The sequence below is a fragment of the Lottia gigantea genome (genome assembly GCF_000327385.1).
Source record: "Lottia gigantea unplaced genomic scaffold LOTGIsca_4, whole genome shotgun sequence".
In the NCBI taxonomy this organism is placed as follows: Eukaryota; Metazoa; Mollusca; class Gastropoda; family Lottiidae; genus Lottia; species Lottia gigantea.
The window spans coordinates 1,552,674-1,613,621 of NW_008709379.1; the positions used below are offsets into that span (position 1 = coordinate 1,552,674).

General features: G+C 33.0%; 6 protein-coding genes across 6 annotated transcripts in view; 2 read left to right on the forward strand and 4 right to left on the reverse strand.

The window, feature by feature from the left end:
* Nucleotides 1-10,668, reverse strand: part of LOTGIDRAFT_228742 (hypothetical protein) — a 21,166-nt gene extending 10,498 nt beyond the window's left edge. The window contains exons 1-19 of the mRNA XM_009059678.1: nucleotides 10,543-10,668; nucleotides 10,110-10,263; nucleotides 9,686-9,795; nucleotides 9,220-9,295; nucleotides 8,872-8,936; nucleotides 8,424-8,544; nucleotides 8,170-8,241; nucleotides 7,812-7,984; nucleotides 7,049-7,148; nucleotides 6,633-6,820; nucleotides 6,115-6,245; nucleotides 5,573-5,665; nucleotides 5,201-5,338; nucleotides 3,846-4,019; nucleotides 3,352-3,514; nucleotides 2,939-3,031; nucleotides 2,294-2,421; nucleotides 1,825-1,891; nucleotides 884-1,009 (exon numbers count right to left, since the gene is read on the reverse strand). Coding sequence (XP_009057926.1) covers nucleotides 884-1,009; nucleotides 1,825-1,891; nucleotides 2,294-2,421; nucleotides 2,939-3,031; nucleotides 3,352-3,514; nucleotides 3,846-4,019; nucleotides 5,201-5,338; nucleotides 5,573-5,665; nucleotides 6,115-6,245; nucleotides 6,633-6,820; nucleotides 7,049-7,148; nucleotides 7,812-7,984; nucleotides 8,170-8,241; nucleotides 8,424-8,544; nucleotides 8,872-8,936; nucleotides 9,220-9,295; nucleotides 9,686-9,795; nucleotides 10,110-10,263; nucleotides 10,543-10,656 — 2,286 coding nt within the window. The 5' untranslated portion in view covers nucleotides 10,657-10,668. The remainder of the gene's footprint in view (nucleotides 1-883; nucleotides 1,010-1,824; nucleotides 1,892-2,293; nucleotides 2,422-2,938; nucleotides 3,032-3,351; nucleotides 3,515-3,845; nucleotides 4,020-5,200; nucleotides 5,339-5,572; nucleotides 5,666-6,114; nucleotides 6,246-6,632; nucleotides 6,821-7,048; nucleotides 7,149-7,811; nucleotides 7,985-8,169; nucleotides 8,242-8,423; nucleotides 8,545-8,871; nucleotides 8,937-9,219; nucleotides 9,296-9,685; nucleotides 9,796-10,109; nucleotides 10,264-10,542) is intronic.
* Nucleotides 10,669-15,835: 5,167 nt separating this feature from the next.
* Nucleotides 15,836-21,430, reverse strand: LOTGIDRAFT_153656 (hypothetical protein; the record flags this gene model as incomplete). The annotated part of the gene is made up of 10 exons (XM_009059679.1): nucleotides 15,836-16,020; nucleotides 16,284-16,365; nucleotides 16,638-16,727; nucleotides 16,975-17,130; nucleotides 18,155-18,327; nucleotides 18,571-18,662; nucleotides 18,908-18,960; nucleotides 19,414-19,539; nucleotides 19,893-20,051; nucleotides 21,383-21,430. The coding sequence occupies 10 exons, from the start codon at nucleotides 21,428-21,430 to the stop codon at nucleotides 15,836-15,838; spliced, it is 1,164 nt and encodes a 387-aa protein (XP_009057927.1).
* Nucleotides 21,431-25,217: 3,787 nt separating this feature from the next.
* On the reverse strand, nucleotides 25,218-49,857 carry LOTGIDRAFT_105620 (hypothetical protein; the record flags this gene model as incomplete). The annotated part of the gene is made up of 3 exons (XM_009059680.1): nucleotides 25,218-25,682; nucleotides 40,736-41,022; nucleotides 49,680-49,857. Coding segments are annotated over 3 exons (930 nt in total), but the record flags the coding sequence as incomplete, so codon positions are not given.
* A 3,002-nt stretch (nucleotides 49,858-52,859) lies between these two features.
* On the forward strand, nucleotides 52,860-55,036 carry LOTGIDRAFT_228743 (hypothetical protein). Its single transcript, XM_009059681.1, has 2 exons — nucleotides 52,860-54,023; nucleotides 54,556-55,036. Exons 1-2 carry the CDS (start codon nucleotides 52,957-52,959, stop codon nucleotides 54,974-54,976), a joined length of 1,488 nt encoding a protein of 495 aa, XP_009057929.1. The 5' UTR covers nucleotides 52,860-52,956; the 3' UTR covers nucleotides 54,977-55,036.
* A 2,152-nt stretch (nucleotides 55,037-57,188) lies between these two features.
* On the forward strand, nucleotides 57,189-58,562 carry LOTGIDRAFT_153660 (hypothetical protein; the record flags this gene model as incomplete). Its single annotated transcript, XM_009059682.1, has 2 exons — nucleotides 57,189-57,272; nucleotides 57,699-58,562. 2 exons carry the CDS (start codon nucleotides 57,189-57,191, stop codon nucleotides 58,560-58,562), a joined length of 948 nt encoding a protein of 315 aa, XP_009057930.1.
* Nucleotides 58,563-60,323: 1,761 nt separating this feature from the next.
* Nucleotides 60,324-60,719, reverse strand: LOTGIDRAFT_97534 (hypothetical protein; the record flags this gene model as incomplete). Its single annotated transcript, XM_009059683.1, has 1 exon — nucleotides 60,324-60,719. A coding segment is annotated over one exon (396 nt), but the record flags the coding sequence as incomplete, so codon positions are not given.
* Nucleotides 60,720-60,948: the final 229 nt, after the last annotated feature.

The window sequence follows — 60,948 nt, forward strand, 5'->3', positions numbered from 1 at the left end:
GATTGTTTCGAGAATACTCAGTCTGATTTCTAACCCAACAGCTTACTATAAATTTTACTTGATAAAAAAAAATGATATAAATTGTCTTTGTCATCTATTATAGTCAAGTTAGAAGACATTAATTATCGTAAGAAATTATTCACCATGTAAAATGTGTGTTAATGTGAAAAACATGTGTTAGTTTAACATATGAAAGATTTATTAACATCAACTATGTATCTTGTCATAGAAAACAAGAATGTTTGTAATTCTTTGAGAGAGACAGTGTGAAAATATAAGTGTAACAACTGTTTTTATACGCCCAATTTTAATCTGATAATATTCTATTAACCAGAGACTTTTATAGTATTTTGTCACTTTTGTATTTTGCTCATTTATATTTTTCATGTAGTTTTTTGTAACTTCTGTATTTTGTCATCATTGACATTATTGTGTTTGGTTTGTTTTTGCATTTGCTTTGACCACTTGTGATGTAATTTACGCAATAAAAAATAATTATCATTATTATATAATGTAGAATGTTGTAAACTGTCGGGTTTTATGGTTTCTGATTGGTTAAAATGTAAAGTTCTGTTATTGGTCAACATCATCACATGTATCTACAAGGGCTTCGGCAGCAAAATTCGATGAAGATACAGCAAGTATTTGAAGTGCATAAAATGTTTCAATTTGTGACCCAGAGTAGCTCCTAATCAATTATATAAGGAATGTCGTACAAGACAATGGTAGAGAGCTCTAGGAAATTAAATGAAAATTTAACCTTTTTGCACCTGATTAGGTTAATCTGGACAAGATTGGCAACACCATGCAACTCTAAGTCAAGTCTGCATGAAAAGTGGTCTAGTGCAGTGAGGTAAAAAATTAAGATCAACAATGTACTTACCCTTTTAGCAGAAGAATCAGGGTCAACACTGAAGAAACCACACCTCTCAAACTGGAATTTATCAAACGTTTTAGCCTGTTTTGTAGAAACATCAATCAAGGCATTGGGAATAACTGTCAAAGAATTCTGAAAGACAAGAATAGCAAAATTTTAGGAACCATGAGGGACAAATTAGCAATTTTCAGTGAGTGATTTGGGTCTTATTATAGGAATGCAATGAGGTTGGAGATCTCACTATTTCCTCATTATACCTAATATTAAAAGACAGAAAAGTTTTTATTTGTATTGAACTCTACAAATTTAGATGTAATGAAACATTTTGCCATTTTTCTTGTAAATACTCTTGATATAAAATTTCCATTCTATGAATACTAATTTCATTTATAATTGATTGCTAAAGTTAATGATGTCAAACTTATTTATGTGGCTTTGTATATTTTTGAAACATGTAACATATCGATTTCTATTTTTTGTATGAAAATTGCTTTATTCCTTAAAAAATATCTCAAACTAGGAATTTCACTTTTAATATCTATATATGTCTTTTCTATATATGGCAAAAAGATGAGTCATCATTTTAGCTTTCAAACGCAAATAATTCTGGAGACACATGCATTTAAAGGATCACATTTTGGAAGTGAGCTGATTACTGATTAGCTCGGCTAACAAATCACATTTCTGAGACTAAGGCACAATTGGTCAAACTGATGGTGAATCTGTCCCTTTAAGGACATAATAAAATTATAATAATAGTATTCTGCAGTACTGAAACAGCCTTGGTACCGGTACTTAAACTTACATTTGTTACAGAGAAGTTCACTTGTTTTTCACATTAAACTAAAGGGGAACAACTATATAAAAATCAGACAACAACTAATTGTATTGTCACACATCACTAATTTCCTAGCCCGACAGAACGTGAATGAAGATCTAATACTTACTGTATTGACGTCTGTTAAGAAGCCACCAGGTACTTCACTTGGGTCTTCAGGATTTTTATGGTGGAATCTGGAAAGGAAAATGGCCATAATGACATCCATGAAGCCAACAACAGCTACTTGCCCAATAGTTGACAGTCATAGTCTAAGCATGCAGTACTAATGATTGTTTCCCAGTAGACATTTTCACTTTTACATAAATCTTAATATATAAGATCCTGACATTACTCTGTGTGCATATTCCATTTTCATTCTTCGTAGTTTGACGGTAACCTTCAAAGAAAAACCTCACCTTTGACCTTAGCCTCAATCATGTGTGTTTCTCATAATATATTTTGATAGAAATTTGTTGTTAGTGTAGCATTTGATATTAAATATTGACACTAGGCTTATGTATGGTTCATTTTGATGGAAATTTTGTGTAAGACAAAGGCGAAAGTTTAAAATGTAAAATATCATTAAAAAAACTTACAATCGCTCATATAATCTAATCTCACATTCTAACCCATCAGATACCCAGTGTATAAAGGCTTTAGGTTTCTCTGTTTCTGTTGATTTCTTACAGGAGACTAATAATTCTGAAGGTCGACCATTTTTATCCTGAAATAAAACCACAAAGAGTTTAACAATTTATTATAAATATTTACGATTGTATTGTTTAAAATTTAATTTGGATATACAAAGTATTTTTGTTCTCAAAATATGATCAGACTTTTCCATCATGATATTGTTTTTTAATTTTGATTTGGAATCAAAATATAAAGCTAAATAAATGCCACGCCTAAATCTATCAGAAATCTCCTATATCTCTTTACATCTTAATCCAGATTAAATAATAAACACTTTTACAAATTGATCGAAATTTAGCAATTTGACATGCATTTATATATTATCTTTGGGACTGCAATAAAGAGGTATCAAGCTAATTATCTGAGCTCTACTCATTACCAAGGAGAAGATATCAAGTGCTAGTTTGAACACCAGTCTGACTGATGGGCTAAAGAATTATATCAAATGATGATCATTAAAAACACATTTCAAATTTCTTAAAATCCATTATCAAGTTAAGTATTATAAATGGGAAGTGTCTGGATAATGATTCTATAAAGAGTAGTACCTTGATAATCTTATCTACAGAGATAACCAGCCCAGCATGTCGTAAGCCTACTGTTTGATTGGTCGATAGCCTCTTGTATGATTTATCAGCTACCTGTAATACAAGATTTATCATGATGATCAAATACACATCTACATAGCACATTCTGGGTTGCTTCTGTGCCAAAGAAAAAAGGTAAAGTTATGCTGAAGTGTACAATACAGGTAATTTGGCTAGGAATGTAAAACAAACATGGATTTGTTTTGACTGATGTTCATAGCATACAAAGACTTAGTTTATTGTGACGTTTTTTATGATGTTTTCCCTTAATCTTTCACCACTGACAAAAAGATATTGTGAAGCGTAAAAAACACATTTAAATCAGATGAAATTCAAAACTCCCAAATCTTAATGCTACATCATCCTTTCCTTACCTCTCTAAAGTCAGACTGGTCTATATAGATAACATTACGTAGGGGTACTTTATGGTGACCCTTCTTCTCATCAGCAGGGAAATTAGGTACGGTAACTTCAGAAGGGGTGTCAGGTGGTAAGTTTGATATAGTTACTTTTAATGGTTCAAATACACACATTACTCTAGAAATAAAAATAAAATATAAAATATAAAATATAAAATATAAAATATAATATAAAATATAATATAAAATATAAAATATAAAATATAAAATATAAAATATAAAATCAAAACCAACAAAATACGAAGTAAAAATAATACATCATTGACATAAATCCCTTACAAGACATGATTAAAACAGGTAAGATCCTAGTAACTAAATGAACAATCTTGTAGTAGTTTTCTTTAAAGTCAACAGCTATCCTAAATCATTCACATGCTATTGTTTTACCAAGCCAGGTTGCCTAGGCTATGTACCAAATGTATATCAACCAATAATATTTGAATACTGACCGTGGAGCTGTAATATTGAGAACATCTCTAATACAAGATTCTAGTAACACCGGATCAATAACAGTCTGGGCCATAGTCACACCCACTTTAGCACAGAATAAGTTGATAGCTTCTGCTGGGAATCCCCTTCTTCTTAATGCTGTTAGGGTAAACAATCTAGGATCATCCCAATCTCTAAAATAGACAACAAGATATAAATAGATTCAGCGGGGAATTCCCTTCTTCATAAAGCTGTTAATGTAAACAACCAAGGATCATCTCAATCTCTGTAACAAACAATAAGATATAAATAGATTCAGTGGGGAATTCCCTTCTTCTTAAAGCTGTTAATGTAAACAACCAAGGATCATCTCAATCTCTGTAACAAACAATAAGGTATAAATAGATTCAGTGGGGAATCCCCTACTTCATAAAACTGTTAATGTAAACAAATTAGGATCACTCCAATCTTTGTAATAAACAATAAGATATAAATAGATTCAGTGGGGAATCCCCTTCTGCTGTTAATGTAAACAACCAAGGATCATCTCAATCTCTGTAATAAACAATAAGATATAAATAGATTCAGTGGGGAATCCCCTTCTTCTGCTGTTAATGTAAACAACCTAGGATCATCTCAATCTCTGTAATAAACAATAAGATATAAATAGATTCAGTGGGGAATCCCCTTCTTCTGCTGTTAATGTAAACAACCTAGGATCATCTCAATCTCTGTAATAAACAATAAGATATAAATAGATTCAGTGGGGAATCCCCTTCTTCTGCTGTTAATGTAAACAACCTAGGATCATCCTAATTTCTGTAATAAACAATAAGATATAAATAGATTCAGTGGGGAATCCCCTTCTTCTGCTGTTAATGTAAACAACCTAGGATCATCCTAATTTCTGTAATAAACAATAAGATATAAATAGATTCAGTGGGGAATCCCCTTCTTCTGCTGTTAATGTAAACAACCTAGGATCATCCTAATTTCTGTAATAAACAATAAGATATAAATAGATTCAGTGGGGAATCCCCTTCTTCTGCTGTTAATGTAAACAATCTAGGATCATCCCAATCTCTGTAAAACACAAAGGTATATGTTATTATTATGGAAATTGTAACCTGGAAAGAATATCTGGTTACCATAGTCTAACAATAATATACTTGCACCTCCAGGTTTCAATTAAAACATATTCACAAGCAGTCCACTTTTTACGCCGTATTAGTCATAATCAACAAAAAAAGTCTTGCTTGTTTAGTCATTCTACCCATAAGTAAAGTAAACCGCTCTGATTGGTTTTAAACGGGACCCAGATGAGTATTATTGACAGACACTTGGTGGAACAAGCTGTAGTTTAAAATTGACTTACCTAACAAAACCTTCAGTAATAAGTTTTCCTATTTTTCGTTTTGAAACAACAGCATAGTTGAGATTGAGTCTACCATATTCCCACTGTACCGGACAGTAGATATCTAGGGCATTACATAACCAATAGTAAGATGAACGTCTGCAATAGAACAGGGTAAGAATAATGACTCAGCATTAAATATTCAGTTTCTGATATCAATTTGGCTGTATTTACCACTTGTATCAGACTACATTAGCTATATTGCCATGTACTTATAGCTTCAATGTTTGAAACTCACTCTTTCAAAACACACACAATAACTCGTCATTCAAAATATCAATGAAAGGGACTATTAAACAGTAAAGCGTAAACACAATCTAAGTATGCCCTTACCTGGATTGAAATTCTTTAGTACACAGAGAATGAGTGATGTCTTCAATAGAATCACATAAACAATGAGTGAAATCATAGGTCGGGTAAATACACCTGGAATAAGAAAGCAATACATATAGTTAGTCTGAAACAAAAACTTTTAAAAGTTTATAAAACAAGAGAGAATAGTACATTTATACAGTTTTATAGAGTTTTCAATAACCTTTAATGATATCAATTCTCTTATCCTTACAGTAGCATTGCTTTTGAGTTCATAGAATCATATTCTTTTTCAATGTATTCAAACAATTTATCAATATCAACAATGGGTATGGTCATATTAAGTATGTTTGCTACCAATATTGGGATTATTTTTGGTTTATAAATTTTTATTCATATCTTACTAAACAATAACACAAGGAGAACACATTGAAGAAAACTATGCAATATCGATAGGATATTGTAGGTTCAATAGTGGCTGGTTGCCATCATGTCACCAACAGCTAGGTAGTTTAGCATGATTCACTTGTCTTATCCCAAAAAGAAAACAAAAGCAGCCTTACCATGTATCTTTTGATCTATGATGTGGTGTAAATTTTATTCTATAAGCTACTGGGTCTTTTTTACCTTCTTCTAAAATAGTTTTCATTCTTAAAGTAGCTTTACCTTCATCTATTCTTCCATTTTTCATGTCCTATAATAATATAACATGATTCAAAACACAGAAAGCGTATAGAACATTTATCATCAAGTTATGTCAGTTCCCAAATCAAATAACTTTATATTTGATGATATTTTTTAAAGCCACTGATAATAAACATGTAGGGATATATCTAGAAATATTAACATTATAGTCTGAGAAAAGAGTTCATAATAAAACTATTGGTAAGAACATGTTCTGAAGTTTTGTTCTTTGTTCAACTTTAGCCTATAGTTATAGAGTGAGAAGTTTCAATAAAGGTTTTCAGTCAAGGACTTTTCCTTCACAGTGTAACGATCAGCAAGTAGCACTTGATATGATAGAACAATTTATATTATTTAGAGCAACATTAATCAGAAAAGACTAAAAAATGTAACCTACTTCAAACAGTTTAAGAGATTCTTCCATTGGTCTGTCTCTCCACGGTGAATCAGGGTTGTTGTAACCTTTGACCTCTTCGGCTGTCTGGTGACAAACGTAAGCATGACCTCTACGTATTAACTCTACTGCGTAGTTGTATAACTTATCAAAATTATCTGAAGCATGTGTCACTTTAAATGGTTTGTAGCCTACAAAACAAAGTACTAACTTAAGCTTTGTTGACTCTATGAAAAGGAAAGACCTCCCACAGAATGAATAAACAATATTAGAAATGGCCTAAGACAACAAAAATTTGATAGGTTGGATTCTGCTTTTCCAAACTACTTCATAGTTATAATAGGAGAGCAATAGGTCAAAATCTGCAATCTTTATTTGCCAAGAATCACAATATACCAATAATAACTGGTGGCACCTACCTAACCATTCAACCATGTCTTTGATACCAACGAAGAATTTTTCTTCTTCTTTTTCTGGGTTTGTATCATCATATCTTAAATAACAGTTACCACCAGTCCACTGTAAATACAGACAGAAACAATGATCAGATTAATAGATTCACTTATTACAAGGTGTTTAAATATGATAAACTAAGGTACAGTTACTTGCAGTGTTGTTTTTAGCATAATTGGTACTTAATTACTAATGTAGTGATTTTATTCTCTAAAAGGGTCCTAACTGTTAATCTACTGTAAGTCAGCTAAGGAATAAAATAGAAATAGGTGAGATACTTCACTTCACCTTTAAGGAGTGAACAAAAAAGCCTTAAAAGGATACTATGTCTTAGAATAAACATAAAATCTAAAAATTTTAAACTTGGCCAATAAGAGCATATATCCATCAGTAGATATACCTGGTGTCATAAATAACATAACAGGATCCTTATATAATCCGATAAATCAAAAAAACTTAATAAAAATGCAATTAACTATTGAAAAACACTTAATATTATGATGAAGCGTTTTTCAATAATTACTTAGTTTTATGAATTTTCCAATTTTCTAGATTTTACAGGGATTCTGTTGTAACTTTATGACACCAGGTAAGTTCACTGATGAATATATACTCATACTGACCATTCTTGAGAATTAAATTTTATGTTTATTCTAAGACGTAGTATCACTTTAATAACATATCTTCTTTTGGCGTTCTTCTCTATTTCAAATCTTGTACAATACTCACCTTGGCATAACCAAAGTTAAAGTTGATAGCTTTAGCATGACCAATATGTAGAATACCATTTGGTTCTGGTGGAAATCTGGTATAAACTTTACCCCCTGTACGTTTTAAATGTTCTTTTAATATAGTCATTGTATTTGGTGTTATCACATACCCATCAGTCTTATAATTCTCTCCTGAAAATAAAATGTAGTTTTTTTAGAAATTTTAACAAAACAGCAAAATTTAAATGAAATTAAGCTTAGTCAGCATAGCTGTACATGGGTACTGATACTCTGGGAACTATCAATGCCCAGATGCTGGGTCAGGGTTTAACTTGTCGGTTTATCTGTTTTTTTTTACAGTAAAGGAACAAACATACCTGTTTTATGAAATTTGACAGCATCACCCATTAAATCCATAAAACTCTTGACATGGCCGTCTTCACCCATGACTAGAAATAGAAAATTTTATTCTTATGTTCAATTTCAAATATGCTAAGACCATAATGTAAATACTTCAAAATATATAATGTAAAAGAGTGTGTATTCTTACTTTGACCCAAAGTAACTCTACGGCTTGGGTCACCAGCCTGACAGGGCAAAATCACTCTTTTATAATGCAGCAAGTACTTACAATCATCAATAACTGGTCCAGCCTCTGTTTTACTGTCAGCTGTTTTAGCAGGTTTTGGTGCCTTCTGTTTTGGTGCTTTTTCTAAATCAGCATCAGTTTTTGGTCCCAATAAATCTAATAACTGAAGCCATAAAACAATACTGTAAATATTCTTAGTTACATAGACAACGTCTGACAACATTTGGAATCAGATATTCGATATTTCTCACAAAGAAATGATAGAAAATGTTGAAACCTAGGCATTATAAATAAGGTTGATGTAATGGTTGATTCTACACTCTCTATCAGCAACATAAGAAGAAAAAATTCATAACAGGATAAATTCTGAAACCTTCCTTCAAAACAAGACAAAATCTTTAAAGATTTAAGAAAACAGCATGAAACCTCTAAAAGTACAACCCTATCTTCTTTCCCCTAATATAATGACAAAAAAAGAAGTGAATCTAACCTGCATGTCTACTTCATTTTTAACAGCTTTACCATCAGCCCATTTTAATTTTCCCTTTGCTTCAGCTAGAAAATATTTCAAATATTAGCACAAAAAATCTCCTTTAATAAGCTATTAGATCAAATAAATATTTAAGTTCATAATATATTTGTTGATAATGAAATTAAATTTTTCCATTAGTCAATGGCACTGTGCATTTCCAGATATTTCAGAACATACAACTAAACCAATCATTTTTTATTATAGTTTTTAGTAGTGTAGAGTAACTTAGTCAATGGTTTTATATATCTAGTCAAGGGTAACAACTCAGTTTCATCATGGGCATGTTATAAAGAGATAGTAACATACCCAGTATTTTTCCAGTATTAAACCTATACCTTTGTTCTTTCAGATCATTTTTATATTTCCCTATCACTTCTTCTACCTACAATTAAACATTTACATACAGAACATCAGTCTATATCAAATGATTTAAATAACATTATTTGCCAAGTATTGTGGTGAGGTGATCAACACAAGCAAAAAATTGAATTGATGTACAAAAGTTCAATTTATTTAAAAAATTGCATTTTAAGCTAGGACTACAATTCAGAAAGCTTCTACTACAAACCAGCAGCCTTCATGACCACCTGCTAAAACCACAATAAGAGTCCCACTCAAACATGACTGGCTTGACATCCAAATCATCAGCCTTGACCTATGTCATGATCACATATGGATGGCATATAGCCAACATCCAATTCAGCAAACTTCTGGTGCTTATCAACAAGATATCAACAAATGTTTTCTATATTAACTTAATATTCTAACTTACAGCAGTTTCGATATCCTCTGGTGAAACCTTGATTCCTACACCTGATGCTTTCTCAAACTCTTCTACATTCAACTTCTCTACAGGGTGGGACAGTAAATACTCCATACCAGCTACACAAATAGAAAATATTTACATGTTATAATATTAGACTTCACTTCATTGAGCAATTTCCTATTTAAGCCTATTGGATTCATATAGTACTGCCTATCAAAAATTGTACTATTTTAAAAAGATTTTAGATTACCAGTATCCATTTTTTTTTTCATTTTTGCTCCACAGATATTAGTAAAAAACTGGTGAAAAATGACCGACAATTCTTGATCACCTGATGCCACTTTGCAAGTGATTAAGTTCACTCCAGAACACCTGTTGAGTCCACATAGCTAATTATGCTTCTTGGATAAATGTTTTTATAATATCTTACCATTGAGCTGGTTTTCTGAAGTAATTTTTTTCTTGACAACATATTCTACCAGTAATGGTTGTCTATTTTTAATTTGAGATTTTAACTTGGTGGCAATATGGTATAAAAGTTTACCAGAATCATTCAGGTCACCCTCTCCACTTACATTTCTAGCCTGAAAAAAAATAATACTTCCTGGCATTTACTAATGATTTACAATGTAGATAGGGTACAAAAAAAAAACTTAATTTACTTTATTACTGCACTTCAATATTTCCAAAGAGCAAAATTGTGACAAAGTGAGGTTTACACCCAAAATCCAAATCCAAATTGACTTGCACAAATAAATTCATAAATCGAAAGTAGAGTTACGTCATCATTTTATATCAACATACCGGCTCTCTTATCAACGATCTATGAGAGAAATCTGAATGAAAAGTAAATCTGAACCTACTGAATCGATAGCACTCTTCAAATTCTTCGAAACTTGATCATTTTTAATAGTTTCCTTGGCTTTCTGTTCGGTTAAACCGATCGAAACGAATAAATCCACGAGGTCGGTGGCCATGTTTGTGATTCTGCTGTGTACAATTTTAAACTGAAATTTCGTCGGTTCACTGTAAATTTTGACGGGTACATACTAAGTAAACGAATATATATCAGACTATGTCATTTCTTTCTATTGCATCACATTGTGTTTAAATGATAATCCTGACAAAATTTACCCTGTAAATCAAATACATCATATCATGTTTAAATCCTTTGTTTATTTATCTGAAATATTTTATCTTATCAATTTAGGTCATTTGACAGTAAATTTTCCTTAATTTCATCATTTTACTGTCATTGCATATTAAACCTTTTAATCTAAATTAGTTGAATTCTGTGAATTGGAATTATTTAATTAGGGGGCAGTATGCAAAAATTATCATGTTACTATCTAACTGTCTTAAATAGTTTCTGGATATAATTTCCATCTGTTTTAAATTGTTCAAAATAAAAAATGGAATGCATGTTATCTACCTTAGAATTATCAAATAAGAGCAGGTACTTTATATTCAGTGGCAGCTCCAGATTCCCTTGACCGGGGGTACAAATAGGAGACAGACTGACACAGTGGGAGAAAATATCGAGACTGAATTCAAATGCGGTAACTCTGTTGAGGCACGATAATAACCAGCCTCTCATGGGGCGACTCAGAGGCTTCTCCCAGGATAATTTCTGAAATTTGGTGCAATCTGACACACATATTTTGGGGCAAAAGAGTTTAAAAAACATATATTTTTAAATATGAGAAAAAATTACTTGGGGGTGCAACTAATTTCTATATTCAGTAGAGACAATACAGTCTTTCTTTAAGAGATCTTTTTTTTCCTTTTTGACATAAAGTAAGAATTATTTCCCCTTTCTGTTGTGCTATTGTTTCAGTCTTTAAGTTTAGCCCAATGCAAATCTCCATCTAAGGGCGCAAACCTCCTTGTTAAGACTTTGAAATACTTAACTCATGGAGAAATGTTGTGGCTCTCCTACGATTGTTCAATCATAATAAAAACATAGTAAAAGAAGTTAGTTTATTTCTGTAGTATAAGTATAACATGCAAATACAATAGAATCATTCTATACAAAATAATGCTTAAAATACAGTTCCTTGGTATTCTACATATTACAATATCAAATAAACAGATACAACTTTATGGTATTCTACTGATGTTTATAACACTCAACAACTTATATGACATAGGTTTTATTCAAACATTAGACGAGAAAGTCTAACTTAAACTAAGGATCTGTTGGTGTAATCTTTATCTCTTTATATGAATATTATAATATATTTCGAACTGTTTCAAGGTTAATGCTGGCACTGTTTTTTAGTGGCAGTGGAATAGCTCAGTCAGTAGCTATTTGTAGAATCCTCCTAAAGATAAGAACAATTTGGATTCAGCAGCCAGTGTTTCTGAGCCTGTTGTCAGCTTGAAACCTTTATCACCGAAATATTGCATAAGGATTAACAATTATATCAGTCTAGAGTGATATTTATACAGATACCTAGCATATTTACTTTACAACTGTTTTATATTCTCCTTTCAATAAAATATTTTAAATTCACAAAATTTGTCAAAAATGTTGTTGCTGCATTGCATATCATGAATAACAAACTTTAAAGATACTCATCAAAAACAAGTTTTAGACAAGTTCAAGCACCATTATAATTCTAGCTGCCTTATTTCTCTCTAAATAGTGAACACTTGGTTCCAGCTGTGTACAAGATTCAATGTCTTCATTTTGTCATATTGCACAATATAAATGCTTAATAGTTTAATGCTTGGTAAAAAATGGTCAAGAAAATATCAAGTATAGATATAAAAATGCTGAAATAAACCCCGAATTATACTCCAGAAGGTCAAAATAAGACAAACATTTCATAAACATACATGGCGAATGCAGCCAATTAACGGCTCTGAACTAGACCTTTCAGAGTGTAAACAAAATTAAATTTTCTGAATAAAAAAACTGATAAATCTTGGGCACAATTTTGATTTAGATAAATGCCCTAGTTAGTAATTTGTTAAACAAATATTTCACAAATCTATCCTGACCAGACTGGTATAATTAACCATGTCAACTACACAGATATACTATTTTGCCATGTAATAAATATGAGAAAATTTTGTGCACAGATATTTACTTAATCTTATCTGGGAATTTTGCTAAGTATTCTATAAATATTTCTTTCATAAAGAAAGAGTTCGCACCTGCTTCATAATAAATCTTTTTTTTTTAAAAATCAAGAAAAACACCTGTGCATCAAGGTCAAGTTTTCTGTCTTATATTTAATAAAGCTAAAACAGTTTGATTTTAAAAACAGAACTTGGTTTGGTAATAATAGTATAAAACAGAACTTGGTTTGGTAATAATAGTATAAAACAGAACTTGGCTAGAGTATTTAACTATTTCCCAACACCATCAATAAAAGCTTCAACTATAAAACATCATATACAGTGACTAATAAAATATACATACAAAATATAACAAAGTGATAAACTATAAAATAGAAAATTCATGAATTTTAAACTGCACATTCATTTTTGAACATAATCTTTTATCTATAAACTGATAGTCTTTAAAAAAAAAAAAAAAGGGGAGAATGCCCCTGCTAAAAATTACCAAGAACATTTTCAGATTTATGAAATCATACTTGTTTTTCATTACTCAATAAATGGAGCAATCCTTGTTTCATAATCGTCATTTGTTTTTCTAAAAATAATAGTCTGATGTCCAAAATATATTTACCACAATATTCTGCTAGTAAGTACTTTTAAGTTATTTTATAGGCTTTCTGAAGAAAATCAGAGAATGTTCCCATTTAAGCTTTCAGGATAGTATCATACAATTAAATATCCAGATTTACATTTTAATCAGATTGATAGGTCTAAAGATATTATATTGAGTGTCACTGAGAATATACAGTCAAAATCATGAATATAGAATAATATATACAACATAATAGAATTAAAACTAATCATAACAAAACTAAAATATAGAAAAAATAGAACTTAATAATTAATATTGACAATCAATTGAAATTAACAATGAACTAAAATAAAATGAAATAAAATTAACAAATTATAAAATGAGGTCTTATGAATTCACAAATTATACACAACATGGTATGCTTATCATACAAATCATAGGTAAAATAAGATTACTCTCCAACCACAATGGAATTTTTTCTCACATTTGACAAATAATTTTAATAAAATTTACAATGGCACGTCATTTATCTTATAATGTCTTAAGATTCATAAAAATATTACGTTTGGAGATTTTACATTTGAAATAAACACACTTCAATTCACAAAATTTGACCTAAATATAGAATTGAAAATTCATATTTCTAAATAATAATTTTGTTCAATGGTTGGCATTTTCATCAACCAAAAGACAATCTTAGATTCTCGTTACTGTTTTGGAAGTTGATGTTTCAATTAACATAAAATTAATTGGCACACATTGATTCTGTTAACATCAACATTGTGGCCAGACAATAAGTTCATGTATCAGGTCAAGATGACTAAGGGCTTACTCAGAACAAACACGGGACTGAAAAATACATTAATGCATAATAATAAGATGATTCTCACCCTCTAATAAAACTTTGGTGGAGCTCGATTGGAGAGTTCTGAACAGGTTCCATCTGTTCCAATTCTGCCCTAAATCGAGCAGATGAAAGCGGATATGTGACATTAAAAATTTTCCCATCTATATCTTTCTGCGCCATTTTGAAATCTGTCTGCATCTACTATTATTTTGGCACAAGTGTTGTAACTTTCATTGATTCTATGAATGCTGAATGTGCAGAACTCAGCAATCGAGCCACCCCATTAACACAGAATAACTATTAAACACACTGGAATATTAGGTATGGAAATCTCCTTTTGGAAAAGTTAATAAAAATCACATCTAAAAAAATGTTATCAAAGTCAGATTATAGGGTTCAAGACATCTACTATATCTAGAAATAATAGCATGCTGCCAAAAATAGCTACCAAGATATATCTCATTGAGAATGCACTAGGCCTATTGGATCATTAGTGGCTAAAACACCGGGTCTTTAGCAAGGGCTTTTGGTTAGAACACCTTCATGACTGGCAAAATCTAGGGCAACTGATATTTCAATGAATCACTCAGTCAACCTCGACTGTTGTTGGTTGCGATAGAACAGTTTTGACTATGAATTGAATTGCCAGTCAACCTGAGCTTAACTTTATGTATATGTCATCTAAATTCAGTAAAAATATCTGAAAGAGTCAACACGTTTCTATATCCCAGAAAGCCGTCAAAAGATCTATCAGAGTCTAACTAAGAGTCCAGTGGCAGGGCCAGGTTTATGTCCGAGGGGGGGTGAAATATCTGAGATTGCCCGAATTTCTAATATAGTTGTGAGATTTTTGCCCGAAAAACTTGCTTTCGGGGCTGTGAGGGGGGGCGCCTGCCCCCTCTGCCCCCCCTTTTGGCCCCGCCACTGTAAGAGTCAACAAGTTTCTATTTAGCAGCTAACAGTTAAACTTTCTGTCAAAGAGTTTAGGTTAGAGACTATTTCTTAACAGACTCAACTGCTAAACTGATGATAACAACATAAACAAATAACTATCACCATACTACACAATAGGCTACTCCTAAAATCAATTATTGAAAAACAACAGGCTACTTTATACTTGGAAGACTAGATTTCATATTAAAGCACCTAAAAACCAGGTTCTTTATTCTCAAAATCTTAACTGAAAGAAATTCAAGATTTCATAATAATACAGTAATCTGATTGGATAATTAACTAAATTTAAATTCCATTTTCGTGATTGACCAATCAGATGATTGGAACACTACAACTATCTTACATTAGGATTTTGAGAATAAGGCCCCAGGCTACTTTTTTTTATTTTGGTCGGTTTTGAATTGGGACTATCTCAACAGGCCACAAACCTCAGCAGTAGAATCTTACAGGAACTTGTCCTTGCATTTTTCGATAAAGAAATCTTAAAATAAATTGAGGTCTGGCCTGTTGTCAATAAGATTAAAACTTTTGCAGTAACATTAATTAGTATTTCACGAATATCTTAAAAAAATATAACTCATTGGCTCATACAGAAACAAAGAATTCTCAGTATCTTTTTTATGACTATATCAAAGTTATGATGTTTCTGACTACAGGCCAGGTGTCCTAGAATCTATAATTGCTCTTGTCCCTATTAGCCATCTAAAGTTGGCTTATCATTCCCCTTGTTATCAGGTTTGGAACTGGCAGTGGATGTTTTTAATACAGGTAACCATTCACATGACTCCTGTTCATCTTTGTACTGGAGAGTTATAGACTTGCCCTGACCATCTTTAATATAAACACGATATCGTGCTCCTTTACTTCTGCCTAGACCACCTGAAATAAAATAATACCTGGTAATCAAATATTCAACACATTCATATACATACATGTTTAAAGAATTAATGCAATTTTCACAGAATAACATTTTTTTTTTAATTTGAAAGGATTATAAAAGGTTTGTAAATAGAAGTATAAGAAGTCTGACTGAAAATTGTAATGGTTTCCTCAATGAAAAATTTTGAAAACTTCAGTCCCTGCATAAGTAACAAAATCCATAAATTGTGTCTTATTCTATTAGTTGGATGTTATCAAATTACCTTTATCTACAGGAGGTTTTGAAGATTCTGTTATTGTACCATTCTCTAAATACATTATCGTACCAGCTTTATTATCACTTACCTAGAATATAGCAACAAACAATGAAAAAACATATCAACTGTGTTAAAATATATGACATCTGATTCTTTAATTGATTTACAAAATATTAAAAACATACTTTTATAAAAATACAATAATAAGGTCAGCAAGAAGAGTTTGCAAATCTCAAAAATCTTCCATAAGAGTAGAGAATGAAAAAATAAACAGTCCAATCTATATATTGATTAAGGGTTGTAATATTAATGGCTATTTGCTTTGCAATAAGAACTAACTGTTTAACATGAAATACTTACAACAGAGTGGGCAGCTTTTTGATACTGAAGATGAGCAGGATTATCTCTTAATGTAGCTTTTATTACTTTCCAACCTTTACGTAGAGTTCTCTAAAAAAAACATACAATACAGCATTGACAATGCCTGAAAGGGGAGGGGGGAATGAGATGTGCCTTTCTGAAATATTCATGGAGTGCCCATGGACCTTTCCCCAGACTGTTAATTAAGAGGTGGGCCAGGAATGGCCCAATGGCCCTGGCTAGTGTTTGGTTTGGTTTGTTGACACCGTCAACCTTCAAAACCTTCCACAGCATTTTAATCTTAAAAGATTTTGTTTTTAAGTTTTATATGTTTTACCTTTTTCAATAGGAAAGCCTCTTTAATGGTTTTTCCTTTTTTCAAACGTTCTTTTTGTTCATCTTTTTCACCTTCATCTTCTTCTTCTGAAGAGCTCGACTCACTGTCTGTGCTGTCATAGTAACTGTTACGTTTAGCTCCTAGGTTAATGGAGGTCTGTAATTGAATGATTGTAAATTGAAATGAATAATATAAAGGAAAGGCATGGCAATCTGGAAAGGAGTAATATGAGGTGGGTACAGCTTATGAACTGCTCCAGCACTTTGCAAAAGAGCTCTCAACAATCAACATGCATGGATAAATAAATGGAATGAATGAAAATCATTTTTACCCATTGAAACATTGGGTAAAATTTGCAGTTCTAACATTACAAGTTTGGAATGAATGAATGAAAGAATGAAAAAGAATGCATGAGAATGAATGAATGAATGAGATAAGGAATAGGAAAGATTAATTAAAGAATTGACAACAAGTTTCATAAGGAAGTGTGGATTATAATTTACTAATCAACATATATATTACTTGTCAACTAACATTGATAAGGAAGTTCAAATTACTCATTGTATCAACCTGTTATACTTTCATTAACCAACTATAAATATTAATGAAAATGGGAAATACAAGAAATTTCACGGTCCCATTTGACACAAAAAATGAATTTTTCCACACAATAAAATTCCCATATTGTTTTAGGAAAATTTTGAGGGTGTAAATTTTGATTTATTTTTTTAAACAATGGTCATTGACAGTGAAAAAAACCATTATAATATATGAAAATAATTCTGATAATCATTCTGTACTGGCACAGCCTTTCATTTAACAAATATCTTCAATTTAAATACTTGCAGTACTCAAAAGAGGAAACAAGGATGGCCAACTGGAAGTAAATAATTGACAATATATATATATCAAATCTTCCCACGATTTCCTGATGATGCATTTATACCTAAAAGTATGTTGTAGGGTTTTTGATTTGGTCATATTTTCCAGACATGACTGACTGACATGACAAGCCCTTATGTCTATTTTTGGCAAAGATCAACATCAAGGAAGGGTTGGACAATGACTGTGGGTCAAAATCCAAAACTTGGTAGAATAAAATAACCTCAGTATTTTGATTATCAGGGTATCTATAAGGACAATGTAAAATGGCTCTTATTCATGTAAGAAATTTACTTACAAATCTATAGAGTTTATCATTATCATGAAAATTGGTGCTGACTCCTCCACTACCATCATGTAAGTCTACTTCCTGGAAATGACCTAGTTTTAACAATGTCTGGGCCATAGCGGCACCGTTACCGCGGTTACGAACAATTGACCATCTCATTAACCAATCAACTATGTCACTTCCTAAAGTAAAAAATATAAAGAAATTATAAGAGTTGAAGCTGTTGTCCACAAAAAAATATTGAAATATTCAAATAGTAAAGAGCAGTAACCATTTAAATACCACAGTATTAAAAATTCATCTGTATACGAGCATAAATGATCAATGCTTAAAACCAACTGGTACAAGGTTTCATCCTTGCAAAACTTGGTTCGTACCATATGGATGGTTGTCTTTTCTTTTATCATTTATCAAAAAATACTTACCTTTAAAACAGTTTTTATAAACATTGCTGCCACGAACATGTGTTGAAGTTTCTATACCAGCTCCTGGTTCCTGTATGGCACCGATTATTTCACTGGAAAAATAATGTCAAATTAGACAATCCCATTCTTTTTTATCTAGAAGTTTAAAATGCAACCAAAAAAACTAGTGAAAATGGAAAATTCCACAAAATATCAAAGAATATTGCCATGAAGGGGATGCCATCTCTTTTTAGCTTTACAGAAAACTCTATTAGATCATAAACACAAGCCATTCTCAAATATTACCTATGTCTCAATAGTACAGAGCATCAAAGATGTATAATGGAGTGCTTCTTACCTGACATTTGCATAGGCTCTGAAATCTCTGAATGGCATCTTATGAGGTGATCTCTAAAACACAACATAAAGATTAAGATAGAACAGGGTCAATATTACCAAGGTTTTGACAGAGTTTACTGTTTCAAGTGATCGGTCAATAAATTGATATTGTTTTGAATATTAAATGTTTGAAAATCAAACATCATATAAGCTTACAAAGAAATCCCAGCAGCAGCACTTAACAAGGTTACGGTAAGATGACTTCCCTTGGTAATAGTGATTTCTTGGGGATATATCATGAAGTTGTGTGGAAGGGCATTCATAACTAGTCAATAGGTCAAAATTTACTTTCATTATTCCTCAGGCTAATAACCTACTAATATTTTGATTCTTTGGTGGAGTATAAATATACACAGAGCACCTACACATCTAGTCATATACATTATAGCATTTCAAGTACTACATTGAGATATGAAAAAGCTACAAATCCTGATGAACAGATTGCTATTTTGAATTTGTGCTTACCTCTTCAGAAGAAGTGAGTGAACGAAGGACAGCACCAATAGCATGAGCCCAACCATCTCTATCTTCTACCCCGGCTGTTAACAACATAATCTCTTCACCAGTGGGTATACACAGTTTTACTAGACACTGAAACAAGGCATAAAACATAATATCATTTCAGTGTTTATGGCAACAAGAGAACTCTGACTGACTGCTTGGAAACTGCCTTCTATGGTATTTCAGTGCTCGGTACATACATATAAATGATTTCATGTCATACATTCAGTGGTTTAATAGATTAGTTTGTTATTTTTGATTCTATACCCTATAGGGATTTTATTTGTTCATGAATAGATTCGTAATCCAAATGCTAATCTTTTATCCAATAAATATGAGACTGTATGATGTATTTGGTAGTTTGAAGATTGTATATTCAATATATAGGAAATAGGGTGTTAGTTTACATTAGAGATAAAACATCTGCTCTATTTCATACTAACTTGAGGATTTAACTCAGGTTCATCTGTACAGGGACAAACTATTGCACAACCCTTCAATGGAAATATCTCTATCATCAAATTTCTTTTTCTCTTGTGAAAACAGGACAAAGTTTCTTCTTCTAGAATGAACCATCTTACTTTCCATTTCTTACTGATATTCTGAAAAAAAAAAAACCAGTAGAATGTTATAGATCTGGCAAATACAGACAAATAAATGAAATGAATGAAGTTTTCAGTCATACCTTCCTGTATCTAATTGGTTTAATGAATAGGGCAATGTCATGCAGTGTGCAATGAGTGAAATTTTGCCACAACAGCTGCATTAGCCTAATCTTTTTTTATTTCCAACTGTTGAGGGATCTTTAATGTGCACAGCCTGTAGCACAAGCGACTTCAATTAATTAACCCATCTGAATGAATAGACGCATGTCAGTTCCTTTGCATCACTAACAAGGGAAACGTGTTGAAAAATCCGAAGGTATTACCCTGACCTATTACAGACAAATCAAGAGTACTAGATGAGACAGTGTAAAGTCAATATCTGCTGTAGAGAGAAATATTTTAACTAGAACAGACAGTCTGACACAGCATTAACCATAACATAAATAAACTATGCATTGCTCAGTCTTCCAGAACAATTATTGTATGAATATGAAACTCATCTCTGTTTGCTCTAATATAATCAGCTATCATGGCCTGTTGAATTCAAATCAAGAATGAAATACTTATACAAGCTTGGTTTGTGCTCGATTGTACTGGTATACTTATTAATATGATTTGTTTCTGAATTGCTATTTTAGCACACATCAATTTTAAATAATAATGTTAGAGTATTAAGAATAGTCTCAAATATAACTGATGCGCTGAGATGTTGCTTGGCCAAATGGAGACGGATTTACATATTCATGTTCTTGTTTCTGAATTCAGTTATATTTTGTATTGTAATTGATATTTTAAATAGAAAATAAATATTGTTTAAATCAAATGTCTAGTACACAATTAGGCCCCTATATCTATTTATTTGAAATAAACCTAAAGTCCTAAAGCAGATACTGTAATGGTTAATGAGATATTGACACTGACAGACACTGTCATCAGTTTCAGAATCATATATTCATACTATAGGCTAGTATATAGACAATAATACAGTAATAGAATTAGTCAATAAATGACACTGAATAATTAAATAATTAATGGGTTAATTATTAATGCTTAATTACATTGCATTGCAACAGAGATGAGGCAACCTGAAATGACAAGCTTATAGGTCTATAGCCTACATTCATAAGGCTTATTAAGAGCAAGCCTATCTAGTCTAGATAAAGCTTCGAATCTAACCCTGAATGTAGACTATTTTTGTAACACCTAAAACAAAGAAAATCATAATTTTTTAGCCAGACACAAACATCTGTTTTTTTGGAGCAAAGAGGCGTTGTCAAGAAACCTAATGACCACAAAAATTGTATAACTGCGGTTCAAGAGCTACTAACCTGAACAAGCAAGAATCCCTCTCGTAAACTATGGTTCTCTTTATCCATTTTATATTATTAATCACTCATATCAAATATCAGTCATAATAGATCTATTATTAAAAAAAACTTTGTTTTCATTTAAGCCCACTTCCGGGTTAAAGTAGGTCATAAAAAAGAGTTACTTCCCTTTGACCATTTTGAGACCACTGAGTTATTTATAGGATATCTATGTTGAGACTTAGCAGGGTGTCTATAATACGCCGTTATATCCGATATTGTACATTAATTACTCTCTGAGGATGGCCTATGAACCATTGGCACTTTCTCTGTAAAGGGGTACAAGGGAGCTCAACTATAGTCATCTAAATTTTTCAGGGGGGAGGGGAGGGGGGCAAATTTTTCTTAAGGGTTTGTGTCAATGCTGTGAAATAGCTGTATTCTGACTGTATACATTTGATTAAAGAGTTGCTTCCCTTTACACGGATAGATGTTGCACAACTATCGAATTATCAAGTGATTCGGAATAATAAATTCACATAGGCCAATCATCTGACACATCTTTCACCGGAAAAATTTCATCGTTTCCTTTTCCTTTTCTAAATGTTATTTAATTGGGCTTGTATAAATTTAAAGTTGGAATTTTCCCTCAAGGAATATTTTAACTCTTCAAAGTTTGCATTTCTTCAAGTTTAGAGAATGGAATTTCCTTCAGACCGAAATTTCCTTCAAGATATCAATTTATTAAAATTAAATAGTCAAATTCGTTACTATTCTTAATTCTATATTGATTTGGGTTTAGTTCCAATAGGGAGCTTTTTAAGCCTCATTATTGTTTATCCAACTTGCTTTCAGATTGTTACCCGATAGCACTGGCACAAAGGCTGTTTTTGTAGTCTGTATGATCTAGAGCTATGTCTCACCCCTCCCCTAAAAAAAGATAAACCAATATTAGGAACATGACTGGAGATAGATCAAAACAAAAGCTGAAGTCCATCCCTAACAAAAATATAGAAATTTCTGCCGTACCACATGCGAAGAAAACAGGTGGATAAGGGTATTGTAAGACTAAACCCAAGGGATGAAGGCTTTAAGAACATTGACCGTCATATTTACAAAACATCTTCCTTAGTCAACAAATTACACCACGATCTTTGACCCTGTCTATCTTCTTTATTTGGGTGCTTTATTTTTCAATCGGCAGGTAAATCCGAGCTTAAACCAGAGAAAAATTTAAACAATCATGTCGCCTTTACTGATGAAAATTGTCAAAATTTTACATGCTATTTTTAATTAAGCAATGGCACGTTATATAAACATTCTTTTCAGTCTTTCGGCATCCATATGTCACAACGAAGAGTCAACTATTGTCACTGATCTCGGCTTTACTTTGATAGTTACTTCATATAACATTGTCAATAATTCCCCGGTAAATATGAAAAGCCATATAAATCAGATCTGGAATCTATAGTCAGTAGCTTGGGATAAAATAAAGACATAGATGATAAAGGGAGAGAATTGTTATTTTATTAATGAAGAATAATTAAATGATTACAACTCAGTGACAGACAACATTACAGGTTACACACTACAGATCTAACATGGAGTCCCAGACAACATTACAGGTTACACACTACAGATCTAACATGGAGTCCCAGACAACATTACAGGTTACACACTACAGATCTAACATGGAGTCCCAGACAACATTACAGGTTACACACTACAGATCTAACATGGAGTCCGAACTTTTGAACTTTATAGACACATAAATGGATTGAAAATACTAAAATATTCTAAAACTCCAACCATAAAAATTGTATAATAAAAGGATTTCCAAAATTTGCCCGGTGCTCACGTGGTTGGCACCAGCATTATTTTCAGAATACCAAACTATAAATATGATATATGAATTTGATTAACAAATGAAGAATGTGGTTACAGTAAGTAAAGATTGATCAAACAGCTGGTCGATTCTATGATCGAAGAAACTTCACATCTCTTGGAAAATCAGCACCCACTCTATGAAAATGTAGATAAAGTACATAAATCAAGTAAGATACAAGAAAGATACAATAATTTCATGAATATTAAATAAATGCATTAAAATGTCTTATTCATAAATAATGAATTAAATTGGTTTCTGTAATTATGATGCAAAAATCTTCGTTTAACAGCAAATTATGTTATATCAAGCCGCACTGGATTAGACGAAAAGCGGAGGTGTTGGATAAAACCACACTGAATTATGGAAATGAAGAAGAAGAAGAGTCGAATCTACTAATCTAGTAATATATACAAAACATGACAATAAAATATTTAAGATTTACAGGTACAATATTTTTACAAGAAAACGACATAATATGGATTTCAAGGACATCAAAGTGGTGGATCACATGAATAAAATTTGCACATGGCAGGGCGGTCCAGCTTAAAATGGGAAAGGAAGTGCAGGTGGGTGGTGGGGGGGGGGGGGAGCCAAATAGTTTAGAAATTTCAGCACCTCTACACTACAACAGGGAAGGATGTGAAAATTGTCTTGTCACACGTAACCGTTTCAAATAAATTAGCAACAAAGTGAACATTATATACAAATGAATAAAAACATCAATATGATAATGAAAATTTACATCCTTATGTTTTCTATTCTACATTTCATACATTTTGCTTGAAATAATTTAATGAAATTAACTAGAAAACTAGCAGCAAAGAGAAATATTTTTTATTAAGACATTTTGTGATGAATTGCAGACGTACAGGGCGTCAGAATTTCTCAGAATTATTAGTGATAGCTGTAACTATTCATACGATTGGGTTCAAATTTTTCATCAGAGTATGGAAATGCATGTAGGCCTATAAAATGTATTGTATATACATATCAAAGAGTTAATTTCATGACGAAAATTACATATTTTTATGCCACGCACGTGCATTTTACCACATGATCTATATATGATAAAAACTATATACAAATTTGAATTGTTAATATGCTTGATTTTATGCATCTTCACAATGTCAAGCTAACTTCGTACATTGTTTATTGACATTGTGAAGATTGATTCTATGTGCGTTTTGAATTCCTAACAATCAATACGGACATTCCCCTTTTTTGTAGGTCGAAAATCCTTTTGCTCAAACTGGTGAAAACTATACACCAAAATCTAGAGAAAATAAACGGCTCATTGAAGAGAAATATTCTACATGTTTCAACTAATAATATCGAGCCAAACTGAGCCATCATTAAGCCAAACACCAAAAGTTAGTCAAACTGCTTAATTAACAATTAGTACTCGTGTATAATTTACGACGTTTTTTGATAATGAAAACATTTAACAAAAAAGCGGAATACCCCTTTAATTCTAGATATGCACGTGTAAAAACGGTATGACCTACATAGCTATATGATGAGATGAAGTGATGAAAGGGCAACACCCTCTAAATTTAGATGGTGTTTAGCATTCAATTATATAAATGCTACACTAATATCAACGATTTGAGATTGTAACTCCTGTAAAGTTTTTAGGCGCGGTAAAACGATTGTGGTACATAGTTCAGACAGTCACTTCGTCCATCAAAATCATCAACGACACCATAGCTTATTTCCTTTCTTCCAACACATGTATCAATATTTTAATAATATCAAAGTTGGCGAGTAAAGTTGCCACAATCTTCATCCTTTTTTTAAGGAGAACAAAATAAACCCAAAACATTGTCTTTTAATATAAACTAGGGGAAAGTGGGGACTGTCTGAGTTCTACACTGTGTGTTCTAACGAGAAGTTCCGACTCCTCCAATGGATTGTCTTTGAGTAACCCAGAAATAAGTACATTTGTATTTGATAATATCTGCTTAAATTTCACTTGCAAGTATGGATATCCATCATCGTTTCACAAGTTTTACACTTGACGTAACAACACCAGAAAAATTTACAATGACAACGTTCGACGTATTTGACCACCTGCGTGTTATAGCCTCTACCACAGCAAAGTAAATCACAACTTTCCTCGGTGGGGGAGGATCGATTACAAACCCTGCCCCGCGTTCCAAATATACCCCTCTTAATATCCTCTTTACAGTAATTCGGCGAACGATGCACGAACACAAGTTCTTGTTTAGAAATGCCCTGTTTACGTTTTGTTTTGTCCTTACGGCGTAAACGTTTCCTCGAACGTCGAGCTAATCTCACTGACTTTTCGTACTTGTCTTTTAGTTCTAATCCAACTTTTCTAAAGTTCGGAAGACTTCTAAAACACGTCCTCACTGCGCATGATCCCGAGACACCATGGCAACGACATCGTAACTGCATATTTTTCTCAACAATCTGAAATTAGAAAAAGATAACTTTGATTAATAACACTATCCAAAATTTCTGCAGTAATTAAAAATTTGGTTTTATGTTTTGATTCAGCTACTGAGCAAGGATTCACTCCCTTGTAATTGTTTCAGCACGTGTAATCTCAAGTATAACGACGTTCATATTCATAACTGATTATCCTTAAAGTGCATTTGTTAACTGGCAGAATAAAACAATGCATAAGTAAGTAAACCATATGTTTATTCCCCGCCCCCAAAGCCGTAATACATTTATTTATTCACTTATTCTCGAATAAATAAATCAAATTACCCTTCCAAGCCCATTTGTTTAGATTCATTCATTCATTCATTCATTCATCCATTCATTCATTCATTCATTCATTCATAAAATATGTATACATTTATGACTTTGATAATTCCATAACGCCACAATACTGTTCATAAGTTTAATATCTTGGCCTAGAGTACCGGGTGCAGTATATTTTTACAATCTATTAATCTATATTCAAGCGGAAAAATCAGTTCTGGACTCCCGCACATTGTAAATATTAAAAGTGGATTTAACGATCATTCAAGTGGAAGTTACGACGTTAATCTACTATAGAAGTCACAGTGCCAAAACATATTGAAAATAATAAAAACACAATACTTGACATTCTTAACTATAAACCCGTTTTTATTTCATTCATATATCTCGGATTTACACCAGTAAATATTTTGACTTGTCGGTTTTTAGTTCAACTAATGCTTTTAATTTTTTTTTCTTTAAATTCGTTTGATTCGGAACTGATCTTAGCTATAGAAGAATGTACAGCCTAATTTCTCTGAAAAATATGTAGATAAATTCTAGTATACAACAATGGTTGGTTAATTTTCTGCGAGCACAAGAAATATATGCAGAACATACTTTTTGAAATGTAAAAGATTTCAACCCTGTCAAACAACACAAGGTTTATCCTTAAAAGGCGCGCACAATCAGAATGAATCACAAAAAAACAGTCCCTTATAAGACATTAAATCCCTACCGCAGGGCACCATTTTGTCGGCATTTTTTCACGAAGCTATAAGAATAACGATAATTATGATACTGACATTCCATACAAGGTAAACAAGATAGAGGCATAAAGCAGAGAGACGTTATATTGCCATAGTTATTCATTTATTCTGTAAATGAATTTCCGAAACCTTTATTGACGTCATCAATGCCTAAGACGAAAAAGCCAAAAGTAACTCCCACAAGTACTGTGAATAAGACAAATTGAATTTCTCTACTAAAAAAGTATGGAGGCAAGAATGACAATAATCTAATGACGAAATACAAAAATTTCCGATATTGTAACAAGCGTTTCTAATCATAGGTCACAGAGTTGAAGAAAATATTTCTTCAGCGTTGTACTAGTGTCCACTGGGACGTTTATATTCAGACTACAGGTGGCAGCAGATGTATTCAAGATGGCGGCAGTCGATACATTCGTCCAACAACAATAACATTATACCTTTATTAACGTTATACTATTTTAATTCCTTCGTGGAAAATGCTCAACAATTTTTAATCTGACTAAACTACAGATTATAATATTTCTGTGGGTAATTAGCCTCGACTTCCATGATCGGAGAAAATTCTTAATTAAATACTGTTGACGGTTTTTCTCCAGTATTTATAAAAACTTTGCTCTAATTGTAATTTCACCACAAAACGAATAAAGCTACGATTGAAGGACTGATTTCAGAAAAAATGGTTGTACAAATTCCATTACTGATTTACCGACGAAAAGACGGCGCATGACAACAGTATCAACAAAGTAAAACACCGAGATTGTATGTCATGGAGGGATTCTTAATGCATCATCAACCGAGATTGTATTTATGGAGGGATATTTTAATACATCATCAGCTGAGATTGTATGTTATTTTGGACCTGGAATTCGGAAAGAAAACTGTATAACACGAGGAAAGATGACCAGGTATACAAGTTACGAGTGGCAATTATATCAAAACGTTTGTGCTGCACTTGAGAATCGTACTGCTCTAAGAATTCTTAGCTTTTGTGAGAGCCCAAAGTCGTAATATCACAGCGGCGAAATAAGATAATAAGGTGGTGCTAGTTGTTGCTAAAGTCAATGTCAGTGGACGTTAGGGGATTCGATATCTTTGGGGCTCGAACTCGTAACATGAGGGAGGAGAAAGTGTCACTATGACAAGAGGGAATACAAGAACATCACATGTAGACTATTTGATAGAATGTTAATTATGAACAGAATACAGATAAAAAGAAGATAACACATGTTGAAGGAGGTACCCTACTCAATCTGGTTTTAATACAGGTTTTATCGATGTTTCGTGTGTTACCTTTACTCTACCTCGTGTATCAATATCTCGAACACTGATTTTCATTTAACAACAAACATTTTATATAACTCTTGTACATATCTTTACATTCCTACAAATTACTCAAATATGCAATTTAGATAACACTGTAGTCCGAAACAATCTGATTAAAATACATTTTCGTATAAATCAATCCGTTATGTCTAGTATTCAATTTGAGAACATCCTTGATTTTTGTGTCCTACACATTCTGATTGAAAAACCAAATTTATCCATATTTTGCTTAATTTTTCGCTTTAGTTTGAATATTTGTTGGCAAATGAATCTGAGAAGGTGAGGTTTTGTGTCGCCGACAAACTGATTGATATACAAATATGTCCATACCATAGTATGCTTATTTCTTAACTTCAATTTCGTACGATGACAACACAAGGGATTTGTGTTTGAGACCATCTTTATTTTTGTATTTCAAGTTGATTTTACCTTGCCTTTCGTTTTTTTTTGTAATTAAATCTTAATCTTACTCATCAATGCATTTAAATACAGAGAATCAACCCTGAAGGAATTTTTTAGGGGACTAAATTTTAAAAATGTCTGTCAAAATCATCCTGAGCAGCGACAACATATTTCGGACTAGAACTTATGTACCCTATCGCCTTTTGTCTTCATTCGTCACTGATGCAGTAAGTTACACTTCACAAGAATCAGCCAAGAAAAACTCCATCAAAGACATTCTATCGTGATATTTATTTGAAGAATGTGATTACATTGCTCATCGAGTATTCAAAGGGTCATTTGATAAGCAATTGAAAAACGAGGACTCAAGTAGTTCTCCTTGCAGTTGTCCCTATGATTTCAAGATTTTAACATATTTCTTCAATCAAAACACAAACATTTTGGGAGGAGTGATTTTGCGACTTTTGGTGGCACTCTGTGCTAAGACCAGACCATTAGCATGTCGCTTTTCTGTACCAAAAAAATTAGCCCACTGTGACTTGATTTGTTTTTATATTTATCAAGTCATGACGTAGTCTGACAGTTAAGAATTTCATCTTTATTAAAAGGTTAATATTTATTTATCGCTTTCAACCGCACCATGCAAATATCAAAACTATAACAAACACTACCAGCAAACTTTTATAAGGGATATTTTGATAATAGGCTACAATTGTTCGTAAAATGAATCTTCTATTTGGGAAATAAAACGTCTATAATTTTTACAGATGAACTGCAAATAATAATGCGACTAATTTTAATACGACAGAACCAATTTGATTTTATTACCCAACTCACATTTTTATAACATTTTTTATAGACAACCTTCCACCTGTTAGTGAGACGGAGGTATAAAAATAAGAAAAATTGGACTTTTTCTCATAAAATTCCAATAAACTTGTAGGTTTATGAGTTTGAAATCTACCGACTTTTAGAGGTTACACTCCTCAATTCTGTTTCAATAAGAATTTGTCTTGTTTAATGATAAGTGTGCAGCTGTTCATTAATGTAGCAACCTGCTGGTTTGTGTTTTCAGAAATATAATGAAATAGAGTTTTACGTTCAATTTTCCTGCACCTGACTGGACGGCAGACAAGTAACACTACGCAATAAACATTGAGGGTACTTTTACGCAGACTATCTTTTGGAAGTTTCACCGATCTGTTTCTCTGTCAAATAGAAATGGGGTCAACGAATCCCTTGCGTTATATGCCCTGAGCAAGGGTAAAATTTCAGGAAAATGACATAGCATTTATTGATCATTTCATAATCCTTTTTTTTAATTTAAGCATTTCAAACTATTGAGAATAGTTAGGTTGTGCACGGTAACAGAATATATTAAGCCAATCTAGAGTCAAACCATAAAAATCATTCATCGAACTGGAAAATTAGCGTAACCCAAAAATCATATTTCGTTCTAATATTATCGGTATGCAATTAAGAAATTCAGTTCGCTCTATTATCAGAAGTAAAGCAACGAAGATATCAATCGCCTTTTTGAGTGTATAGATGGCAAAGATTAAAAAATAATATCGATCAAAAAGATTTCATATAATAAGATCACTTTCAGATATCTGCACGATTATTAAATATGAAAATTTCAGTACAATTACATAAAAGTGAATAGAAATGGTCTGAGGTGACTTGGCAATGAAAATATTCACATAAATATATTGATATTGACAATATATGCTTTGGAGAACGTTAATAACGCTCCTGAAACTTGGACTGCCATCTTTTCCTTCTGCTATTTTCTTTTATCGTCCAAAAGAACCGGAAGTCATAAAGATCTTCAGATTAAGTGCACATGAAATCTTAAGTTTGTGTACAAAATTTTCTGATTTTTACAAATCATACAGATACAAGATCGAATACATCCCATAATCTTCAACAATTAGTGTGTATGTATGAAAAGCATACCATTTTAAACCGACTAAACGAATACTTCTTTTTATGAGAGTTGTAGATAAGGGCGACCACCCAATGTACTTAATTAAGACAATTTATCAATAGTCCATATCAATATAGTAAAATGTTATGGGATATTAAAACTTATTATAAGTAATAAGAACGAACGAAGCTGAAGAAATTTGCCCACCACCTAAGATTTGGAGAAATTTTATGAGGGCGTTAAAATCTCCCAACTGAAATGAATTTCACTGATAAAACAAGCCTTAGTTTAATCCCTCCGTCCATTAAGATATAAAGTCCAGCGATTGGTCGTAAAACTCACGTTAATCACGGTCACCGATCTGTCCAGCGTGTTGGTCACCTCTCTCAGGGTCAAACAATAACTTAAAGGCCAGACTATTGTTAAGAGCAATTTGTTCGCGAGTTATTTTCATAGTCCATTTAGTATCAACTCGAAAATCCTTATCGCTAACTCAAGTAGTCTCGATCATTTACATCTGTGTGTGCATACTAGCAAACATTAGAGACTTGCACATCAAGACTACCACTTCCGTTTCAGCATCCAAGTGCCAAATCTACCATAAACACCGCCACTGACCACCGACATGGGTCAAGTCAATTTGTTAGTTATTAGTCTATCGATGAGAAAAGCTAAGAAGAGATTAAATTCGTCTGAGACCATCTCCTAAAACATACAAATTTGAATAAAATTCAAAGAATGTATTAGAAGAATTCGCCGAGAATTTGGATTTTCAGATACCCGACTTCCAGCAACAAACATTTGGTCCAAATCATGTTAACGACAACGAACGAACTGATCAAATTAAACCATCATTTGAGTTATCTGATTAATCTGAAGATCTGGAGGTGTCTTCTTTCGTGTTTCTTCTATAGTGAACTTTCAAATTTGCATTTTACCTTTTTGATTCCATTTGGTAGTACTGAACGGACGTTAAAATAACCAACGTGCAGGCAAGACTGATATCTTTCATTTTCAGAAGATATAGGTAAACTGCAGATACTTAACTATGAAAGAACTAACAAATTAGTCTCCTTAAAAATAAAATACACCATATCAAGTCACACAGCTATCCTTTAGCAACGGATTGTTATGGATAATATCCACCGTTGCAAAAGGATCATGCAAAAAGTAGCCCTATTGTAGATGAGCATGGATTATGCTCTTCTGTTATGGAGCATGAAGTTTAAATATATTAGATTGAAGAGTGACCTAAGCGTCGATCTTGTACATCGGCAGACTCTTCGTTGTCAGATGTTGACCATTATCAGTTATATGGACTACATGCCATCGGTTTATACATGAAAGTGCACAATAACTGAGTTTATTTATTCTTTCGCTACAATAAGTGCACATTTAGTGACGTTTTAAATTCAGCCAATAACTAGATTTCAAAGTGATCCCTGGGACAACCTTATTCATCGGCAGAGTCGTTGTTGTGAAAAGGAAGGGTACCAGAACAGAGTACATTTACTCTTTCACCATCACAAGTGCACATGTTGTGACATATTCAATTCAGCCAGTCGGAATTCGCCGAAATAAACGTTACAAAGACAACAAGATTCAAAATAAATTTACTCACGGATTACTTAGAAAACCAACATTCATCGTGTTTGCCAAATGAAATTAACAGAAAATAAAAAAATCAACTGTCACTTGGCAGGGGTCGTCTTTAACTCTGATTTATTTGACTTGTTCAAGTGGAAAGAAAAAACTCAAATTGGCAAAATCTGAAGAGTAACCAGTTGTTTTCTCTGGGTCAAATCATGTAATTTGTTTACATTTAAAATATTGCGGTTACAAAAGTGTGTAGTTCTATTGAATATAATCCACAGCAAGGTAGAAAAGTAACTGAATCTAGAGCAATATTTGAATCAAGTAACAGAACAGCATTTAAAGTGCCTTTCAGTCCCTTTCTTACAGTGGTGGCACCAGCCTCCCGAGACTGTGGTACAGACAGGAAGCCAGATTGACTTAATGGGGGAACAACTGTCGAGGCCGAATTCAAAATCGCGGCAACTCTGTGAAGGCGTCTTGTCGCAAACCTCACGTGGAGCGGCTTGGAGGTTTTCCGAAGGATTGACACGTATTTGGGGCAAAAGCGTATAAAAATAGAATTTTGAGATTAGTTAAAAATAAAATGGGGGTACAATTGGGGTGCAAACCAATCGCTATCGAAAGTTATTTCCCGGCAACTCCGACTGTTCAAATTGACAAAAAAAACCAGAATAATTTACTTTCAAATCAAATCCTTACTATGCATGCTTCACATGTTGCTTAAACCGGAAGTGTTGGTTTTGGAAATGCGACTTTGTTTCACCTTAACTAGGGTCGTAATATATGAAGGCATCTGTGAGACAGGTCTGCTGTAAAATCAAACTAATCAAATTCTCTGTACAGATAAGTATACTATACATTTTAAACTTCCATTTGTGTTCTAAGATATATAATATACAAAAACTGTAATCTGATGACACATGGAGACCTTACAGTTGTGTCTCATAAACGCAGTACATTTACGCAGACATTTTGATGAAACCGGAAGTAAAATACCATCCTTGTCAAATGAGACTCGTGATAATTGAGACTACATTGAAGAAAGATTATCGTGTCTAATATGAAGCAGACCAAAACCAATATATTTACAATGTGCAATAAGAGATATGAAATGTCTTCAAATGATCTATTAGACTACAGGTGTGCCTCTAACTGATTTATTAACGCATAAGACATTTTTTCTGCGATTGGAATTTGAAGTGAATGTCCCATTCAGAAGCAACTGTTAATACTCCAACATATTACAGAAAATATAATTCGACGCTTGGCTGCTGCAAATGTTTCGTCGTTTGCGATTCAGATTGTTAGTACTTGTTTTATTTATTCAATTTCATTTGATCATTTACAGCTAAAAAAAAGAACACTGCGTTTGATTTCATTAGAGCAGAAAGACATTGAGCTTGGGGAAGTAAAAATCCACTTCGTTTTAGTTCATTTAAATTCAACATTAAATAGTGAACGGATAGTTATTCTTTACAATAAACTCAAACAAATATGCATGGGTTAGCTGTGTGAACACGGGAGAAATGGCAAGCCATCAATCCAGTTGGAAGAAAATAATACAAGGAAGTAAGGAACCGGAAGTGCATGTATACATTTGCTCAAGTATACCTATAAGGACTGTTTTGATATATCAAGTCGCAACGGGAATAACCAAGAGTGTACTTGTAGTCTAGAGTGGTAACAAATAATGATATGGTGGCGTATTGGAATGATATGCGAGGGTTGACAAGTTAATCTAGTCAGATCAGTGCAGATCTGTAATCCATGTTCATGTATAATCATATCTAAATATTTTCCCACTGAAAATAGTAGAAATGTTTTGAAATATTTAAAAGTGTCAAGGGTAATAGGGAGCTTACTAGTTAAATGAAGTAGAAAGATTATTATAGTGATATCAACAATATTATTGAATATTTACTCCCATTTATATCAGAGTAGTCCGACTGTCTTGAATTGTTCTTAATGACTTGTTTTTCTACCTTTGCAATGTTGTACTATATGTATTTATCTATATATTTGCTCATACAATCATTCATTTATTCATTCGTTCAATTTTCATTTAAAAGTTCCTTTTTTTATTATTATTATATACATTTGTATGCTATGCCATTCTTCATTGATAATATAGTATTCTATTATTGCATATTTTCCTAGTTCTATGTTTAACTGTGCTATTCTCAATGGCGTTTCTACGGGTGATTCCCCAGAAAAGATGTTGGCCCAGTTTTGGCCCCTCCACTTTCAAATTTTTATCATTTTACATAATGAAAGAAATGGCCTGTGGCCCCCCCTAAATAATTTTGTGGCCCCTGATCGGCCCCCCTCACCTGATGTTTCCTAGAAACGCCACTGGCTATTCTGTCATGTTTTGCTATGATATATGTTTTCATAATGCTATTTTAGTTATAATTGAGTACTTTGCTACATGTTGCTATGTTGTGCTATGCTGCAATTGCATTTTATAGACTAGAGGACGACGAGATGCACTCTATACGTATGCAGTAGGATACATGAGCCGTAATTAACAAGTTAGAGGTTTTGCACACAACATTACATTGTACAATGATACCTATACTGCTCCAGTAGGTGTTGCAGGCTATATGAGGTTTTTAATTTTAACATTAGCATGTAAATATACAATAATAGTTAAAATTACCGATAACAGCTGTAACTACCTATCAATAAGATGTTATATAGGGAGCATATTCAACCCCTATTATAGCTGATTTTATTAACCCCCTTAAAAGCTATAGAAAATAAAAACATAGCCTCGGGCGTTATATCGATAACATCTTGAAAGGGTTAACTGTTCTTTCACAATGGAGACGTAAGAGAGAGTCCGCTATTCACCAGTATTATTCCCGGTTTACTTATAGCATAAAGTCTGCAATTTTCGTCTCTGATTTTAAATAACACGACGCTTGAACAATTATCGCCACATTCGTTTTGGATCAAAGAAAAGGAACTCTTTTTTTATCATACTTTTTATGCAACATTTTTTTCCATAATAATTGACAATTTTAACAAACAATTTCACAATTTCAGTCTCTTTCGTAAATTTGGAATTTTTTAAAATTAACTTGGCAGGAATACATTGATAGTGAAACAAGCCCACTTTCACTTGAAGTATATGGTCAACCTGGAGATTTGGAGTTGGACTAGAAGGGTTTCTCTTTGTCAGTGGTCGGAGTGGAAGGCTATTGTTGAAATCAATCCCTGGCCTCGTGTGCTATATATCTCTCGAAAGATGAAATCACGATAAAAATCAGAATAAATCCGTTGGTTGTCAATTATTATCCCATAGCTGATACGCTAATTCTGAATCTGTAAACAGTCACTCTCATTTTCTACCTTGAATTGTATGACAGTCATAGTTCTCTTGATTTGTCATTCATCGTGAATCATCTTTACCTTCTATTGATGTTTTTATTGAGACGTTCAATTATTGGTTTTATTTTATGGATGGTGTGATAGACCGACTTGCTTCAATGGCTCCGATAGGGCTGGGCTATATCTAAAAGTTTGAACTACGTTTCTACAGATGCAGAAGGGTCTGAGGCAGATTATCCTAACCATCACCTCTCATAAAATCCTGGATATCTGAATCACAATGTGTTAAAAATGTTCTTGTCTTTGTAACTCGTCTGAGATTCTCATAATAGTGTTATTTCAATTATTATTCCAAACCTTTGATGTCGGGTGTTTATTATCTTAAAACTGCAGTTTAACTACTTAATGCACATTTCGTTTCTTCGTTAACTCGAATTTCCCCTCATACTTGATTTTTCAAATACCGCAATAATAATAAAATGACTAAATTTAGTCCTGAATCACAGCGAGAGTGCATGTGTCAAATGTTCGAAATTCTTTGATTTTCATTGAATCGTTTTCATCCCTAGACAATTCCTGGCAATTCTCTTTCAGAGTAAAAACCACCAACATATTTTTATTATCGAACCAAATACCTCTTGCTGGAATAACAGCATTGCATTTAGTACACATTTTACTTGTTTCAATAACTTGTCTGGTTTTACTTACAGCAACATTTTATGATTTGTCTGGTATAATACAGATAACACTGGTTGTTTCAATAAATCAACAGAAATATTACATGATTAGTCTGGTACAATACAGACTACACTTGTTGTATCAATAACAGAAATATTGCATGATTGGTCTGGTATAATACAGACTACACTTGTTGTTTCAATAACAGAAATATTGCATGATTCTTGGTCTGGTACAATACCGACTACACTTGTAGTTTCAACAACAGAAATATTTCATGATTGGTCTGGTATAATACAGACTACATTAGTTGTATCAACAACAGAAATATTGCATGATTGGTCTGGTATAATACAGACTACATTAGTTGTATCAACAACAGAAATATTGCATGATTGGTCTGGTATAATACAGACTACATTAGTTGTATCAACAACAGCAATATTGTATAATTTGTCTGGTATAATACAGACTACACTTGTAGTTTCAACAACAGAAATATTGCATGATTTGTCTGGTGCAATATCGACTACATTTGCTGTGTTAATAACATAAATATTTCAGGATTGGTCAGGTACTTCGTTTATTTAGTGCAAAAACAGAAATATTTCATGATTCGTACACTGGCTGTTTCAAATATAAATAATACCACAGCAACGTGCTTGTGACTTAAGTGCCCATGATATACTTTTAATTTAAATTTTTCAATTAGGGTGCCGTAATCCGACCTGATGGATTAAGGTAATGTATAAGGGGTTTGCTTTATTCAAAATTGACTCCTCTCCAAGAATACCCTTTTTTCACCAAATCAGAACTCAAATAGGAAAACAGATATTGCCCTTTTATATTTTGTTATTCTGAAATGTTATTACATTGTTTCCGGCGAGACTCGAACACGACAAAAAGACAAATGGACAAACCGATATTTACCCTCAGTATAATAGTCGATAAATTGTTTATTCATATATTAACATTACATTGTTGATTAATAATACGGGTGACATGATTTATCGACTGGTTTCTATTCAAATCAAATAAAGTGTCTATGATAAAATATTTGGGTGATTATCTTGTTTTCATTCAGATAGATTCTCATAGTTTGAATAAAAATACCACCTTGTTAACTATGTGGACTCTCTATAGGGATGATATGTTGACAAACTCGATTATCAGTTTTGTGAACACTCAAAAGCAGATGCGTCGTTGAGAATCACAAATTTTGAAATATAATCATTACCAGCTAGTTGGTTTACCCTCAGCATTCTAGGATGACAAACTATATACATGTAACTAACAATAACATACTTTGCTAGCAGTGGGATGCCTAGTTCATCATCCAGGAAGCCATTCAAAATTATGAGCCTGGGTAACTCAGAGATACCTAGTTATAAGTTAGAGTTACATAACATACTGAATATACTTGTGAAGAGAATGTCAAGTTGATAACTCCAATACTACAATAACAGTTAGCTATATTAACTCTCCTAAATACAACCCGAGTCTATTGCCTAGTATCTTACCGACCTATATCATACACCCCTAATTCTGCTTTAATATTAATATAAGTACTTAACAATTTTCAACATAAAAGTGACAAGTTTTCCGCTTAAATTGGTCGATTGGCGATAAATTGCTTCCATTTGACTGACTCCGAATTACCTAGTCGTTTTCAACTATAGACTTTACAAACGTCAGTTTTATTCCAATTTTAAATATTTCTTAAACATTATTAAAAAACATGTCCCAAAGATCAAAACGTTTCAATTGTTGTGCCTTTATCAATTCACACCAATCCATGCATCATCGATGAGAAATGCATCGTTCTCTTTCAAGGAGATTTTATGGTTTTCAACCGAGTGAACACACGGCTAGTAAAGAGACATTCCAGATCAGTATACTGTATAAATTACCTATCTCGATGTTATTCACTATTCTAATTGCCCACATTTGTTCTAATTATATAATTGGAGATTACACCTGTGCGCACCTGCACTGTGTGTAAATTATCTACAGGTTTACTCATCAATACAACTATTGAGAGAAATAGAATCCAATAAGAAAAGGAAAAGTCAATTTAAAGAAATACTTAATTGTTAACCTAAAATGACAAACAAACTGATAAACCGTTATCAACAGACTTCTAAATGGCTGCCTTTGAAGTTTGTCGACGAGTCTTTCAAGGGTCTACCAGTGTAAATCATAAACACAGCAGAATTCAATGAAAAGCTCAATACGAGTCTAATAAAGGGTGTCGCTAGTGAAGGAGTACATACTCTTCCATGACACATAATGCCACTATGCAACTGGGGACACAGACTTTAGATGTCAACCTATATGAATAACATAGGAAAAAAAGAAACAAACAACTTGATTTTTACAAGGACAACAGCTTAGGTTCATGAGGATCCTGTCTACCAGCTGGCTACACCTTTCGGCGTTGGTCTTTCCTGGATTGGGTCGACTAGAGTAATGAAGAAAGATTACTAATTCCTCATTAGATTTTTACACGCCGACCGGAATTAAAACCCACGTTCCCAACTTAACAACGAAAATGACGTCATTCCAACGTACTTAAGGCCGATTTAGCTACAGTCCATCTTATTAAGCAACAGAGATGCATGGAACATCTGTTTGTACTGTGGCTGATCTAAAAAGCTTCTACAACAACTAATGCTTGTTTGGTATTCAAATTCATCAATTTAAGATCCTTATTATTTTTCGTATATACATAAATGAATCAGAGGGGTGTATTGCTATTTATTTGATGGAAATCGAACGTCTGACCGAACTAACTAAGATGTACTTGAGATAGATAGAGTTAAAACAAACAAATTGAAACCACAGCTTCTATCAACAAAGATAAATAGCCATCATTGTTTACCTTCAAACAGTTTGAAGGATTTTTAAAAGTGGTGCTAATCTTTTAAACTAAGAAAAGATAACCTCAATTATTTTAAACACAAATATTCAAAATTTCTAGCAAGTTTTCAAAATGGCGAGTGTCACCGCTTTTTAGTTTCGGAAATAGAAATCTGAACTAAAGAAAGGGTACCCTTCAGTTGTTGATGACTTTTGTCCTTGGCTTAAACGATTTAGTGCTGCAGATTCGAATACACCTCGAACTCAAAACATGAAAATTTTGTAGGCCTTGGTCTGGGCTTTTTGTGTTTACAGCTCTACCATGCCTCCTTATCAAATCTATTGAGAATAGTGCTGTTATTGGGTGCTTACAGTGAAGTCCGCGATTATATGAAAAGGGTATAGGTTTCATTTCAAAAAAACAATTCATATGATGTTAAATGGGTTTCAGTTTTCTACGAATTCTACAAGTAATTATAGAATGAAGAATATCATTGAATTCTACAATTGAAATCTATGAGAGTAAAGAAAAAATTGTGAATTATTGTGTCGTTTATTAGGAATTTTGATTCCACATGTGGATAGCAACCATTAAAAATTATGAAGGACTTTGCCTACACCACGAATAGATACTTCGATTTGTTCAAAAGAAAATTTGAAATATCAGGTTCGAGGTATTTATTATCTTATAAAGGTATAGCAAATTCCTGACAGTCCATGGTAACCATTGAGTAAACAGTCTAAATAATTACAAAAATGTCGTATAAAAAAGGTACTGGCCACTGCGCTAAGACGAACATTCTCTAATTAATTACCTGGTCGAAAGGGTTTGAGATCCGACACCGGCCCGAATCTTATCCGCACTAATCCTGGTATCGAATTTGTCTTGCCACAAGCAGAAAGGGCCTTTGAAACCCTACTACAGAAAAGAAGTATGTTTGGATGACAAGAATTCTCACAAGGAATATTTGATCAGCATGGAAAATCTAAAACACCTCGGCAGGCAAATTGGTTTAAATCTGAACACTCAATGTGACTCTTTTCACTGCAAGTGACATAAAACGCCTAAAGAATTATTGAATTTGGAATTTTGACTAAAGGTTGTGTGTAGTGAACCTGACTAAAGCCTTGTACAAATCACTTGACTGCATCTGAAAACGGTTTCGTATGTAGAGGCCTTTAACACCTTCACTGTCGACTACCGGCGTGTTTGAAGTTTGAAACAATCTGAAGAGTACAGATAACTGACTCAAGTGTAGATTACCCATAATCCTCCTTAATAATACCTTCACGTAAACAAATTATCTTCTCTTTTACTCTTCTCTTATCGCGACTAATAAAACAATTCTAGCTTTGTATAATATGAAGACTTTATACGTGCGGCTCCTAAATTGTGGCTAGCTTTGTATACTAATGACCCCATTGCATTTGAATAGCGGAAGTACTTAAAGAGTAACAGTCCTGCAGTTGATGTAATGACGGATTATGATTAGTCTAATCGTTTGTTTATATTTGATTATTGTGATTCTTTTGATAAACATCTTGAGTGCTAATTGTATTGGGTTGTAAAATTAGCCGAAGACGAACAATAAATACGATTGCTCATTTGGTCATTACTCATTCATATGTAAATGGTTAGCCGCCTCCTTTCACAAAGATAGATTATGTGTATAGGTAGAAACATGGTATGGTGCCATGCTATTCTCTAGTTTCCTATATGTACAGAGCTATGAGACATTCAAACTAATGAATAGAATTTTGGGCTGAACGAATTTGTCTTTAATCCTATCTTTGAGTGCCGAAAACAATCACTATTAGGACCTCAATTAACTTTTGAAAATAAAAAAAAAAAAATAGTAGAAAAGAAAAATGGCGCTTACCTGTCGGCCGACTTCATTATTATGTAAATTCATCAAATTACGAATATCCCGCGAATCTTCGTGTCTGACTATTTCAGGAGCATCCACAAATCCTCGGCTGAATTTTAAACCATAATCCACATTGTCTGAGCACCCACCCCACTGAAATCCCTCCCCTTTATTTTCCCGCCCATATTTACTCATATCACAAGAGCAGTCTGTTAAATTTCCCGCGCTACAGGATTGCGTCACAGAATGTACCACACCAGCACTTAGAATGGCGTATATAAAAGCAGCCTCTCTTGTACCTGAAATAATAAATATAAATCGAGATTAAAAATAGTCTACAGACAAAGACAGATGCAACTTTGTTGACGGTAGTTGTGATTTTGACAATAAGACATAAAACATCCACAATGTTGACTTAGTTAACTATAGTATTAGGCATCGGTACAGTGACAATTTTCTGTGGTCAAAGGGTTATATCCAGCAGTTTTCTGTGGTTAGAATATTATGTTCAGCATGGGTACAGTGTCAGTTTTCTGTTGTTAGATAGAATGGTATGTTCAGCATGGGTACAGTGTCAGTTTTCTGTTGTTAGACAGAATGGCATGTTCAGCATTGGTACAGTGTCAGTTTTCTGTTGTTAGATAAAATGGTATGTTCAGCATTGGTACAGTGTCAGTTTTCTGTTGTTAGATAGAATGGTATGTTCAGCATTGGTACAGTGTCAATTTTCTGTTGTTAGACAGAATGGTATGTTCAGCATTGGTACAGTGTCAGTTTTCTGTTGTTAGATAGAATGATATGTTCAGCGTTGGTACAGTGTCAGTTTTCTGTTGTTAGATAGAATGATATGTTCAGCATTGGTACAGTGTCAGTTTTCTGTTGTTAGACAGAATGGTATGTTCAGCATTGGTACAGTGTCAGTTTTCTGTTGTTAGATAGAATGATATGTTCAGCATTGGTACAGTGTCAGTTTTCTGTTGTTAGATAGAATGATATGTTCAGCGTTGGTACAGTGTCAGTTTTCTGTTGTTAGATAGAATGATATGTTCAGCATTGGTACAGTGTCAGTTTTCTGTTGTTAGATAGAATGATATGTTCAGCATTGGTACAGTGTCAGTTTTCTGTTGTTAGACAGAATGGTATGTTCAGCATTGGTACAGTGTCAGTTTTCTGTTGTTAGATAGAATGATATGTTCAGCATTGGTAGAGTGTCAGTTTTCTGTTGTTAGACAGAATGGTATGTTCAGCATTGGTACAGTGTCAGTTTTCTGTTGTTAGATAGAATGATATGTTCAGCATTGGTACAGTGTCAGTTTTCTGTTGTTAGATAGAATGATATGTTCAGCATTGGTACAGTGTCAGTTTTCTGTTGTTAGACAGAATGGTATGTTCAGCATTGGTACAGTGTCAGTTTTCTGTTGTTAGACAGAATGGTATGTTCAGTATTGGTATAGTGATAAAGTCTTTGAATGACATTTAGTACAGTGGTAGTTGTTTGCTATGCCCAGCATTATGAAAAATACAAAATGTATCTTCAATTTGACGGGGATGGGGTAAGAGTATAGCCTTAACAGATGTATCAATGGAAGTTGGCAATGGAATTTCGATGGAATGATACAAACTTTTAACTTCAAAGAGTTCAAAGGTTAATATCCTTATCATTCTTATACCAAAATACAACATGCATGCATGCATTGTTCTAAAAAAGCATGTTTAATCACGTGACTGTAATAAAAATTGAAATGTATGTTTTGTGTATAAATAAATAAAAGTTGTAAAATGTGTTTTATTGTGGAAAGTTGTTTCTTAATTATCAAAATCTCTGTTTGCCTCATTATCCATATCTCATGTTGTTTTCGTTTCTTTTCCTGTATTTTTATGTGATTCCAGAATTTTAATAGTACCAGATGTTCTCCTCGTCTTATTTTATCTGATGTGGAAATCCATAAAATTATTATCAAATATCATCTCAATTTTCATCTTTTCACACTCTGACAAAAACTTTCAATTTGTGTATTATGCAACTCTATTAGTGCGCAAGTACGGATGTGGTTAGAACTTCCGGAATACCAGACATCATTCTTAACTGAATGATATAATTCGTCATTTCTTTCAGCAAGACACATAATCACATCAGTATTCAATTTTAACTATACAAGGTAAAAACCCGGGTTTAAATTGTAATTCTGAATTAGGCCTTTAATAATTCATTAATAACTGGAAGCTGGTCTGGCAGTTAGCTAGATAGCTATGTGCCAAGGAACCCAGTGCAAGCGAACCGGATGGTGTAGTGTATAGACTATCGGAAAGCAGTGGTTGAATGATGAGGCTATGCAATATTTTTAGTTTGGCAATATGAATAATCAATTAAATTATGGGATCAATTTAGACCCCCCCCCCCCCCCCCTCTCCCCACCCTTTAACAGTTTTACTAATAAGGTTTTTGTTAGTCTAAGTGCAGTGGAACGCGATATCAGGTAACCCACTCCCTTCCGATAGTATGCAATAGTGCATCTGACGTTAATCTGGGCAAGTCTCTGCATAATCACTGTATAACCAAGGCTTTCCCCTCGTGTCTCCTGATGAATTTCAACTGATTTGACAGCTTATATATTCATCCTCTACAATACTTGCGGTTAGAATGTTTACCTGCCAACAGCCTAACTTACAATAGTCCGAGACATTCCTTTTATCTTGCCTGATTTGTACTACATTTTGAAACAAACAGTCACCAAAGGAGCAAAATAACAATTCCATGTCCATTTTTAAAACGACTTTGAATTCTACTCATTAATATGGAACTAAATGGAAATAAGAATAAGAACCATGACATGTGGTATTCGTACCTCATAATATCTGATATGAACGATGGGTTACAATTGATATTACAGTCGATGGTGTTATTTTTATGATTTCCTCCTTACCATCAAGACAGTATCAGAATTATAAAGTTGTAATGGTTTTGGTCACCAAGATTGGAACTACACTTACAGACTAATCTTCCTATTTCATTCTCTTCCAGATTGACAAATTGGGCTCCTGTTACCCATAATAACTCTCTCCTTTTTGGCTCTTCTAAAAACTAGCCAGTCATTTCAAAGAATACTCATAGCTAGTGATGTTTACAAGCATTCTTATATATACCATTCTGATGTTTACAAACCTTTTAAAGATTTAAAACGAAGTCAACGCGAATCCATTGAGTTTATTTTATAAAAGAAACATCTTTTCTACACCCATTTCGAGCCTAACTGTGAACCAAACCTCTGTCTGCATTCCTTTTACAGGCCTCTGAATAGGTAAAGGTGGGCTCTTGTTTCCTTAAACGAACTTAGGGGTAATTTCTAACGGTAATCTAGTCGAATGAAAAGGAGAGAGACGGTAAGACGTGATATAGTTAAATAGTTCAGTTGTCAACTAGTGAGTACAATCAGATAAAGACAGTATATATAAACAGTAGGATTAAGAAGGGATTATCATCACTAAGTCAATATAACTGATACATTGTTCAATGATATAGAAAATATCGTGAAAAACACGTGTAAATCTTTTTATAAACATTGTTATTTGGTGAATGAAACTTGTTAAGGTAAAATACAGGGTTATTATTTACTAAAACACATGCCGTTTCAAAATTCTATATTGCTGCATATAGCGAATCATCGAATATAATTCGGATACTAATTCCTACATGTCTGAAATCATGATCTGAAACGACAAAATAATTTCGATTGGATCCTACCTAAGGACATTAATTTCAATTGACGTCATCTGTTTAGGTTCATCATCTGATAAAATTGATAGCTTAAACTCGTTCATCACATTTCATGTCGACTCTGGAAACATGGACCCATTTACCCCCATTCTAATCATTGGCCCGTAAGAAAACTAGAATTTTAGGCACATCTCTCCTACACAATTTGAGTACTTTTCTCGATGAAGAGAAAAAGAAAGTTATTGTATTCAATAGCCTTGGGTGTTGGTAGCTAGTGGCATCAGATGTTTTGAAATTGTAAGCTCCTCTCACACAAATATCATAGAATCAAAATATATGAAAATTTGATTACTTTGCTCGAAGAGAAAAAGACAGACATTCTAATCATACGGCTTGTGAATACACATTTAAATATTGTACAATTGCCAAAGTTGTTAGCCATAAAATACACTGCCAAAATAAAGCCATAAAACCCAAGTTAGACTTGTAGCTTTTGTCTGCTCGCTATAACCTATTTTACCCCGATCATTAATGATCGTACAGAGAAATAACAAGAATGAGCGAGTTTTATTAAGAGTTTTTACGACTTTTTCACAGAATTCGGTTTCTATTAAAAGCTATCATTGCTATTTTTAATGTGTTCGTATGATACAATAATACGATTTTAAGTGTGTATATCAGAGTGAAAACACCGACATTATATCTTTTAAAATCAGTGTTCAAACCACATGGATTCATTTTACACTCATCATTCAAATCTACAGATGAAAATTGACATAAAACCAAAAAGCTGCTATATAAACTTAAGTCGTAAGGAGAACTCTATTACATATACAACCACTTTTCAAGTCAAAAGGACAACCTGATATATACATTGTATCTAATAATCGAATCACAAGAAGCAAAAGACGAATACGTCAGGAGAAAGCTGACATATACCTATCACAGGGAGAAAACAGACATATACCTATCACAAGGAGAAAACAGACATATACATATCACAAGGAGAAAACAGACATATACCTATCACAGGGAGAAAACAGACGTATACCTATCACAAGGAGAAAACAGACATATACATATCACAAGGAGAAAACAGACATATACCTATCACAAGGAGAAACAGACATATACATTTCACAGGGAGAAACCAGACATATACCTATCACAGGGAGAAAACCACCATATACCTATCACAAGGAGAAAACCGACATATACCTATCACAAGGAGAAAACCGACATATACCTATCACAGGGAGAAAACCGACATATACCTATCACAAGGAGAAAACCGACATATACCTATCGCAGGGAGAAAACCGACATATACCTATCACAAGGAGAAAACAGACATATACCTATCACAAGGAGAAAACAGACATATACCTATCACAAGGAGAAACAGACATATACATATCACAAGGAGAAACAGACATATACCTATCACAAGGAGAAAACCGACATATACCTATCACAAGGAGAAAACCGACATATACCTATCACAGGGAGAAAACCGACATATACCTATCGCAGAGAGAAAACAGACATTTACATATCACAAGGAGAAACAGACATATACCTATCACAAGGAGAAAACAGACATATACATATCACCAGGAGAAACAGACATATACCTATCACAAGGAGAAAACAGACATATACATATCACAAGGAGAAAACCGACATATACCTATCGCAGGGAGAAAACAGACATAGACCTATCATAAGGAGAAAACAGACATATACATATCACAAGGAGAAAACCGACATATACCTATCACAAGGAGAAACAGACATATACATATCACAAGGAGAAACAGACATATACCTATCACAAGGAGAAAACCGATATATACCTATCACAAGTAGAAAACCGACATACATCTATCACAAGGAGAAAACCGACATATATCTATCGCAGGGAGAAAACCGACATATACCTATCACAAGGAGAAAACCGACATATACCTATCACAAGGAGAAACATACATATACCTATCATAAGGAGAAAACAGACATATACCTATCGCAGGGAGAAAACCGACATATATCTATCGCAGGGAGAAAACAGACATATACCTATCACAAGGAGAAACATACATATACCTATCACAAGGAGAAAACCGACATATATCTATCGCAGGGGGAAAACAGACATATACATATCACAAGGAGAAACAGACATATACCTATCACAAGGAGAAAACAGACATATACCTATCACAAGGAGAAAACAGACATATACCTATCACAAGGAGAAAGCCGACATATACCTATCACAAGGAGAAACAGACATATACATATCACAAGGAGAAACAGACATATACCTATCATAAGGAGAAAACCGACATATACCTATCACAAGGAGAAAACCGACATATACCTATCACAGGGAGAAAATCGACATATACCTATCGCAGGGAGAAAACAGAAATTTACATATCACCAGGAGAAAACAGACATATACCTATCACAAGGAGAAAACAGATATATACATATCACAAGGAGAAAACCGACATATACCTATCGCAGGGAGAAAACAGACATAGACCTATCACAAGGAGAAAACAGACATATACCTATCACAAGGAGAAAACAGACATATACATATCACAAGGAGAAAACAGACATATACCTATCACAAGGAGAAAACAGACATATACATATCACAAGGAGAAAACAGACATATACCTATCACAAGGAGAAAACAGACATATACATATCACAAGGAGAAAACAGACATATACCTATCACAAGGAGAAAACAGACATATACCTATCATAAGGAGAAAACAGACATATACATATCACAAGGAGAAACAGACATATGCCGATCATAGGGAGAAAACCGACATATACCTATCATAAGGAGAAAACAGACATATACATATCACAAGGAGAAAACAGACATATACCTATCACAAGGAGAAACAGACATATACCTATCACAAGGAGAAACAGACATATACCTATCACAAGGAGAAAACAGACATATACCTATCATAAGGAGAAACATACATATACATATCACAAGGAGAAAACAGACATATACCTATCATAAGGAGAAAACAGACATATACCTATCATAAGGAGAAAACAGACATATACCTATCACAAGGAGAAAACAGACATATACCTATCACAAGGAGAAAACAGACATATACATATCACAAGGAGAAACAGACATATACCTATCACAGGGAGAAAACAGACGTATACCTATCACAAGGAGAAAACAGACGTATACCTATCACAAGGAGAAAACAGATATGACAAGGAAAAAACAATAAACTACAATGAGTTCATAAGAATGTTAATTTCTATATAATGAAGCCAAATCGTTGGTTTTGTAATATATAATTCCTCAATTTCTCAAGGTTAAAATAATTTAATTTTACACTTTGCAAAAGTTGTGAATTTTTAAAATTGGCATAATATGTTTAAATCTGATTAAATGTACCACCACTCGGGATGATGATATAACTAGGCTATCATTATAATATTATCATCACCATGTCCCAGATGGAAAACTCATTTTTGAAATTTTATATGAAATTCTAGCAAGAAATAAAACAAGAATATGTTAAAGCCATCAAAAACATGGTGTTTAGAGTAGAAAATAGGAACATTATCAATGTAAAATATAATTTAATTCGTTCTGGTCCCTACCCACAGGCACTGATTAGTCTAGCATACTTCATCATCTTGCCAGCTTCAAAGTAGTTCTGTCCGCCATACAACCAAAACCTATCTGCCTGTCGAATTGTGCACAAGTTGAAAGAAAACTTCCACCATGCGGAACATCATGTTTATCGAAGGTTAAAAATAAATTCCTTACGATACATGTTATTTGAGAAATTAAAACTTATGTTCATTTTGAGTCAATTTGTACTATGGATCTTTGAATTTCTATGTATAAAAAAATCATTCCCATAAAAAATGATTTAACTTAATCAGTACATTAGAAACTCCAGTTCAAATTTACTTTCAATTTCTTCTGTAAGTCTGATAATATAACCATAATGTTAAACAAATATCTATGCAAGGTTTAATTGAATAATTCATAACTCTCCTACGCATATTTCAACCATAACTATAAAATAAGAAAGTTTTCAAATATTCGACAAGTCTATTTGCATAGCCTGTATCGCCTTGAATGCAAACAAGCTAAAAGAAATAATATGTGCGTGCAATACGCTTTGAGTCAAATAGAGTCATAAATTCAGCAATTTTCCCTTAGATCTCGTCTTGATTATCAATAAGGAGATTTTAATAGAAGTTATCAACGTTTTAACCAATCTCATCTCCAAATCACTTATTATTAGTCCAATTTCCCACATTTTCAATGTAATTAAATGGAGTTTTACATCGTACTGTTCTATAAACTAACTTAGCAAATGAAAGTAGCTTAATGTTCAACAACTCTGCACTTATTGGACTAAAAAGTGCTTTCCTTCTGTAAAATATCGAATACCTTCTGTTCTGCGCATTATTGGGATTTTCTTTTTAAAAAAGGTGTATATCCCATTGTGCAGGACCATATCTGGGTGGTAACCAAGTGGCTCTGTGGCTCTTATTGGGTTGCAGAAGCTTTGACATTAGATTTAATGTCCATAAACTTTGCCAATCTAACTTGATAACTTACACGGGTGTTAGGGCACATAGTGATATAAATTTTAAAAGCAAACTTAATTTGTTATATTTGTGATACGTTCACCTTTCTACTATTCAATTATTAATCAACTAATCAAATGTTTTGTTCAGTTATATCTGTTTTTGACATTTGTGTTGAATTCTTGGATTCTCTCAATATTGTGAGCTAACTTCGAGTAGTTTTGATAGGTTAGCATAAATTATGACGCTATCACTTCAAATTTCGAGTGGAAACGATCGAAAGAAAATAAGTTTTTAGATCTTCTATAATTGAATTTACTAGCAAAAGATAAAACAAAAATAGAAATGCAGATCTGTATTCTAATGAAGGTGTAAATGTAACGCCTGTTACCAGCCTTTGACTGATTGTTAACTCACTTTCAGAGTCCACATGGCTTATATAAAATTGTTTCTTCTGTACATTCATTATACGAAAGAAAGTTTTATTGAACAATAGTTTTGAAATATACCAAAGTGTTGTGTGTTTAATTCAGATTACAAATGTTAAAACGAGTCTGTAACAATAAAAAAAAATAATAATAATCTAACGAGCACAATGATCTATTAAAATATAAAATTATGACGTTACCTTTACTTAGAACATGTCCAAAAACTGTATTATTTCCAATTAATGTACAATTCCAACGTTCAAATTTAAATTGTTTTTGACATTCTAAAATCCCTCGTCTTGCACCCTCTCCTATACAATAAACAGATTCCGGGTTTTTCTGACAAACTTCTTTCTGTTGTATCACCAGCCCTGGTATATCACAGTTTTCTTGCTCCTGGAGAGACCCGGCCAGGGACGCCACCCCTAAATACCTGCAAATATATTAGAAGTATTTTCACTGTTAAGATATAGCTCAACATTGGCCTAGAAACAAATAACGACATAGAAACAATATAACTGCAAGTTTTAGAGTTTATCATTTAATAAAATGTGGAGTGAATTTAAACATCAAATTTGTCTTTTTTTAAATTTTTATGCTACCATTAAAGCCAACAATGAGAAGGCAAAGTGGAAGTATTTGTCGCATAAAAATATACAAAATAAACGCCACAAGAAAGCTTATGTTGCACTTATATTGCACATTAAATTCCGAGAAAACTAAAAAAGAAAATGCTTTACCACGAAAGCATTGGTCAAACCAAAATTTGACCATTTCAGCCATATGTCTACAATGTATGAATATTTTTTATTTTATTTTTTTTCTTTAAATAATTTAAAATTTTCTATCCTATTATTATATTATGGCATTGTAAAACACAATATAAAGTTGTTGTTTTTTTTTTACTAAAGCTATGTACAGCCTTATAAATAGTCTTTTTTGCCGCAAATTCAGAAATGGGCTCATATTGTCTATGACATTGAAAACATAGACTGTGAAAACAGAAGACCTAGATAAATGTTGTCACTCTAAATATAATTTGAAAATAAATCAACATTTAATATTATCAATTTATAATTTATCATAGATATAAAACTATAGTTATAGTAGGCGCATATTTGACATAATATTTCGGGGACAGTGTTTCTGGCCCACCTCCAAGTCTTCTTTAAAATTTTTTGAATAATATGCCAATCAGAATTGTATTTTAATTATCCACTTGTTACTTAAATACAGAATACAAGATTTTTCACTTTTAATATTTTTGAAATTTAATTTTTATGACCGGATATTCTTTTTTAAAATTTGTAAACATGGTAAAAAATTATCGTACAAACACATTCATGTCAAAAACAAAATCATCAAAAAGGTGTACACAGAGTAAAAATAGTTTTTCCCATAAAGTGTGCTCTCAACTCCACATAAAGGTTATAATGTAGGCTATAAAGTCTTTATTTAGGACGTTAACATCAAATAAAAATAATCGCAACATCTGCAAAGTTGAATGATTATACGAAATGACACCGAAACTTCAAAGTATTGAAATTCAATCATTATTATATTTGAAACTATTTGAAGGTTGTGACCACAGACATTTTTTGTCGCCAGGATCATCTCGCATTTTGTTGACTAAATCTCGAATTATCACGTTAAAAAATTCTCGGCACTACATTGCTAATAATTCTCAATTACTGTATTCATAAAATATATCTTGACAATTTAAGTTTTTTCCCCTTATATTTATAGGAATTGTTGCTTTTATTTCCCTTTGGATTACCTTTAATAGATGCTATCATTTTGGGATCAGCTATATGATATTATGTTAAACATATGAAACGCATTTGATTTCAATTCTTTATAGATCTGGCATATATTTGCAAAAACTTGACTTTTGCGATTGATTTTTGTGTAGATATGTCTTATAATCCTAATTTTCCTGCTTGAATATGTCTAGTTTAAGTTTAAGAAATCAATTAGGCTACATATAGTTCAAGTCAGAGTAAAATAAAATGTTAGAAAGTATATCAATATGAAAATATTTTAAATGTTTTTAACTTACATCCAAGCGCTGGCTAAAACTTTACATTCTGTTAAGATTAATAAAAATATTAACAAAGTTGGTCTCTTGAAGTATTGCCTTGTCACATTCAGGCACCATGCCATGACGTTTTGTCACACATACATTACTACACCAAAAAATAATCCGATTTGAAAACAGAAAATCACATTTACTGAATGGATATTCCTCGATATCTTTAACAGTTATGATACATGCCGACAAAATAGACAGGCGAATATAATTCATTATACTCTTTATCAGCCGCTCTCCAATTTCATTGGCTACGTCTGTCCAGGTAGAAATATGCTGTGATTTGATTGGATGATATTGATACAGTATGGTAATCTAATGTAAAATACTGATAGAAAACTTGTGAACTATTGACTAAAAGGTATTCAATGAGGCTTTTAAGTGACCCCAAATGATTAGAATATATGAAATTCACCATTGCGTATAGGCTATTTAAAAAGACGGAGATAGCCGAACGACAGATTTTGAGACATTTTTAATGGTTAAATAGGGCATTCCATGGTATAAGCTTTGTATCCCTGAGGTTTCATTTTCAGACAATATTTTATATTATTTTACTTCATCCGTAAGCCTACTAGTTTTACTCAGAAGGTTAAATTGATCAAAATACGCTAAAAGGCTAATTAACTAATAGAATAAAATTTTCTTTAATCATTTCAATTCAACTTATCAAATATTCAAAAATTGTTTTAAAGCCAGTTCGTTCACTTCATTAATAATGCATCTGATCACTTTTAGTCGGTTCGATTCATTTGATATTGTTCATATTTCACTTAATTGAAGATCATGAATATTTCATAAGAAAACTTGTCGAACGTATCAATATAATTAGATCGCTTCGCGTAGTCAGTTAATTATTTCTAAGATGTCTTAATATTTTGAACATAGAAACTATTAGATTGCAAACTATGCAATAGATCAAAGTATTTTTAAGAAAATAACAGTTTTTTTATAAACAATATTTTATTCACATTAATATAAAAGAGGCTAAAGTCTGCATTGGTTTAGTTGTGAAATCAATGGAGAAGTTTTAAAGAATCCAAGTAGCCTAAAATTGTAATAGTAGGTTATGTGTTTGTGTGGAAACATAAATATATCAGTCTTGGACAGCATAAGAGGTTTGAAAATAATATGTTTTAAAAAGCCTCTGCCGTGCACAGCATTATGATGTAAGTGGTAGCCGACTGGAAACTTTACCTGGAAACCAAAACTCAAGTACCTTCGTTTTGACTCCCAGCCCACCAAACTATGTGACGTTATGGCGTAATGACGTCATGATGTGTTGTTGCCAGCCAAATGAATAACCAAAAAAAAAAAGACTACGAAAAAACTGTCAAACCAAAGACGCCAACGGAACGATTAGTTGAGGAATAGATTTTTCCCACAAAATGGAGCGTCAAAGAGAGAAAAGTACTTCTCCAGTCCGCACAGTGAGTTTAAATGACACACCTGCAAAACGTTCATCACCTCAACGATATCCAGGAAGACATAACATTTTCACAAAACATCACAATGTTGAAGACGGTCAACCCTTGGATCGTCATCATCACATGGACGACATGACGGTAGCTTTTAAAAAGAAGTTAAGCACTAAAGAAATAACCGGACCAGAAGAGAGAAAGAAAAAACGGAAAATAAAAAAAACAGCAGAGAAAGAGGAATCTTCGGAAGAAGAATCTTGGGAAGAGGAATCTTCGGAAGATGAAGAGGAAGAGGAAGAGGAAGAGGAAGAAGCCGAGCCAGGTGTAATCGAGGAATTCTTGACAGGTATTTGGGAAAGACAAGAAATGTGTGATTTGATCATTAAAATTGGCAGACATCAAGTTTTGGCTCACAAACTTCCTTTAGCTGCTTACAGCACCCAGTTTGCAAAGCAATGTCTTGATGAAGTTCCGATTGGTTCTTGTGAAATTTACCTAAGCGACACAAATACTGATGCAGTACAGGAAGTTATGAAATACATTTACACCAATGATATTGACCTGAACTCAGAAAACATAGATGCTGTGATTTCAGCCAGTCTTCAATTGGGTGTTACTGATGTTATCGACTCTACCAAAGAATATTTACTAGAATACACAAAGTTCAATGCTCTCGATCACATGTGGATCGCAGAGAAATACGAATTTTTAGATGTTCATTCCAGTACATTTAACTATATCTGCAAATACATAGTAAAGATCAGCGACACAGAGTCATTTTTATCATGTCCAGTGGATAAAGTTGTTCATTTGCTTAAAAGTGACAATTTAAACGTTAAAAAGGAATTGAGTGTTTACAATATTGCAACAAAATGGCTAGATTATAACCAAAAGGGTCGAAAGAAGCATTCTAAAGAAGTGTTGAATACGATTCGATTTCCTTTGATTGTCCCAGATGATGTTGTGAAACACGTCGAACCAAATATGAAGAATTATTCAGATGAATGCAATAAGATGTTAGTCGACGTTTTTAGGTAATATTTCTTTAATAATCGCTAATTTTCTCTCCATGCAGTTAATCTACAGCCTTCTCCAACTACCATGGTCTGTACCATAAAACACTTAAGGGAGTGAGGAAGCTTTTTTATAAATTTTATGCGTATCGGGGTTACTGGTAGCTACAATTTCCACCATTCCAATTTTCAGTCAGACGTCTGTGGTTCATGCAGTTCCACAAAAACTAAGCGTTTGATGACAAAGATGCTTCACGTAAGGCCCTTTGCAATTAGTGATGTCATCAAACACTTAGTTTCAGTGGAATTGCACACGTCTGATTGAAAATCCCTTTAGATTAGTTTACGTCTACAAAAAAACTTAGAGCTCCTGGTACCTAAATTATATGCTCCATAGCAGTAATGAGCGATATATAGAATTCAATAATCTTAATCTTAATGACCTAATTTCTAGGTAGACATTTAAACTTTGTCATCTATCATACTCATTGATTCCATTCATCAGCAAGATGCCAAATTTTAGGGTTTTTTTTAAACTTTTTTCTACTCTCAGGTATCATGCCTTAAGATACAGTGGAGGTGGAACAGACGAATTCCTTCCGAAACAAAGACATTATTATCCAATCAAATATGTTGTGAAAGAAACTGCTGGATTTAGTGAAGAGGAATCTGAAGACGAAGATGAAGATGAATCGGGTGAAGAAGAAGAATCAAGTGAAGAAGAAGAATCAAGTGAAGAAGAAGAATCAAGCGAGGGGGAATCAGGAGAAGAGGAAGAAGAATCTGGTGAAGAAGAAGAAGAATCGGGTGAAGAAGAAGAAGAATCGGGTGAAGAAGAAGAAGAATCGGCGGAAGAATCGGCGGAAGAATCGGGAGAGGAAGAGGAAGAATCGGTGGAAGATCAAGAAGAATTAGTTGAAGATGAAGAAAAACTTGTGGATGAAACAGAAGACAAATTGAAAGAAACCCCCTAGATTATCTAATTAATAAAACTGAAAAATGACTTGAAAATTGAATAAATATTTGTTGGTTTTCTTTTTCGTTTTTCTTTGTAAATTGTCTAATTTCAGAAATTTACTTTTATGAATTATGGTTTTATTACGGAATCGTAGGTTTTGTGAAGAATGATATTGATACTTATTTCATACCTTCGTTACCTCGAGGTAACTCGTTATAATTACTTCGGTCTACTTGGTGTCCATTAGTAATAATTATTAGAAGCAGGCAGTTAGCAAGCTTTGCCTCTGTCAATGATAATCTTTAGAAGAGGTCAGAAATTTGTATGCCTGTCAACAATAACTAGCATAAGGAGCATTATTAATATTTCCACCCTTCCCATCTTCCTTCAAGGCTCTTGCATATTATACTATCAATTTCTGTAGATGACCATATTGTAGAAAGGGAAAATGTTATATCGAATAGTGCAATATTAGACAAATTAATCATTATGAAGAATTTGTGGTGACTCGTTTTATAATACAGGGGAGGCAACCATCAAAAATGGAATGATTGAATTGGAACAGACTACAGCGGATTCTTAACCATCGAAGTATTATTCTTGTCACTATAGATTTCCGAATACAAATCTACATATTTTGTACAATGGCCTTTCTTGGAATTTATAGGCCATTTATAGTGTAAGGAAATTCATTGTGATATTTTGATCTACGATCAAGTTCTGATAATATCACCATCAGTCTAAATTCCCACCATCACATTTTATCAAGATCTATGTCGCTATCTTTAAATCTACTTCATGAAACGACTTGAAATATTCTCACAAATCTTCCCATTATTCTGGTGGGATTTCTGATACAAAACCCTTTATAAGTTTCAGAATCTTCCAAATAGTAAGTTTAGCTCACTTGTTGATGAACCGATCGAGTCTTCAAGGCAAGATTTGCGGCCCCTATTTCATTATTATTCATTGTTTTAACAGCAAATGAGTCCTTGCTAGTTTACATGTCAGATAAAACTTTTTCCATCGGAAAATAAATTACTAATATAATATAAAAACCTCTTCGATATTTTATCCTTTAATATAACTTGGGTTGACTAGCAAGTATTTATATACCGGTATATGATATCAAGGAAATGAATGGCTATATTATGATCATGATAAGAAATGAATATTTATAGACTAAGCAATGAGGATGATTCATTTATAACCTTCACGGTAAGAATAAAATGTCAATTTCCTTGCTTCAGATGCTGATAAAGGGAGACAATTATAAGGATTGGGCCTGATAAAAGTAACAATTACAGCTATCAATATTATGTGATGATATCCCTAAGTGGTTATCAACGCTGAAATCAATGATGTAGACATAAAATGAGTCCAATTCTTGATCATTCAAACTCGAGTTTCAACAGAAAAAAAAACCATAAGACCTTTGTGCTCATCAAAGATCTGTATGACACACGTGACGACTTTGATATTCCTATTGTAACATACCCCAATCGAGTATTAACATTGAAATTGTTGAAACCCGAGTTCCTTGAGACACAAAGGCGATTGAGAGTTTCGTCAGGCATATCAAACCTCCCGTAATCAATTTCAAAGAGAAATGTTCGTTGAAGCGTTAAAAAAATGAATAGCAACAAACATTACATAGCAAAAAATATTTTACATGTATCATATAGACTATAGGACAGTTACGTTGTTTCTATGGGGTCGATGACAGTGTAAGAAATTTTGTGTAGCATTTTGTCAGTTGGGTTCACTATAAGGCAGTATCAGTGTCATTTATTTTGTGATGGTATAGATAATGTTAGTGAACAAGCGTCAGTATTTTGTAGTATCGTAGTATTGTGAACTATTGTTGTCATTGGATCAGAAGGTAATTCAGTGGTATTCAGTATCTGACAATATTGTCACAGCCAGTCGATATCAGTATTTGACAGTGACAATAGTAGTGTATGAAAGTGAAACGGTGATAAAGGATTTGAGGAAACAGACGAATATGTTGGATTAAGGTGATCTTCTTGAGTAGTTCCTCACAAGATCTCTTACTTGAGTATGAAGGGGACAATCGCTAACTATTGCTGTTTAACAATAAAACTTCTTCGTGAAGATTAAAGGTGTCAAATTAAAATCCCATCCTACTATCAAAATAAGCAATATATCTGATAACTGACAAAATCAATGTTCAACTGGTGTGCACAATTTTTAACTGAAGTCGAAAAATGGCAGCGATTCTCAGGGACGAATTCCACTTAACGAGATTTAAATTGACTTTCCCACACCCGGAACCATTTCATAATTTCCTGGTAAGTATTTAAACTGAAACTAAACAATATTCAAGATAAACACCGATCTCAAGTCATGCTCACTTCCTGGTCGTGTATGCAATTGTCGTTATTTGAGGCGAGATTTTTTATGGTGGAGAGAGCACGATTTAAATCCCGATTCACTCTTCATCATGTAAAATTAACGAACTGTTATCATTCTATAAAAAGGGAAGTAACTCTATTTATGGAAATGTGTAAGCTTCAATACAACGTTGGTTTCACTAGTGATTATTGGTAATAGTGGTCTGACTATTATTTTTTTCTTGTAAAAACTGATACAAATTGGCGAAATGAATGGGCAATTATTTAGAAACATTTCAATCATGATTCAATCTTTCTCATCATTATGAATTATATCTCAATTATATGATTTGATAATTGACTCCTAGTTTTATTCTATTTCAGTGGAAATGGCCATCATGGGGCTTTATTCTCTACAGATTCATTTCTTCAGCATATACCCTCTTCGCATTCATTCATTATTTAGCCACATGGACGCATCCTATGACGTCAGCAGTATTCCTAGCAACTTGGACATATTTTGTGCTGATGCTTCATTTCAACTTCTCTCTCGCTGTCTGTGTTTGGATATTCATAAAGGAAAGAAAGCGTGGGAAGTTTACAACTTCCGGTGCAGTTAAAGATGGCGGAAGTTCGGGTAATAATGACAATGCAGATAATGACAGAAGTGATAAAACTGGAAGTAGTGACGCTAACGTCAACAACAATACAAAAAATGTCGAATCGGGTGTTCATTCATTTGATATGAATGAATTAAATACCAAAGAGAAGAATTTTCCTTGGTATTTGAGTGTGTCGTGGTGTTTAGCCAATATGGCGTATGTTTGTGGTGTCACCACCAGTATTCTGTTCTATTTTTTACCAGATCAAACCTACACTTTCGTGAATATTAATATCTATACACTTAACGCTATCTTTATATATGTTGACTTATATCTCAGTGCTATACCTCTACGTATTCTTCATGCTATTTATCCTGTTAGTCTTGGGCTGGCTTACGGGCTCTTAAATGTCGTGTATTGGGCTGCAAACCCATCCACAAACATAGTTTACCACAACATCTTAAACTGGAACGAACCAACAAAAGCATCTTTGATATTTTTGGGTACTGTTTTATTAATCTTGCCATGTATTCAGCTGATATTTTTCGGTGTTTATCGCATGACACTAGGTTCCTTTAAATGGGTTTACAAACATCCATACTATCTTCAACAGATGCCTGTTCCGGAAGTGGCGCAAGATAAATAACAGGAAATGACGACTAAATCAATGTTGATAAGATACGAGTGTTATTTGATAAATGAAACCTTATTGTGGTAAAGTAAACCTTTGTCATTTAAGTAAACTTTTGTTATTTAGTTCCAAATTTAGCGACGTCACAAATCTTGTGAGGGACCATAAAAATTAACGTAGGCACCCCGTCCAAAAATGTGTGTGATTTTATTAGATAAACTGTTCCGTCACATTTACAATACATTCAATGTATTCATTGTTGATTGAAATATATAGGATATTAATTTTGTATATATTGTTTATTATATTCATATTATATATTTAATAGAGATAATATAATTCATTAATAACACATTGAAGGTATATTGACTCGTGATTGATTTTCTGTGGCTACTGTGAATCCAAGTTACCATATGCTGTTACCAGTCGAGTGCGAATGTGCAGGTAACCACATAAATTTAGGCTATTCCTTGAAGAAACTTATTTAACTAAGTTTAGCTTTCATATGCTCACAGATTAGTCAGACAAAATGTTATGGTTCGTATTTGTCACCCTAACCTAGCATGAGTCATATCAGAAGTATCATGTGACAAATAACATAACGTGGTAAGTAAATAGAAAATATTTCTATTGTACTATTCGATTCAAATGTTGTAATTTTGGTAATAAAACCACTTGGAATTTTAAAAAAAACTGTCTGAGCCATAGAATAACTAAACTTTTTAATGAATAACAATTACTTCAATACACAACTATCTGATATACAACAATTGGATAATAAAACATATTAAATGTGTGAATAACAATTGCGTTATACAAAACGTAAAACTTGCTCGTATATACCGTTAGTATCAAATATTAAAAGCACAAAAATATATATAATATTATGCATAACAACTATAATACATAATTTGGTGGTATATTAACTATTGGATAATAAAAGCATAAAACATTGTATTATGGATAACAATTACTTTAATGAAAAATAATTGCTGGATAGTTAAAACATAATATTTTTATGGCTAACAATAAATAACCTGTTGGTATATAGTAATCATTGGATGAGGAAAAAAATGTATTTATGGATAATAAATGCGTAAATAACTGGCCGAAAATGCGATATTTCAGTGTTCTGTGTGCTTTGTTAATTAGTAAACATTACCCACAACCCAGTCACACTGGAAGTGAAGCCTACATTACAATTTGAAATATTATTATGCTAAATGTCAGTTTTTGTAGTAAATGAGCATCTAAAATGGTCAGTTTTGAGGTAGTAAAATATCTAATAGATTGAATTGAACCGACACAGACATGAGATTTTAAGAAATTAGAAACTCTCCAAATAAATATACTGTTTTGTTTCTATTTACTATAACGTTAATGTTTAAAATAAGCAACAACTAACTCTTCTATAGGTATGTTTTTATATATCTCCATTGCACCCACGGTTGTATACACCATTGAATACCATTGGTCGATCTTACGTTCGACATGAACAATAAGTTCTATGTATCAGAAGATATATTAGCACATTCTCTTAATATTTATGTGTGTAACTCAAAACAATGCAAACATTAGAATTACAAAATGTAAGAGAAAGGTGATTATGGAACGTCACCGGAAATTCAAGAGGAACATTTGCTTTGTAATTGTTTAAACCATTAACAAGATACTTTTGAAGCGACACGGACCTTTTAGATGGCACACCTGTTTGGCTTACTCCTCCGAAATATTATGACCGCTTGTAATCACAGCTTGATATGGATACTCTTCTTTAAATATTTTCTTAAATATTAACAGTTTCAATCGGTAGATTCCAAAATACATCGCCTGCAGTAATGGTAATACTACTATCAACATGCCAAATAGAACACCAACAGGGTAGGCTGGGGTATTCCAATCCATTATCACTGCATAAAGTACATTTTTCTTCGGATCTGTCGACCAGTATATAGCATTACAGGTTACATAAGCTAATCCATAAATAATTGGATATATAGCATGGAACAGTTTTACGGGCGTTGCACAGACTATAGTGTCTATCAACATTACTACTGTATTCATCATGTGAACGTTCACATCTGAAGCCTTATATACACCACCAAATAACGCTACATAATAAATTATAGTTACTATGAGCGCCCAGACGGAAATGACGTTTGTTAGAAACCACGAGCAGTTAAAATACCATGCTAATGGCTTCACTGTACTTAATGATATCCCATAATCTGGATGACTTCCGTTCATGTTTGCGCTTTTCTCTGAGATGTCGCTGACTTTGGCACTTCCGGTTGTCCTCTTGTTGATGTCCAGTGACCCAATGTCAATTTGTGTCTGCTGCCCTGCCGACGATTTTTGCTTAGTTCTGAAGGTCATCCAAATAACCACTAGTAGATCAACA

Bases quoted from the DNA above. Each gene is read 5' to 3' on its own strand.
- LOTGIDRAFT_228743 (XM_009059681.1), top strand. From the start codon at position 52,957: ATGGAGCGTCAAAGAGAGAAAAGTACTTCTCCAGTCCGCACAGTGAGT. The intron at 54,024-54,555 runs GTAATATTTCTT...TTCTACTCTCAG, and splicing joins ATGTTAGTCGACGTTTTTAG to GTATCATGCCTTAAGATACA.